General features: G+C 38.5%; 3 protein-coding genes, 2 long non-coding RNA genes and 1 other non-coding gene across 6 annotated transcripts in view; 4 read left to right on the forward strand and 2 right to left on the reverse strand.

Moving 5' to 3' along the window:
• The first annotated feature begins 23955 nt into the window (after window positions 1–23955).
• On the forward strand, window positions 23956–24841 carry LOC106417679 (VQ motif-containing protein 33-like). The gene has a single exon (XM_048768784.1). The coding sequence runs from the start codon at window positions 23956–23958 to the stop codon at window positions 24685–24687; it is 732 nt and encodes a 243-aa protein (XP_048624741.1). The 3' UTR covers window positions 24688–24841.
• A 32649-nt stretch (window positions 24842–57490) lies between these two features.
• LOC125593549 lies at window positions 57491–57597 on the forward strand. The gene has a single exon (XR_007329452.1). It is a non-coding gene; the product is annotated as a small nucleolar RNA R71 (small nucleolar RNA).
• Window positions 57598–59677: 2080 nt separating this feature from the next.
• On the forward strand, window positions 59678–64157 carry LOC106418416 (G-type lectin S-receptor-like serine/threonine-protein kinase At1g11330). The gene is made up of 7 exons (XM_013859119.3): window positions 59678–62217; window positions 62438–62545; window positions 62624–62805; window positions 62878–63088; window positions 63164–63401; window positions 63496–63640; window positions 63719–64157. Exons 1-7 carry the CDS (start codon window positions 60894–60896, stop codon window positions 64004–64006), a joined length of 2496 nt encoding a protein of 831 aa, XP_013714573.1. The 5' UTR covers window positions 59678–60893; the 3' UTR covers window positions 64007–64157.
• Window positions 62225–63821, reverse strand: LOC125592849. Its single transcript, XR_007328538.1, has 4 exons — window positions 63696–63821; window positions 62924–63258; window positions 62667–62794; window positions 62225–62511 (listed from the first exon to the last, which is right to left on the reverse strand). It is a non-coding gene; the product is annotated as an uncharacterized LOC125592849 (long non-coding RNA).
• A 62-nt stretch (window positions 64158–64219) lies between the features above and the next one.
• LOC106418418 (probable bifunctional methylthioribulose-1-phosphate dehydratase/enolase-phosphatase E1) lies at window positions 64220–68109 on the reverse strand. The gene is made up of 13 exons (XM_013859120.3): window positions 67877–68109; window positions 67383–67519; window positions 66954–67001; window positions 66268–66363; window positions 66068–66187; window positions 65879–65968; window positions 65626–65805; window positions 65394–65549; window positions 65153–65302; window positions 64970–65071; window positions 64778–64887; window positions 64571–64689; window positions 64220–64468 (listed from the first exon to the last, which is right to left on the reverse strand). The coding sequence occupies exons 1-13, from the start codon at window positions 68070–68072 to the stop codon at window positions 64377–64379; spliced, it is 1596 nt and encodes a 531-aa protein (XP_013714574.1). The 5' UTR covers window positions 68073–68109; the 3' UTR covers window positions 64220–64376.
• LOC111209962 overlaps window positions 67846–72089 on the forward strand; it is a 5214-nt gene continuing 970 nt past the window's right edge. Inside the window, exons 1-2 of the long non-coding RNA XR_002661340.2 lie at window positions 67846–68088; window positions 68358–72089. The exon at window positions 68358–72089 is cut by the window's right edge and continues 970 nt beyond it. This is a non-coding gene — a long non-coding RNA (uncharacterized LOC111209962). The remainder of the gene's footprint in view (window positions 68089–68357) is intronic.

The following is a 72089-nucleotide window of genomic DNA, read 5'->3' on the forward strand; positions in this document are numbered from 1 at the left end:
CTGTTCTTCAAGAGAGATGGGTCAAGGAGTGTCGTTGGTTATAGTGACAGCAGTCACAACATTGATCTCGATGACGGGAGGAGCACGTCAGGTCATGCATTCTACTACGGTTCATCACTGATCACTTGGACATCGCAGAAGCAGCAGACAGTTGCATTGTCATCATGCGAAGCAGAGTTCATGGCAGCAACAGAAGCAGCGAAGCAAGCTATATGGATCAAGGAATTGTTGAGTGAGATACTAAGCAAAGAAGGCGAGAAGGTCAAGCTTAGGATCGACAACAAATCAGCCATTGCTCTAACCAAGAATCCATTTTTCCATGGAAGGAGTAAGCATGTACTCAAGAAGTATCACTTCATTCGTGAGTGTGTGGAGAACAGGCAGATCGAAATGGAGCATGTGCCGGGTGTTGAGCAGAAGGCCGACATCCTTACCAAGCCATTAGCAAGGATTATGTTCAAGCAAATGAGGAGCTTAATCGGAGTTCAAGAAATTGATCTCCCTAATTCAAGTTGGAATCAAGGGGGTGAATGTTGGATAATTCCAAGCTTGTGGAAACTTAACATATTATTAGATGTTTAATATGTTAAGATAAACACAATAAGGAAACCTAGAAATAAGAAAAGAAAATTTCTATTTAGGTTAGGTTTGTGTTTTCCATATCACACATTTTAAAGAGAATTGTCTTTCATATAAATATAGGTCTAATGGAGAGGTGTTTCATATGATCTAAGAGAAACATATTGAGAGCTTTAGTTTTGAGTAGTTTCTAAAGCTAATAAGAAAAGTTGTTCTTATAACTCTTTGTGTTTCGAGAGATCATCATCTTGTCCAACTATGTTCTCTTTAGACCGGATGATTCCTATCAACTAAAAAGTCACATGCCCACAAGGCATCGTCACTAAAGCCATACGCCATAAGATGGATTTTGTAAATCATTGTAATGCGAATCCTGGACCACGATTCCATCCAAGATCACCTGATCATATATGACTCCGCGCCAGGCTACTTAAGAGATCCAATCTCCTCCCGCATTTCCATACGGTCTAGGCCAGGATAATCCAAAAAATCTCTAAGAAGCAATGTCATGTTCCTCGTATCACCCACAAAGAATACTTTTTTAATCTTTTAGTATCACGAAGAATCTTGTTTTAATTTTCCTTCACAATATATATGTCTAGATCCACTCGGGTTACTTGAACATGTCTCGTGGTTATGGCCCGTGGGCTATAATCCATTTTTGCATCTCTAATCTGTTTGAACGAGATTCAGTCGACTAGAGTGAAAGAAGTCAGAAATGGGATGACTAAAGACGTTTTATTAGATTCGAACTGAAGGGTTACAAGAGTGACAGGAAAATGAGAGAGCAACAAGATCAAAGAGATCGCTAAAACCCTAGATCTAGCCGCTTAGTGTTTAAAATCCAAAAGTCTCTTTTCTTGTTGCTTCCTCTCCCCTTTTTATAGGTCTCATGTCCTTGATGCCCTAATTTCGTACCTCTTTGGGCCTTGATGCGAGAGGCCGAGCATACGGGCCTGGGCAAAGTTCCCTCCAAGCCGGGTACTTCCACTACAAGAAAACAACAAGGATTCTGAGGGAAAAAATCGTCGGAATTTCGTCGGAATATCGTTATTCCGACGACATACCGACGAAACAAGTTGTCGGAAATAATTCCTCGGAATTTCTTCTTTCCTCGGAAATTCCTCGGAATTTTCCGACGGAATTCTGAGGAAATAAACTTCCGAGGAAATTCCGAGGATCACTAGTTTGTCGGAAAGGTCCTCGGAATATACCGAGGGAGAACTTCGTCGGGATACTTCCTCGGACGTTCATCGATCGATGCGTTTTTAGGCATATATACATCGATCGATAGGAATATACCGAGGGACATATTCCTCGGAATATTCCGAGGAATGTGTCCCTCGGTATATTCCGAGGGATCTGTCCCTCAGAATATTCCGAGGGAAATGTCCCTCGGTATATACCGAGGAACCATTCCCTCGGTATATTCCGAGGGAAATGTCCCTCGGTATATACCGAGGAACCGTTCCCTCGGTATATTCCGAGGAAAGGTTTCCCTCGGTATATTCCGAACGTTTTTTTATAAACAGATCGATCGATGGATTTATGTCCAAAAACGCATCGATCGATCGAGTAAAAAATATAATTAATTTCCTCGGAATGTAAAAAATATTAATTTTTTAAAAAAATAAAATTTCTGAAATTTAAATTCGAAAATATGTAATTAAAATTAAAATTGAAATCATATTAATTAATATTCAAAGTTTCACAAATAAAAATAAAACATTCCGAGTTTTTGGAAAAAAAAAAACTACGGGTCTGGCACGTCCGGGAAGACCTCGTTCGGGTACATCCTCTGCATCATCTCCATCATTTGCTGGTTCAGCCTCCTCTGTGCCTCATAGCCCGCCTGTTGAGCCGCCATCTGGGTCTCCAACAAAGATATACGATCATCTTTGTCCTTCAACTGAGCCGTAAGCACTTCTGGATCAACAAAGGGCGGTGGTGCAGAAGAAGGAGGAACCGACCGGGTGCGACGACCCAAACCGACCAAACGTCCCTTCTTCTTTGGAACCGACTGAATAGAAAATAGCCAAATTTACAAATTTAAACCAAGAAATAAATGAATTGAACTTTAAAAAAAAAAAACTTACGGATTCAACGATTTCGTTGATTCGAAACCGGGACAAGTTGGTCGAAGCCGTCGAAGCGTCATCCTCGGTTTGAAGCTGAGACACTTCGTCTACCACCTGAGTTTGGACCAGGTCGACCACGTCCCTCACAAGACCGTCATCAATCTGGCCGGTCTTCTTGTTGGTATACGCCCTCCTCATTAGGGCGAGATCATCAACCGGCTCGCCATCATTTTCTTCCGCCTTGAAAAAAAACATAAATTAAAGAAACATTAGAAATTAGAAGAAATGCACAATAAATTAAAATTCTGAAACTCAAATAATTGAAGAAAAAACGGTTGAACTTACCATGCGATCTCCCAGAGTGGCAATAGATTGAGCACCCAAGTTATGCTTGTAGATGCCCTTCCCTTTACGGTCGCTCCTGCGGTTGGTGGAGTTGGTGGAAGAAGTTTCTTTCGTCTCTTCTTTATCCCAATGCGCACACAACTCCTTCCAGACCGTGTCGTTCATCGACTTTGGGACCTTTTAATAAAAAAAAAGAAAATAGTTTAATAAATTAAAAAATAGTTTAATAAATTAAAAAATTGTTTAATAAATTAAATCGAACCTTATTGATTTCCCACTTCTTCTTCCACTCGTGGATCTGCTTCCCATAGTTGTCCATTACTTTATGGACGAAGTGGTGATAGATAAAGAGCGTCTCATCGGAATTCCAGTTGAACTCTTGCTGAAAAAAAACACAATTAGTAGAAAAATTATATTAAAGATTAAAAATATAAGTAAGAAATTAGAATACTTACCGCAAACTGACGAAACCACAGAACCTGCTTCTCGGTAGGGAAGTGAGTGAAAGTCGGATGTCCACTGTCGAGGGCCGAGTACATCATACGGTTGATCCATGCGCTGATCCCGTTCCCGGATCGGTTGAACCTAATAAAAAGAATAAACGGTTAATAATGAATCCAAATTTAAAGAAAAAAATGTTTAATTACCATGTTTGACCCCGTCCATGTGGATACGGAGTGAGATACGGAAGATGGTCACGACCGGGCTGTTGAACCAACTCCGCAACACGCATCACTCCCGGAGGACCCGGAGGAACAGGAGCGGATGCAGCAGCGGGAGCGAGAGGAGCAGGAGCGGGTGCAGCAGAGGGAGATGTATGGTTGGAGCTGTGGGGCGAAGGGGAATCCTGAAAATGGCTGGAATCCCGAGACTGGCTCCCCGTACCACCACGACCACGACGCTGTCGAGGCCGGGTCTGATCATCATGAGACCTGTAAATTAAAAAAATATATTTAATAAATAGAGAAATATATAAATTAATTTTTTTTTAAAAAAAATCCCAAATAATATAGTCACAAAAAAGATTTATATATATTAAAAATATTTAATAAATATATAAAAATATTTCTAATAAACAAAAAATAGTTTTAATAAATAAAAATAGTTTAATAATTAAAAAAAATAGTTTTAATAATATATATATATTAAAAATATTTTTAAATCCCAAATAATAGTTTTTAATCACAAAAAAAGTTTTATAGATATTTAAAATATTTTGTAAAATCCAAAAAAATCGAATTTGTATACCAAATGTTTTTTGTAAAATCCAAAAAATCGAATTTATATAGAAAAATCGATTTGTAAAATACAAAAATCGATTTTATATACAAAAATCGATTTTATAAATACAAAAAAAATAAAAAAATTATAAAAAAATTCTACATCAATTCAACAAAACAAATTATTCAACAAAATCATAATTCTAAACCTATTATACAACCAAATCACAATCCTAACCAATCACCCTAACAAAAATCTATCAAAATTAAACAAAAACCTAACAAATAGAACCTAAGAGAGTGGGATAGGGTCCTTACATGATTTGTGTAAGAGAAGGGGGAGATCGCCGGAGATATCGTCGGATTTCAGGGGGAAATCGCCGGAAAGAAGAGAGGAGTCGCGCAGAGGAAGAAGAGAGAAATGGGGAAGAAGAAGCGGCTCGTGGTTATAAAACCTAGGGTCCGACGGATAATATCCGTCGGAATTCCGTCGGAATTCTAATTTCAATTTTCGCGAAATATTTGCCCGGTAAAATGAAAATATTCCGAGGAAATACCGAGGAACTAGTGTTTGGGGTTTCAAAACATCAATTTTTTTTGCCGTATTTCATTTCTTATACAATTGTAATGCATACCATTGAGGATTCTTTGTATAGATGAGCATAAACCATGAAATAAAAATTTCAAAACTAATTGAAAGTATTCCCTTTACCGTTCATTAAAAGGTATAAGTGTTTCTCTTATGTTGTGGGATTTCGTTCATACAATCGGAAAAGTGTTAATTATACGGTAAGGAACAAATATTTGACTTCATAATGAACGTAAGACACTTAATAAGGGTTATATAGGTGTTATTCAAACCGCAAAACGTTGTTTTCGGTTTAAAAACCTATTTCCTCGGAATTTCCTCGGATTATTCCGAGGGAACTCCGAGGAAACCCTCTTCTTCCTCGGAATTTCCTCGGAATATTCCGAGGAAATTCCGAGGAACTAGTGTTTGGGGTTTCAATACGTCAATTTTTTTTATAAACGGATCGATCGATGTATATATATCCAAAAACGCATCGATCGATCACTAAGATGGACCGGACCGTAAGAATGTGATCGATCGATGAGATTATCCCATCGATCGATCGAGAATCTCAAGTGTTCCTCGGAATGTCCTCGGAAAATCTTGTAAGTTTTTTTATAAACGGATCGATCGATGGATATATGTCCAAAAACGCATCGATCGATCACTAAGATGCACCGGACCGTAAGAATGTGATCGATCGATGAGATTATCCCATCGATCGATCGAGAATCTCAAGTGTTCCTCGGAATGTCCTCGGAAAATCTTGTAAGTTTTTTTATAAACGGATCGATCGATGGATATATGTCCAAAAACGCATCGATCGATCACTAAGATGCACCGGACCGTAAGAATGTGATCGATCGATGAGATTATCCCATCGATCGATCGAGAATCTCAAATGTTCCTCGGAATGTCCTCGGAAAATCTTGTAAGTTTTTTTATAAACGGATCGATCGATGGATATATGTCCAAAAACGGATCGATCGATCACTAAGATGGACCAAAGCGTAAGAATGTGATCGATCGATCCGTATTTGTTCAAAAACGCATCGATCGATGCGTGTGCGGGAAACAGAATTATAAGGCAAAACCCGACCTTTTTTGGATCTAAACCTCAGAACTCTCATCCCCTCCGATTTCCCCTATAATTCGCCCCCCCTTTCTCTCTCTATAATCATCCGATTTGAACAATTTTGGGCTCTATTCCCCTTGATTTTTCGAGCTCTACCTGATTCCTACACTCGTTTTCACCCTAAGACAGGTATACTCCGCGAATCTCCACATTCTGAAATCGTGTTCTTGAGCAATATTTGGGTTTTGTGAATTTTTATTTCCTTGTTGATTCCTTGATCAAATATGCATGAAACAGATGTTTAAACATGAAATAGAACACAATTGTCTGTGATCAACGAGTTTGGAACACAATTGAGATGATTTAGGGATTGAGAATTTTTTTCAATTTCGTTTTTTTTTTATCACAACTCGATTTCGCCTTTCATTTTCATGTTGCTTTGAGTTCTTAATTGATTATAACCATGTTGAGAGCAATGATTCTATTTTGTAGAGAATGAAGCGCACGAAAACATCAGCAAAGAAGAACACACAAGAAGAGGGTTCGTCTCAGCGAGAGACGCAAAGGCCAAAGAAGTGGGATAAGTCTGATACCACCCACTACAACAACATGAAGAAGGTAGCCGTTCCGGCTACACAACTAGCATGTCCTGAGACGATGACAATATTGGGAATCAAAGCAGACATTGAAGGGCTGTTCCAGAACATGGGTCTAGGCCAACTATGCAACCTCAAGGAACCCACTTATCCGGAGTTGGTACGCCAGTTCATAGCATCCGCATACGTCAGCCGTCCCGATGATAGCCATCAGGAAGGTTTTCTGGCATTCGTAGTGCAGAAAGTATACTATGAGGTATCTTTCACAGACCTCTGCGGACTATTTGGATTGAGTGCGGGGGAGAGGACATCTGGTCTTTATTGGACTTCAGAGCTGTTGAACTTCTGGGAAACGATTGGCACAGGGGTTTATAGATCTTCTCAGGCAAAGGAGTCACTTATCCGGAGCCCAGTACTGAGATATGCCACACGCCTCATTGGCTCATTGCTATACGGGACAACCACAGCCGCATCAGTCACGCAATGGGAGTTGTGCCTCCTGTACCAAGGTGTGAGGCATTTGCTACCGGCATTTGGAAACTCTACATTCCCACCTGCTACTGCCTTCAACATGGGAGCGGTGCTGGCCGCAAACTTAGCAGGATACAAGGGGAAAGTAACCAAATCCAAGAGCAATGCATGTGGATTTGGTGCAGTGATTACTCGGATCCTTAGACATGTGGGTGTAGACTGCCAGAACCAGCAGGTAGCACTGGACAGATCGAACAACATTGCTTGGAACTACCTGGATGTCATTTCTCTAGTAAGTAAGGAGTTCATAGCTGGTCCCCACTCGAGGATCGATCGGGATGGTCCTTACGTCTACGTATTCCAGGACCGAGCGAAGAAAACACTCTACTGCCACCTGCCTCAGATCGGCCTGACTGCTCTACTTTCAGAGGCTGCAGTTGAGTTCCTACCCCCTGCTACCGCACTAGTAGACAAGCCATCCTTCTTCACGCCAAAATATCAGACCAAAGGCAAGGCCGTGGTTGATGAAGAAGGAGAAGATGAGGCTGCACAAGCCATTCCAGATGATTCACAACCCCATCAGCTACTCCCATCAGACTCCAGCCAGTACAAGCTGCAAGAGCTTCCACCGAACGCCACTTCGCGCCAGCAACAACATTGGAGAGATCAGAGCATAAAGACAAACAACGACATGCTACACAAGATCTGGGCTGCCATTTCACGTATCAGGCCGTGTCGTTGCCAAAAGGATGATGTAGTTCATCGGGACAACTCTCCATCCAGCTCTGGTTCGGGTTCGAGTGGTACACACAGGGTAAGAAAGAGGTCCAAGAGACCCAACGATGCAGGAACATCTGGAGCAGGAGACGAGGAGTAGGAGCTATCACCGGCCAGTATTGCCATTTGATTTCCGACCGCGCTATTTTATTTTCTTTTTTATTCTAACGTTTTATGGTCTTATTTTCTGTTAATTTTGAACTTAGTTTTTTTTTTCTTAATTATGAGTTTGTATTTCTTTTACATGGTTTCTTCGTTTTATTTGGTTGTGTTTTGAGTAGTTTTTAATTCGTATTCAGCTTTGCCTTGCTAGATAAACCAAATAACTAATATCCGAGGAAAGAGGTTATATCAAGTGTTCCTCGGAATTTCCTCGGTATTTCTTAAAAAAATTAATAAAAATCAATGGTAGTCTGTTTCCGAGTCATCATCACCAGATGAATCTGAATTTGGATCTTGGTGAAACTCTCCAATCACTGGTTCATCCTCTACGTGAACGACGGCTTCCTCTCCAAAGTCGGTTAAATCGACTACAAGGCCAACTCCAGCTAAATCTTCTGCTGCACTTAAGTTGCCGGATGTGCTTGGTTGTAGTGGGTCTTCCAGCTCAGAACTTCCCTGAACTCGGCCTCTCGGGTTGAGTCTTGTAACAGTAACCCATGGATCATCTCTGTTCCTTACCCGGGGGTACTTGATATAACAAACCTGTAACATTTAAAAAATTATAAATTAATACACATGATGATGAATCATTCTGAATAATTAACATTTAAATACCTGATCGGCCTGAGAAGCAAGAATGAAAGGATCATAATATTGCAGCTTTCGCCTCGAATTTACTGATGTAACACCAAATGCATCTGTTCTCACACCTCGATCTGGAGTGTTGTCGTGCCAATCACAATAGAAAACAGTACAGCGCAATCCAACCATGCCCAAATACTTGATTTCCAAAATCTCATGTATGTGTCCGTAGTATACATCATCTCCTGATGCAGAACAAACGCCAGCATCATAAGTCGTACTCGAACGTCTCCTCTTCTGAGTTGTGAATGCATATCCTCGAGTACAAAATCTCGGATATGACTTCACAACAAAGTTTGGTCCAACGACCATCTCACGTATCCAATCGTCAAATGTTTCACCTCTGGCCAAACCAGCAGACACCTATTAATAGCACATATATATATGTTATATCAATAAATGTGAATTAGTATAAATATGTGATAAAATATATTTTAATTTGTTTAAAGCACTCACATAAGTAAACATCCATCCAGTAAATTCTCTCTGCTTCATTTCTTCTAGTTCGTCCTCTGTGGCGTATCTATACTCGAACCGCTTTTCTGCCATGAAAATCCTGTATATGATGACAATAATGTAATTAATTAAGATTTAAATTTCAACTTGTTAAAATAAAAATTTGTAAGCTCATTTATTTACCTCTCATATTGAAGAACGTCTTCGCAGTTGGTGAGCAAATATGTTTGCAAATGACTGCGCTCCTGCTCAGTAAGTCGACGGTCCTTTGGTTTTCCGCTAAGTCGTCCAACGTCTGTGAAAATGTCTGGAACCGTAACATGATATGTTGCCCGTTCGCCTCTATCATCATGCCGAGCAGGTCTTCTGTTTTTGGTCTGAACTTCTGCTGGAAAGTAGTACTCGGCAAAGTTTGAAGTTTCTTCATTGATCATCTGTGCGACTATAGAACCTTCCACCCTACTTAAATTTTTCACCATCTTTTTCAAATGGAACATATACCGCTCATACAGATACATCCATCTATACTGCACAGGACCACCAAGTTCCAATTCTCTTGCCAGGTGAATAACAAGATGCTCCATAACATCAAAAAATGAGGGAGGAAATATCTTCTCAAGGTTGCACTGAATCACGGCTATGTTAGTCTTCAAATTTTCAATACCTTCAAGAGTCACTGATCTCGTGCATAAATCGCGGAAGAAACCACTTATCCCTGCAATTGCTTCATGAACATTTCGTGGTAATAGTTCCTTGAAGGCGAACGGAAGGAGGCGCTGCATCATTACATGGCAATCGTGGCTTTTCAAGCCAGTAAACTTTCCTTCCTTTCTGTCGATACAGTTACGCAAATTTGATGCGTAACCGTCTGGAAATTCCACATCGTTTGAAATCCAATCAAAGAACGCATCTTTTCCCTCTGCATCAAGTCGGTATATGGGAAAAGGAGCCCTACCATTCTCATCAACATGAAGTTCTGAACGAGCACATATATCGACTAAATCCAGTCTTGACTTCAAATTATCCTTTGTTTTACCTTGAACATTAAGGATCGTGTTCATGAGATTGTCAAAAAAGTTCTTCTCAATATGCATGACATCTAAATTATGCCTTAGCAGATGATCCTCCCAGTATGGCAGATCCCAGAAAATACTTTTTTTGTGCCAGTTATGTAGTTCTCCAACAGCATCTACCGGAAAACGCTCATGTCCACCGACGTCTGGCGTCCTTTCTGCACCAAAATCTCTTAGTTGTATCTTCAAATCTTTCCCACAAATTTCCGGAGGTGGACTGTCAAACACCCTCTTGTTCTTCGTAAACAAATTCCTACTCCTACGATATGGATGATCAGGTGGTAGGAATCTCCTGTGACAGTCAAACCAACACGTTTTCCTTCCGTGTTTTAGTTGGAAAGCATCAGTGTTATCTTGACAATATGGACATGATAGCCTTCCATGCGTTGTCCATCCAGACAACATACCATATGCTGGAAAATCACTTATTGTCCACATTAGTACTGCCCGCATTTGAAAGTTTTCTTTACACGAAACATCGTATGTTTCAGCACCTTGAGCCCATAGTTGTTGCAACTCATATATTAGTGGCTGAAGAAACACATCAAGTGATCTCTTAGGATGCTCTGGTCCGGGAACGAGAATCGAGAGAAACAAAAACTCTCGTCGCAAGCACAAGTTTGGGGGTAGGTTGTATGGTGTAAGAATGACGGGCCATAGAGAATACTGTCTTCCACTCTTGCCAAACGGACTGAAACCATCAGTACATAATCCAAGGTAGACATTTCTTCTCTCATACGCAAAGTCGGGATACTTTGATTGGAAATGCTTCCACGCTTTTGCATCTGAAGGATGTCTGATCTCACCATGAAGGATGTCTGATCTCACCATCTGTTGAGTGCTCCGCATGCCATCTCATTGGTTGCGCTGTGCGTTCAGACAGATACAACCTCTGCAACCTTTCCGTCAAAGGTAAATACCACATCCTTTTATATGGCACTGGAACTCTTCCACTCGTATCTTTATAACGAGGCTTTCCACAAAATTTGCATGTAACCCGCTGTTCATCCGCCCTCCAATAAATCATGCAGTTGTCGCTGCATACATCTATTACCTGATACGATAAACCAAGACCAGCTACGAGTTTCTGAACCTCGTAGTATGAACCAGGAGCTACATTATCCTCGGGTAGAATACCTTTTACAAAATCAGCAATCGCATCCACACAGTCTTCAGCCAAATTATAATCTGTTTTAATGCCCATCAATCTTGTAGCAGATGATAAAGCTGAATGACCATCTCTGCAACCTTCGTACAATGGTTGCTTTCCAGCATCCAACATATCATAAAATCTCCTAGCTTCTGCATTGGGTAAATCTTCCCCTCTAAAATGATCATTTACCATCTGCTCAGTACCTACACCATAATCTACATCCGTTCTAATTGGTTCTTCTAATCTAACCGCTGGCTGAGGTTCGCTAGTACTACCATGTTCATAATCAGTTTCCCCATGATGATACCAAATTTTGTAACTTCGTGTAAACCCACTCAAATATAGATGAGTCCAAACATCCCACTCTTTAATAACCTTTCTATTTTTACAATTAGAGCAAGGACATCTTAACATACCTGTTTTTTCTTCCGGTTGTCGGTGAACTAACCCCATGAATTCGGTTATACCTCGTTGGTATTCTTCCGTAAGCAATCTCGTGTTCGGATCCAAATGAGGTCGATCGATCCAAGAACGAAAATAATTTGAAGAAGACATATTTTTTATGAATCAAATTCGTGTGTAAATAGAGTAAGAGGGAGGATGAAGATATGGAGTGAATGAAGAGGAAGAGGAGTGCTTGTATTTATAGTTTAAATCATGCCGACAGACCGAGGAAATTCCGACGGAATTCCGACGGAAAAGGCTAGTTCGTCGGAATTTCCTCGGAATTTTGTAAAATCCCCCAACGGCTCTCCAACGGCTATAATATTTCCTCGGAATTCATCGGTTTTTTCCGAGGAACCCATTTTCCCTCGGAATTTCCTCGGAATATTCCGACGGATAGATATTTCCTCGGAATTCCGTCGGTATATTCCGAGGAAATTCCGAGGAAACCCAATTTTGTGCTTCCTCGGAATTTCCTCGGAAATTCCTCGGGATATTCCGAGGATTTCATTTTCCGTTGGAATGTCCGTCAGAATACCGCTGTTTTCTTGTAGTGTTCGGGGTGGCTTACTCGACTAGCTAAAAGTACTCTAAGGTCGAGCTGACGTCTTTAGCCATCGAGCCGATTAAACTAATTCAACTTGCTGGATTGGGGCCTGTTATTCGGTGGACCTTGTGGAGGGATGTAATCCATCTCCTACAATAAGTCCCCCCAGTTCACTTGTTAGCGACGTGGCGGTCTCAGTGAATTTGTGGGTCAGGTTTATTCGGATAGTAGGCTCTAATGCAAGGGATAATCCTTCCTGTTTAGTCGTCGGTGCGTGCTTTTAGTCGCATGATGTTCTGTAGGTGTCTCTAGTCGCTCCGAGTAGCGCTTGTCTTGACTCGCTTACTTGCCTCTCAGTCTTTATGATGAGATACAGTTTACTCGGGTGATAGATTATTTCGGATAAAACGATGGGGATCGGTTTTGCTGGTTAACCGGGGGCCGGTTTAAATCGAGACCAGGAATTGATCCCGGTCTGACAACCTGATTGAAAACTGGTTAAAGCGAGAAACCGAACCGTCGCGAGTAAGTTTCTGGGCATTTAGGCGGCAATTGAGGATCATTTAGGCCTTCGTAGACCTAATGATTGCGCTTGGAAAACGTGCCTTCGTTTTTGCTATAAATGGGTTTCTCTCCTTTGCTTTCGTCATTCTTTTCTGCAGATTCAGGTATTCCGTTTTCTCTCCCTTCTCTCTACTTTTACTTTCCCTCTCTAGATAAGTTTTTCTTCGTGTAGACTTTTTTGGTATCGTTCGGCGGTTTTAGTCGTCCCCTGAATTAAGGAACATGCCTCCGAGAAGTCGATTGTCGCGAGAGGAAAAAGGGAAGGACATCGCAGATTCTCTGAGTCCGACCAGAGATGCGTCAGCGACTGGCAGTGCACTGGATGATTTCGACTTGATTCATCGCGATTCTCTCCGGGACACAGAAAACATGACTCTATCTCAGCGCCTTTTGGTCGCTGATGCCCATAGGCTGATTCGTGGTGAAGGCGCGGATCGCGTCGAAGTCGGGAGCAGCGACGTGAGCGGTAATGGTTCTGAAGCGTCTAGCCAAGCCTCGAGACCTTTGAGACGGGTTCGTCGGGGGGTTCCTTTCAACCAGATAGACTGCCGTCCCACGATCTATCATCGTGGCGGGATCTTCGAGGAACTCTCTCCACTCCCTCCTGAATTACTTCGTGATCTGCGGGCTCAGTCGTGGGGGAATGTTTTCGATTCTTGCTCCTCTCACAAGACGGTGAAGGATTTGTTGAGGCGAAATGGAGGCGCCGGCATGACATACATCATTCCTTCTAATGGGCAACGTCCTTGGTCGTCTCCAATTGGCTACCAGTGTGTATACGAATCCTATTTTGGAGACCATACGAAACTCTGGTTTCTGATTCCCCGACTGATCACGTCTTACGCATTTCGTCGAGACATTGCAATCTATCAGTTGCTTAATGGGTCGCTGCGCATTGCGGTTATGATGATGGTGATGGCAGCGGAGATAGATGTTTCGATGAGTGTGAGACTGTTCGAAGAGTTAACTTTCACGAAGGCGGAGCCGCATGGAATATTCTCAGTGAAGATGCGTTCGAGCTACAACGTCTTGACTGGGCATCCGAACAAGACGAAAGACTGGCAGCGCTCATATTTTTATATCAAGTCCGATGAGCATGCCTTCTCGGAGCCTCCTGGGGACGACTATCACGTGCTGTGGAATAAAACGCTTGGTAGATACTGTTTGTTATCGTCATGTCCTATTCGGGGATTCTAATCACGTGTTTCTTATTGTTGCAGTTCGCCACCCGAATACAATCGCATACCCGGAGAAATTCTTCGAGAGTGCCCAGGCGATCGCGGCTCAAAGCCATCTGCTTTTGGCCTGATCTTAGTCGGGAGTGGATAAGGCGTCAAGAAGCTCGGATTGCTAGAGGTGAGTTCGTTGATCTTTCGCCGAGAAGTTTTACCAATAGCTTATCTGCGCCGGCTTTACGTTTTTTTTTTATTGCAGTTGATTGGGAGTCGAGGCTTCCTGTTGTACTCGGGCCCCGTAAGTCGCGCATGTCCCTTTTTACTCGGAAACAGTAAAAGCTTCTAGACGATGCTAGAAAGATGGACGGAGTTCCGGACCTGAGCGCGTTATTGAAGGGGAAGCTGAAATTGCTTTCGAAGAAGTCAACTCCCGCTAATGTGCAAGGATCGACTAGTTCTGACGGTGGCGGAGCTTCCAAAGAGAGAGCACCTGGTTTAGTCGACGAGGGCGTTGGGGCAGAGCCTTCGGCTTTGAGTCCCAAAAAGAAAAAGAAGAGCAGGAAAGCCAAGAGGAAAGCTACTGATGAGGTTCCTATTGAAGGGACCGCTTCTCTCGATGAAACTTCTGAGGAAGGAAGAGGCCTTAAGAAGGGGCTACTTCCTTTGTTGATCAAGAAGAGGCGCCGGCAGTAGGGCGAGAAGGCGCTACAGAGGATCCCGTCGAGACAGACCCGTCCGAGGCGGTGCCTGAGGATCGTCCCAGAAAGAAGAAGAAGAAGAAGAAGTATATCGAAGCGGAGCCGCGTCCTTCTGATGTTGAGGCGACCCTGGTCGATGTCGCCACGAGAGGTGGCATTTCTCCCGAAACTCCGCTGGAGAAGAAGAGAAAGGTCTCAACGCGAGAGAGTGGTTCTGGGAGTGATCCTGCTGCGAGCGAGAGGTCTGCTCCTGATCCGTCTACGAGAAAAGGCTCTCGTTCTGAAGGTTCTATTGTGAAGAGGGGGAGAATCGAGTTCCCCGACCGCGTCCAGTTTTCTTATGATGAGGCAACTCCCCTGATCCTGAATCCCCTAAGATGCGCGGAACTGACGCACCAAATTCGTGGTGGGACGAAAGAGATGCCGCAACTGGAGGATCTTTACTTCAAGAATGAATACATTGACGCTGCTTCTCCGAGAGCACGGGTATCTGCGATACCTTTCATCTTTTATTTCCTTTGATTTATTAGGTTCATCCATCTCACGTAGTCCATGTTTATCGTTCTACAGAGTGACGGGAGCATGAACTTCCTTGTTGAGAAGTACGACAGTGCTCTGAAGCAGACGATGATCCAGTTGGGATCTTCAGAGAAGCTTGCTCAGGCGAGGTTGAAGGCCATCGAGAGAGTAGCATAAGAAAGCTAACGAGAAGGCTGCGAAGGAGAAAGAAATTCTTCGAGTGAAGTTCGAAGAGCTGGAGGGTAAGCTCAAATCCGCCGGCGCAGCGAAGAAAGAGCTTGCCCGAGAAAACACTCGTTTGGAGCAAGCGGATGCGACCCTTGAGAAGGAGAAGACTGAGCTACTCGAAGAAAGGGATGCTGCAGTAGAGAAATTGATCGTAGAGAGGCAACGCTTGAGGGACTCCCGGGGGTTGGAGGTTATTCGTGAGAGGGAAAGGGTCGAAGCTGCTATGGTCGAGAAGGCAAATCGCTGCTTTGGTCGCGTGCGCGACCATTTTACTCGTTTGGACGCCTTTGGGAAAGAGAAGAACCTGTACGGTCAAGCTTCGGGGACGAAGAAGTGCCTCGAGATGATAAAGGCAAGTGGGACGGAGATCCCTCAAGAAATGATCGACGTCTTTGCTGAGCAGGAGAAATTCTATGAGGCAAAGGCTACGAAACTTTGTGTAGGTCCGCTATCTGATAGCGACCTCACTCTTTCTCCGCTGGTTCTTCCTTCTCGTTTCGTTGAGGACAGGTTTAGAGCGTCGTTTGATCCTTATGGATCGAACGTAAATTTGGTCAGACCGGAGACGGCTTCTCAGCTCATTACCTCGCTCGAGATTACCGAGGAGCCATCAGAGGAGCCATTGGTTGATGTCACGTCGGTCCCTGTTGAGCACGTCGAGGTCCCGGAGGGAGGTGGTCTTGATGAACGTCCAGAGAACGAGAACCTGGAGGAGGTCGCCGAAAAGGATAACCTTGAGACAGGCGATACTCCGGTTCGAGAGGAAGAGACCGAGAACGTGGGCATCGAGGATCCTGTCCTCGTCTCGGATTCTTCCTCTGAAGGACGAGAAGACGAAGAGGAGGAAGACGATAGAGTCGAGGAGGCATCGCTGTCGCAGCCTGTCGAGGAAGAGACGACCAACGAAGTCGGGGATAGAGATGTTCCTCCGCCTCCTGCTGTGGACTCTCTTGTCCCTGTTCCTACTCGGGTGGAAGACCCGACTGCTGCCGCTACTGAAGACTCAGTCGGTCCTCCTGCTCTTGGGACATCAGGGGAGGGCGGTCAAGATTATGTGCCTTGACGCTTTGCCTATGTTTTTTCTTTGTACTTTTTGTGTTTGTGGTCTTGATAGACCATGTTGTTGTTGTACGACTAGACATACTTTCATTTTGTCGGTAAGCCGTTGTTTTAAGCAGACTTTAAATTTGTGGGTTGTTGTGTTTCTTATCTGTACTTGCAACTTGTCTAAGTAAATTTCAGTTATCTTTAGAGTCTCGCGATATATTCGCTTAGAAATAATAGATTCCTGACCTTTGGCTTTTGCAAATAGATAACGAAACAACTCGCTAAGGGACTTTGTTCAGCTCTTGTCGTATTTCGATTGAGACAACGTCTAGGTGCGTCATTCTATTTCGAAAACAAGAAACTGAATCTAAGAGTGGAAGGTTCTTTCGTCCGTTTTCTCAATGACAATCGAGTAATTGGGTAGCTAATCCGTTACGCGCTAGTCGATAAAAAGGTTAAAGATTCACTCCGCTTGGTCGGTCAATGCTCTTTGGGCATAGGTGACTCGCGACCGTTGGGTCCTTAGGCTAAGTGTCTGATCAGGACATAGCTAGGAAATGGAACGTGAGTGTCCGCGTACCTCCTGCTGGAGATACGGGAGCCGTTGGGTTTGATAATCGGTATTTACTCGATTGAGGTCGAAACAAAGAACAAGATTTTGACTTTGGTTTTGTTACAGCTGGACCGGTTAAGGCTGCCTACGTACCTCGGTTGAGGATCAAGCCATTTGTAGTTCATTTTTTCCCGAGTGAAAGTGGCCGTTGGAAGCGCATTTACTAGGTCGAGTAGAAGTGACCGCGGAGGTGCATCTACTCGGGTTTTTTTTTTGTGTCCCTACGAGTAGAAACGTCGTAGATGCATTGAGTTCCATGCTCGAGGCACTTCTTCTCCGCGTGACGTTTGAAGTCGGTAGACGCCTGGTTTCACAACTTTGATGATTTTGTAAGGTCCTTCCCACCTAGCGCCGAGTTTACCGGCGTTCAGCTCCTTAGTGTTCTCGAACACTTTGTGCATGACAAGGTCACCGAGTTCAAGGGGTCGGGCTCGGACCTTTTTGTTGTAGTAACTCTCTATCTGATGTTGATAGTTTTGGATTTGTAGCAGAGCATGGTCCCGTCGTTCTTCAATTTCGTCGAGGGCATCGAGCAACATCTCCTTGTTGAATTCGACGTACTGGGGCATTTTTGAACGTCGGAGGCTTGAAACGTTACCTTCTGCGGGAGCCATAGCCTCGACACCGTATGCAAGAGAGATAGGTGTCGTGCGGTGGTTCCATAGATCTCCGTCGAGTTCATCGGCCCAATGACCCTTTTTCAGGTCTAAACGTTTCTTAATGCCGTCGATGATGAGCTTGTTGGAGGATTCCGCTTGGCCGTTTCCCTGCGGGTAACAAGGGGTGGAAGGGCTTAATCGAATGTTCCATTTTCTGCACAACTCTTTGAAGTTGCCTGACATGAACTGTGATCCATTATCAGTAACGATTTCATACGGTAGACCATGGTGGCAGATAATGTTTTTCCAGACGAAACCACAGACTTCTTTGTCTGTGACTTGAGCGTAGGCTTCAGCTTTGATCCATTTGGTGAAGTAATCAGTGAGGACGAGAATGAAACACCGCTGGCGGAAGCAGGGAAGAGGTCCTATGATATCCATTTCCCATCGCATAAACGGGTACGGCGCGATCGTCGTTCGTAACATTTCAGTTGGACAATGGATGCTTGGTGCATGCCGTTGGCATTTGTCGCAGCTTCTAGCGTAGGACTCGCAATCTGCATTCATCGTCGGCCACAAGAAGCCTAGGCTTCTCACTTTGATCGCTAACACTCGTCCGCCCGAATGGTTTCCTCCAGCGCCTTCGTGCGTTTCGGCCATAACCCTGACCCTTTCATCACCATAGATACATTTGAGGAGTACTTTACTCGCAGTCCATCGATGGAGTTCGTCGTCTAGGACGACATAATGGGCACTGCGTGTTTTTAGTCGGCGGGCTGCCCATTTATCGGTTGGAAGTTCCCCCTTTGAGAGATAGTCGATGAACTCAGTTCGCCAGTCAGGGCCGAATCCATCAGTATCGAGCGTGTCGGTTTCGGTGACTGGGGCAATGATGATGGTTTGGTCCGTCGAGATATCGATGCTCGACTTCTCAATGCGGTGTATTGGAATGGTTCGTTTAACTTGGTCCCGAAGCTTGCTTCCAAGGGCTGCGAGGGCGTCGGCACAGACGTTTTCTCCTCTTGGAACTTTGACGAGTTCAAAGAATTCGAACTCTGCGGCTAAGCCTTGTACTATCTTGAGGTAGGCGTCCATCCGGTCGTTGCGGGCGTCGTAATCGCCGCTAAACTGACTGGGAACTAACTGCGAGTCGCAGTAGGCGCTTAGGCATTTGGCCTTGACAGCTTTTGCTAAGCGGAGTCCAGCGATCAAAGATTCGTATTCTGCTTCGTTGTTCGAGGCTGGAAAGCCGAAGCTAAAAGACTGTCTGATCAGTTCGCCGGTCGGGGACTGTAGTTGAACTCTGGCACCTGCGCCCTTGTTAGTCAAAGATCCGTCGACATGCAGTGTCCAGTTTGGGTTTGGGAGTGTGAGATCTTGCTCCAACTCCGGGGCCAATTCGACTAAGAAGTCCGCAAGAACCTGAGATTTTGCCGCGGTTCTGTTCTTGTAAGTGATATCAAGCTCACCGAGTTCGATAGCTCACTTCATTAGTCTTCCGGACCTGTTTGTATTTTGGAGTATCGTTCGGAGGGGCTGGTTGGTTAATACTTCCACCAAATGTGACTGAAAGTATGGGCGAAGCTTTCTCGCCGCTTCGACGACCGCCAGCGCCATCTTCTCCAGAGTTGGGTATCGCGTTTCTGGTCCGGTCATGCGCCTGCTTGTATAGAAGATTGGCTTTTGCTCACCACGGTCCTCTTTTATCAGAACACTGCTGACTGCTGCTTGTGACACTGTGACGTAAAGAGATAGAACGTCGCCGACATCTGGCTTGGCGAGAACGGGTGGTGTTGTCAAATAATGCTTGAGTTAAATAAATGCCTCCTCACATTTCTCATCCCAGATAAACCTCTTGTTACCTCGTAGGAGATCAGAGAATGGCAAGCATTTGTCGGTGGATCTGGAGATGAACCGGTTGAGTGCAGCTATCCTACCCATAAGCCGTTGTAGTTCTCTATTGTTTTTTGGGCTTGGGAAGTTCAGGACCGCGGAGATCTTCTTCGGGTTGGCTTTGATCCCCCGCTGCGTGACTATGTACCCGAGGAACTCGCCTGAGGAGACCCCGAACTTGCACTTTGCTGGGTTCAGTTTCATGCCGTATTTGTTGAGAGTTTCAAAGCAATCTTGCAAATGACGGAGGTGATCAGCGGCGTGTAGCGACTTGACAAGCATATCATCGATGTATACTTCCATGGTGACGCCCAGCTTGTCTGCGAACATTTTGTTCACAAGCCGTTGGTAGGTTGCTCCTGCGTTCTTCATGCCGAATGGCATGACCTTATAGCAGTAGGTTCCTCTATCTATGATAAAGGCTGTCTTTTCGCGATCGTCGAGGTGCATCATGATTTGGTTGTACCTAGAGAAAGTGTCCATGAAGGTGAGCATCTCGTTTCCAGTCGTGGACTCGACTAAACGGTCGATGTTGGGAAGAGGATAGCTGTCCTTTGGGCAGGCTTTATTTAAGTCAGTGAAGTCGATGCAGATTTTCTAACCACTCGGGGTAGCGCACCTCAGCAATTGAGCCAGCGCCGAGTAACCGGTCGACCTCTTCGTTTACAGCCTTTGACCTGTCGGGACCGAGCTTGCGTCGCTTCTGCCGGATAGGCTTGAATGTTGGGTCGACGTTTAGTTCTTGAGTTGTTATAGCCGGATCAATTCCTTCCATGTCTGACATGGACCACGCGAATGTGGACACATTTGTCTTGAGAAAGTTGAGAACTGACTGCTGCATATCTTCAGACAGATACGCACCAATCCTTGCGGTCCGGCTTGGATTGGTATCGTCAATAGGTAACTCGAGAACTTCGCCTTCCTGGGAGCAGACTTTATAGGTTGGAGGAGAAACGGAGTTAACCGATAGAGACGATCGTTGGAGTTTGATTGTGGCGACTAGGAGTTCCCTAGCGGCTTTTTCATCCCCTCGCAATGTTTTGATTTTTCCGTCTGTACTGGGGAACTTGACACACTGGTGATAAGTAGATGAAAGAGCCTGCATTGAGTGTATCCAGGGGGTTCCAAGTATAGCGTGGTAAGGGGCCTTCGTGCTTACAACGGCAAACTTGACAGTTCGAGTGACTCCACATGCGCGTACCGGAAGGCGGAATGTTCCCAGTATTGTTTCGGAGGATCCGTTGAAGCCGGTTAATGTTCTGGAGGACGGTTTTATGTCGTCGAGATCGACTCCCATCTTCTGCAGAGTTCCTCGGAAGATGAGGTCGACGGAGCTTTTTGTATCAACGAGGACCTTGGTGATGTCGTACTCCCCAATTCCAAGGACGACAAGAAGAGGGTCGTTGTGGGGTACGTGAATCCCCTCAGCGTCATCCGGCAAAAAAGTTATCGGAGGGTGACTTGGCGGCCTAGTCGGCCACCTCTGCGAAATCGTGACCTGTCGACGGTAATCCTTGACGGAGCGAACAGAGTTGCCGCAAGGAGGAGAACCGCCCATGATGACATTTAGTTGCTGTCGCGTTTTTACTTGCTTGCAGTCTAAGAAGGCGCGTAAATCGGTTGGTACGCTGCTGACGTTTTTTGACGACGGATTGTCGTTGCTTAACGTCTTAGTTTGCTCCAAACGCCTTCGGAGGTCAGTGGATTTCGAACGATTGAGACGGATGCGAATATCGCATGCTCCTGCATTGAGTTTATCTCGAAGGTCACCGTTTGAGCGCTCTTTGGGATCGGGGTCACCTGTTGAGATACGCCGAGACTTCCGTGCATCCAACGTTGTTCGGAGATCATTGTGCGTGGAGCTGTTGCTATCTTCGGATTCGAACTTTCGTTTCAGAACATCTCTCAAATCTTCGAGTACAGGTGTGTCATCGTTCTCGTCGTCCGACGACAAGGTTTGCTGAGAGAGTATAACCTCAATGCGCCTGCGGTATGCTGGTTGCTCTTCGTCAGCTGAGGAGTCTCCCTCGCCGTTTCCCTTCGGAGCGTCCTCCTCGTCGTCTCGTTGTTGAGTTTCGCTATGTCGACCTTGGCATGTAGCTTTGCGCTGGGGTCTCCTTTCTTTATTCTTGCTCCAGCTCTTGCCGTTCTTCGGCTTTGCCTTTAGGGGTTCAAACTTGAAGTCGCCACTTGCTAGGATGAGAGGTAGTGCGCATAGAGTGACTTGCACTCTGTCGTATCGTGCCCTTTGACGTCGTGATATTTGCAGTGTTTGGTGAGATCGACGGTTCTGGAAGGTCCTGCCGCTGAACCTGCTGCTGTTGTAGTCTGGGTCGAGCAAACGGCGTCGACTGGTTTGTCGTACGAATCGAGCTCCCTTACCCACTTGTTCCAACCTTCTCCGCGGACTACGAGAGTTGAAACCGGCACGTTGTTCTCATTGACGACATACATGTATCCGTCTTTGCGGCCGTTTTTGTCGATTGGGGCATGCTGGCGCGGTTCTTGTCGCGTGTTGGCGTTTTTACCTGCTGGAGCTTTGGGTGCGTTCATCTTGCTGAGAATGGCATTAGTATCTTCTTCCATTCGGATGAAGTTATCAGAGCGCGCGATAGCATCCTGGAGTGACGTAGTTGGGTTTTGGTATAAATCCTCTCGGAATTTAGAACGAACCCACAATGTGTTCCGCAGGGCATCGATGGCAATACCGTCTGGGATTTCAATCCTCGAGACTACGGCTTTGAACTTCTCCATGTAGTCGCGGAGGCTCTGGTCTTTGGTTTGGTTAAGGTTCCACAAGCTAGAGGCGGTAGCGCTGCGCTTGGTGAACATAATGTAAGTCTTGAGGAAAGCTGCTGAAAAGTCACGAAAGCTTCCGATGGAGTTTTCCTCTAACTGGGAGAACCAGGTTAGGGCTTGCTCGTGGAGAGTTTCGACGAACAGTTGGCAGTAGCCTGCGTCCCTTTCTTCATCGGAGAGTCGAGCCCGCGCCATCGCGATGTTGAAAGCTGTCATGTGTTCCACCGGGTCTCCGCCGGGTTTGTACTCGGGTAGGCGCAGCTTCTCTATTTTTCCGAGTTGCACACTAGTCAACGCGCTAGTGAAAGGGGTGCGCGATGTTGCGGCGAGCATGCTCTCGATTTGCGGGGCCGCGCTGGTTACCTGATGGATCTTCTCGCTCATTTTTTGGAAGCTGAGTTTGCTCGGCGATCTCGCGTATGGTTGCTAGATCGGAGCCTACTGGGGGGTGTCGGCGAGAAGGGTTTCATTAGGCTCCGAGTCGTCTGAGACGTGGTCGCCTCCGGTCGCCGTTGGGTTGGTGTTAAAGAGGCGATGGCGTATCTGCTGGGGACGGCTCGTTTGGCCATCGGGAGCTGTGAGTGCTGCGACCAAAGCAGCTAATTGGTCGTTGGTCGTCTTTTGGACTTCGTCTTGATGAGCGAGTCGAGCCATGATAGAGCTCATGAAATATGCGGTGATGGGTGGCGCGGCTTCGGGCGTAGGGGTTGGTTCTCCGCCCGGAGCGCCGAAGGTGGCGTCGTATTGAACCATGTAGATCTAGAACGTTACTTTAGTCAGCCCCACGGTGGGCGCCAATTGTTTGAACGGGATTCAGTCGACTAGAGTGAAAGAAATCAGAAATGGGATGACTAAAGACGTTTTATTAGATTCGAACTGAAGGGTTACAAGAGTGACATGAAAGTGAGAGAGCAACAAGATCAAAGAGATCGCTAAAACCCTAGATCTAGCCGCTTAGTGTGTAAAATCCAAAAGTCTCTTTTCTTGTTGCTTCCTCTCTCCCTTCTATAGGTCTCCTGTCCTTGATGCCCTAATTTCGTACATCTTTGGGCCTTGATGCGAGAGGCCGAGTATACGGGCCTGGGCAAAGTTCCCTCCAAGCCGGGTACTTCGGGGCGGCTTACTCGACCGGTTAAAAGTACTCTAAGGTCGAACTGGCGTCTTTAGCCGCCGAACCGACTAAAATAATTCAACTTGCTGGATTAGAGCTTATTATTCGGTGGACCTCGTGGAGGGATGTAATCCATCTCCTACATAATCTATACTATATTGATTGATATTTTCAAACACTTGATGATTGGCGTAAGAGACATGATGATGATGCTAGATGTAGATGTATATGTACAGAGTCGTCGGAATACGAATCTAAAAAATTAGGTTTCTAAGAAAGATTTAAATTTCTCAAACAAAGAAAAAAAGTTTTAAAAAGGAGAGAGAATGAGATGGGTCCAGGACACCTCGCTTTTAAAGTCTTTTTATTTGTAGTCGCACGACAAAACTAAAACAGCATTACACATTGTTCACATCAGCAACTTCCAGTCTTCTTCTTATTCTCTTTCCATCATTCTCTCTCTCTCTCTCTCTCTCTCTCTTTCCCTCTTTCCCTCATACACATACAGAGGGTATCATTAATGGAGGTCTCATCAACATCATCCCCGTGCTCAAAACCAGAACAAATCATGCAAAACCCCCCTCCCATAATCTCATCTCCTAGGTTTCTGCAGCCTCAGACAAGATCTCTTCCTCATCATGAGCAGCATCAACATCTATCTAATCCTTACCCAACAACATTTGTTCAAGCAGACACTTCCACTTTCAAACAAGTTGTTCAGATGCTAACGGGCTCCTCTTCCACCGATACCAACACCGGAAAGCACCACGAAGCTCCTTCTCCGGTGAACAATAACAAAGGAGGTTTCTTAATACCACCCATCAAGAAAACCAACAGCTTCAAGCTCTACGAAAGAAGACAAAACAATAACAACAACATGTTTGCTAAGAATGATCTAATGATCAATACTTTAAGGCTTCAAAACTCTCAGAGGTTGATGTTCTCAAGCGGAAACAATGTTCATCAAAGCCCAAGATTCTCTCCAAGGAACAGTTCATCAGAGAATGTTCTTCTGTCTCCAAGCATGCTAGATTTCCCGAAGCTAGGGTTAAACAGTCCCGTTACGCCACTGAGAAGCAACAATGACCCCTTCAACAAGTCATCTCCTTTGTCTTTAGGCAGCTCATCTGAAGAAGACAAAGCCATCGCTGAAAAAGGATACTTTCTTCATCCTTCTCCAGTTTCAACTCCTAGAGACTCTCAGCCACTGCTTCTTCCTCTTTTTCCGGTTACTTCTCCGAGGAATCCATAAATCCTGACTAGTGTTCACATTCTGTATTTGATATTAAGTTAAAATATATTCTTGGACTTTGCTTTTAACTATGACTAAGATATATAAGTTCTTAGTAATGGAGTGTCACATAATGTTTATGCGGTTTATATATTCAATAATTCGTTGCAATTTAGCTAAGATATATAAGTTCTTAGTAATGGAATGACTATAATGTTTATGCGGTTTATATATTCATGAACCATGATACTGATTTAAGACCTATTATTCCTTTTTAATGAAAAGATCGTTTTTACTTGTGCTCATATGGATATATAATGGTGTAGTTCAACGTGTACCACTCAATATCGAGATCGAATATATATAGAGAATAGATCCATGTCTATGCTCGAATTTATAATATAGACTTAATATTCCTATTAACCTTTTATGTCAAATTTTTAATCCTTAACTTCAGAAAACAATATCAAAGTTTAGATATTTGCGATTGGAAAACATGAGTGGAGCATATGGTCTTTGTCAATAAGTTTTTATCGGAAGTTTGACTAGTAATATGAAATAATGATAGAAAGTTTCAAAGAGACGATATGAAATAGAGACTCTTGAGTCTTGAAAGAGATTTATGACCAGGTTCGACACGTAGTATATGGACTATTTCGTTGCGATGACTTTGAATTTGATGGACTAATCATGGAAGCACGTATGGGTCTTTTTACTACATTTCTTTGGACTTTCTCCTCTTCTATCTATACATTATCTTTGAACAAGAAAATAAATAGCTATACGTTAATACTGTTCTTAGGGCAACATTATTGGTAGAACATGATTTTGTGTCCTTAGATTGATTTATAATTAATTTGGAGTTAAGGACAAAGTTAAAAGACAAATCCAAAAAAATTAGATTATTGGTAGGATTTTTGTATGTTTCTTAGTAAATAAATTAATTGTTTTTATATTTAATGACATTAAAAAGAGAAGTGTAAAAAAAAACAAATGACATTAAAATTGAAAACATAAGGAAAATTACAAAGATTTGAAAAAAAAAATTACAATATCATAAATAAAATAAAACAAATTACAAATATCATAAATAAAATATCATAAATAAAACATATGACATTAAAATTGAAAACATAAGGAAACTTACAAAGATTTGAAAAAAAAAAATTACAAATATCAAAAATAAAATAAAACAAACAGTTTTATTTAATTCATAGAAACCAAATAACATTATATGTTATTTGGAAAATGTCCAAATTTATCCCATATATTTTCAATCAAATCTTCTTTTAACTGTTGATGGATATGTGGATCTCAAACTTCATTGCGACGCCCAATTCTTTTTCCGTGTTTTGTAGTCTTTTTAACGGTAAATGCAAGATCCTCATCTGCTGCGGGTTGAAATTCTAAAACGCTATACTGAGTGTGTGAATCTCGTTCGTCTTCGACAATCATATTATGTAGTATGAGACATGTTCTCATAATATTTCCTATTTTACTTTTATCCCATAAATTAGAAGGATTTCTAACAACGGCAAACCTCGCTTGCAGGACCCCAAAGGCACGTTCAACATCTTTTCTGACGGATTATTGGGTTTTAGCAAATAAAGAATTTTTCGCACATTGTGGGAGTCGGATAGATTGAATAAAAGTCGCCCATTTTGGATAAATACCATCCGTCAGATAGTACGCCAAATCGTACTCCCTCCCGTTGACATAGAAGTTTACTTGCGGAGCATTTCCGTTAATAATGTCATCAAAAACAGGTAATCGATCAAGAATATTAAGATCGTTCATAGTACCTGGAGCTCCAAAAAAAGCGTGCCATATCCAGAGTTCATATGAAGCGACCGCCTCCAACACAATTGTTGGTTTTCCGGTTCCTCGTGAATACATTCCTTTCCAAGCGGTGGGGCAATTCTTCTACTCCCAATGCATACAGTCGATGCTTCCAACCATCCCGGGAAATCCTCGTTGTTCACCAACATGGAGTAGTCTTTGAAGATCATCCGGTGTGGGACGTCTGAGTTATTCATCGCCAAACAAGTGGATTATTCCGGCGGCAAAATGGTGCAAACATTTTCGAGATGTTGTTTCACCAAGTCGTAGATATTCGTCTACGGTATCAGCTCCACCACCATACGCCAATTGACGAATTGCTGCGGTACATTTCTGGAGCGGAGATAGACCAGACCGTCCGGTTGCATCTTCTTTGGGTTGAAAATACTCTACTTCTGCAGAGAGGCGATGGACAATACGCAAGAACAATGGCTTGTTCATACGAAACCGTCGCTGGAACAAATTGTGCGGGTATGTTGGAGTGTCGCAAAAATAATCATTCCAAAGCTTATTGTGGCCTTCCTCTCGGTGTCTCTCGATAAAAATACGTTTTTTTCGCTCTTTTGGTTCTGGAATAAAATCAGCATCTTCAAATATATCATCAAATACGGTATCTAATTCTTCATCATCACCATTATGGTAATGATAATGGGAAGAAGAAGCCATTTTTCTTTTAGGGAAGATATATAAAGTTATCAAAGAGAGAAAAAGTTATGAACGTGAAGAGAAGTGCAAGTGTTTATGAGAGAAGAAGTGTCTTATTTATAGTTGGTCTTTAGTTCATCTTGTGACTCTTTACCTTGTGACTCATGACTCTCCCGTGATACAAACAAACAATGCATGTGAAGAAGTGTCTTATTACATCTTGTGACTCTTTACATCTTGTGACTCTTTAGTAAAAGCTTCCCACTCGTGACTCTTTAATAGCTTCTTTGGCTTGTAGCTTCTTTCGATTGTAGCTTCTTTGGCTTGTAGCTTCAATTTACAATATTTGAGTTGGATGAGAGATTATTATACTTCTGCATTTGCTCAGGTTGATGATTTGCAAAATACATAAATAATTTCACGAGCCATTACATCTAGTGAAGTGCATCACGAGCCAGTACATATAGTGCATCACGAGGCATTGAACTCAAACCGTGATGCATTAAAATGACCAAAAAAAATCCAACCAGTCCATTACATTAGATATAGTCTTCCATCAGTCCGATACATTAGATAAACTTCATAACATAAACTAGTTAAGTCAACTGAACTGAAATACCATCTTCGTTTACTTTAACATAACAACCATTCCTATCAAAACTATCACGACAACCATTACACCTACAAAGTACTCAAATCCATGCCTACACTTCGAATACTCCTTCCCTATATCAGACACATTCTTCTCTAGCCTAGCCAGTCTCTGGTCAGTCTCATAGTCACTGTAAAGTGTTAGATTTTCTACCTTTTCCTCAAGCTGAAGCACGTGTCTTTCTGTGGCTCTCATCTCTTCCATCACTGCGATATCCCACCATTTCCAAACATGGCACTCTCCATCATCCACGTTCTCACATGTGTAGTATCTTCTACCTGTCGTCACCACACACACAAGACTATATGAGTACATAGGCAAGACTATATGAGTACATAGGCAAGACTATATGAGCATTCACAGTAGCATTTTACTTTTACCTTGATCATTCACAGCAAGCAGAGGCTGAGCACCACAGTAGCAAGTCTGCGGGAAGCCAAACTCAACCTCTGGTTGCGGAGGGTACTGAACCTGTGAACGAGCAGCTAAGCTTATCTCAGCTTGGTCCCGTCGAATGAGATCTTCCGTCTCGCTTTACGCACTGTCAACTGAGTTTCCAAATAAATCGTCTGACTGCGAAGGCTGGCTGTAGCTGTAGTCAACTCCCATCTTTAAGTTCACCTGCGTAAAGACATAGTCATTATTAGATACACATAGACATATAAGCACGTGTGAAATATAGACGGTTCATATAGCAGGTAATATAAAGCAGTTAAGTACTTAAAACATAGATTTATTTGTGGTTCCATCAGTGTCACTCTCACCACTACTAATTTGTCTCTCTGCTGCTGAATAAGCCCCACGAACTTGTTAACCTGATCATTGATTTTGTGCCACCTCTGCTTACAATGAAGATGCTCTCTCTTTTCACCATCTTCTACTCCATGTGGACTTGCTGCATAATACTCTCCCACCCGTTTCCAGAAGGTCCCTGACTTCTGATCATTTCCAACAACAACGCCCTTCGAAGTGTTAAGCCAAGCACTGATTAAAACCTCGTCATCAGCTGGGCTCCATTTGCGTCTAACAAGATGGTCGACTGGTGTGTCTTCACATTGTTGTGAACTGAAAGGGGGGATCTCGGATTCTCCAAAATTAACACTTGATTGAAAACTTTCATAAGGAAAGTTTTCATGGAGAACACTTTCCTGTTGACTGTTAAGCAGTCCAACGTAATTAGGGGACTGACTGTGATAATATTTTGAATCCATACGAGTTAGAAAAGAGAAAGATTTGAGAGAGAGAGTTGTAGCTTATGAGATCATAGAAGAGAGATAGTAGCTGTGTATATTTAAGGGGAATGAGATGGAAGTTTAATAGGAGGAAGTGAAGAGTATTAAGTTTTCCACATAAAGACTAACCGTAACTAAGAAATGTCTAATCTGAAGTTTACACAAATTAAAACCTAACAACTATCGTACGAAGATCATAAAAATTTAAGGGGATAGAGTTTCAAACAAACTACACTTTACAGCCTAACCTATCTAACTAAGCAGCCAGGACAGTTTGAAACAAACTACACTTTAACCTATCTAACTAAGCAGTAACCACGACAGTGCCTCTAATATAAAGCTAACATTAACCACATATGTCCTTTCACTGCAAATGGTTGGTCTTGTTGATTAAAGAGTTAAAGAGGTATCACTAAATTCTCAATCAATAGAAGAAACATACCATAATTCTAATTTGTTCAAAATACTTCAATACGATCACTTCAATCTATACGATTTTGCAACCATCAAACAACCATAGAATCTATACGATTTTCTATCTCAAACAACCATAGAATCTATACGATTTTGCAAGCATCAAACAACCATACAATCTATACTATTTTTCTATTTCAAACCATAGAATCTATTGAAACAAAGAATCAATAAGACTTTTAAATATCAAAAACCACTTCAATCACAAGAGCCGACCATAGAATATATATCACAAGAGCGGAGAGAATCATATCAACCATAGAATCAAATAAAACAACCTTAGAATCTACACAGCCCTACTCGGATTTTCAATCTTAGAATGGAGGTTAAAGACATACCTTCAGATTGGGTCGATTCTCAAACGATTTGGGTATGATATGTGCTCCACGTAAAGGACCGGAAGCGAACCGAGGCAGGTGGAGTGAACTTTGACTTTCGATTTGCAGAGATCGATTTCGAGATCAGCTCTTCGCCTTCGGAGATTTCGTTTTCGATTTCGGAATTCGAAGTGGATTGAGCTTTGAAATTCGATCAGGGGATCAAACGCCAACACCAGGCCGCTGTGGAGTTCGCTGTGACTTCGCCTTCGGAGATATTGGACACGACCTTTGTTTTTTTTTGACTTCGCCTTCGGAGATCAGGGCGATGTGGAGTGAGCGGGTTGCAAACGATTTGAAGAGATCGATTATTCCTTTTGATTTAACTTCGCCTTCGGACATCACGGCGTCGCCATCGGAGATTTGAGATTTCGATTGAGTTTGGAGAAGAGAGAAGAACACACCGACAAACCCTTTCCTGGCTTCGAATACATCTCCCACTCTAATGCTGCCACGTTTCGTTAAGGACGACCCCAAAAAATCTCTTAGCTAAGGCCCGTCGCAAACCCGGGAATTTCTTTTTGATTTATTTTTAACCCAAACTTGATTAAGGACGGGCCTAAGGGGCGCCGATAATGTTGGCCTTATGTTGCTTTGTCTTTTGACTCGAAAGGACATGGAAAAAATACTTCGAATGAGAATTTAATTTAAAATAATGAAAGCTGGAAAGAAAGAGTAAAGAAAGTAAAAAACGAAATAAGTATTCCGTTATGATGAGGGTTGAAAACAAGGCAAAAGGCGAAATCACCTTTGCTTCGCATTACAATCAACGCATTATGATTTTGCCACCCTTTTTCTATTAATATCAAGTCGTGCACATAATTTTCTTACAAATACTAGGTTCTTTTTCCGTGCTACGCGCGGTTTTTGTATTTAGATGTTTTTTTCAGTTTATCATTTTCTGTGTTGTCAAAATTTTGAGTTTTATTTTATTTATTCTGAATATTGAAACTGTTTCTAGAATTATAATTTGGGCAATTCTCTCAGATATAAATTTTTAAGTTTTTGCCACAAAAATAGTATTCAAGAAAAAAAAGACTAAAATAGTCTCGTTTTATTTTGAAATTTTTAATATTTATTTTTAACTTTTAAAATTTAAAACTATATCCCCAAAACTCCACTCCTTAACTCTAAATCCTAAGTGTAGATTAGTTAATCCTAGGGTAAAAGTGTATTTTTACTTTTTATTAAAATTTATTTTGGTCATTTTCTTCATTGAAGACTATTTTTGTGAATATAAACTAAAAATGGCTATCGTAGAAAATTTTTCTTATAATTTTAAAAGAAATTTTTAACTATTTGTAATAATTTTTTTGTATTTTGTTATTGAAACTAAATATATGATAGTAGTAAGATAAATTGAAAATATTAAATATTAGTTTTGACCTAGATATTCTTTTATTTTGCTTGTTTAGTTTTTATGTAAAACAATAATTAAATTTATGATATATAAATTTTTTTGGTTTTACAATCATTAAGTTCCCATTTTTTTATTTCATCTTTAAAATAAAGTACCAACCAATGTATAAATCAGTTTTTCATTTGGTTATTTAAATTTATCGTTTTATAATCATTTTTGTTTTCTGTTTAATTTATGTTTCTTTTTAACCTTTGTTTCATTTTGTCTTGTGATGGAGAAACATTTTATTTCATGAAGTACTTTAGTTGTAGAGGTCTATTTTCTTACGGTTGATTTGATGTTAAATTCATTATTTTATTTATATTTTTATAATCTAAGTAATCAGATTTTACTTATAAAAAATAATGATAAATATTAATACATTTTTTCATAGTCTCTGTGGTTTCTTTTTTTTTTTTTGGATAGCTTATGTGCTCGGCCATCATTTCTGGAAATTCAAGTCTATTTACTCAAACATGGTACTAAATGACCTGAAGAAAAGCATAGAGAGGACTTCAAACCCGACTTAAAAAGTCCCTGAAAATTTCAAATGATAGAGATATAAGATAATCAACACCGTCGCCAAAATATAATCCACTTGAACTTTTATTACATCTACAAACTATTTTTAGAAAGGTGAAATCAAAATTACCTCGAGGGCTTGCCTGTCAGAGGTCTGAAGTTCCATGAATTTATTTAGCTTTTATTTTCTAACATAATTTTTTTGAAGAACATATAACTTTAATCTGATGAAACCCATTTCATAAATGTTTTGTATGATTTCGGGAATAATTCATGGAACAAAAATTGTTTACAAAATTTGAGAATTCCAACCGCAACGGTCTCTCCAACCTTACAAACTTAGTTGTAAAACCACAAACTTTATTATACCACACCTGTCTCAGCTCTTCTTTTTTTATTCCAAGAGCTTTGCCTATGATGCTTTCATAGAATTGTGTATACGGAGCAGTCTTGTTTCGCTGAAGAAACGTTTCTATCGACTGTTGATCGTTTTGGAAAGAAAAGCAGCTTCATCTCTATCTTCATTTGCATAAACTCAATATTCAACTCCACCTGCTCGATGAAGCGTTTCACCACACGCTTCAAGCTTTCCATAGTGCTTCTCTCTTTAAATTTCTTCAGCTTCACAATGGGAATAAGTGTAAGCTCCGGAAATGATATGTGGAAGCTCCATTGAGAAAAGTGTACAGCAAGGAGCTCAATCACAGATGAGATGCACTATTCTTGGAAATTCTGAGACTTCAACCAATTCTTGGGAAGGTTTACGGTTGAGAGAGCTTCAAGCTTCTTTCTTTACTTTTCACCAGCATTATGGTTTTATATTCCACCAGAGAAGTTATCCGAATGAATAGACTTGCACAAAAGAGATGATTGAGCCATTGAATACATTTAACCCTTAGGAGCAGGTACTGTGGTCCAATAAACAGTGTATCATCTCCATTTATAACCTGGATTATAGCATTAAACTTACCCAGATATCAAAACAATTTCTGTAGTGCCCACTATGTATCCTCTTAACAACTTCCATAGTGTTTCTCAACAGTGTCCTTATTCTCAGTAGACACGTTGGCGGCTATTGTTGCTTCAAGCTTTTAATTAACAGGTTTATCAAGCTGATTACATGCTTTGTCACCACCTCCACTCTATATAAAAGATAGAAAAAGCAGTTTAGTCAACAAAACAAGAGAAATCACATGTACCTTCGCTAAATTCAAACCTGGAAGGACACGGTGATTGCAGTAGACATGGTTTTTTCAATATCTGGGGTTACTGCACGTGCTATATTGCTGGAACAATTGCAGTAAATACTTTCTTTGTCGTTTTCTCTTCCACTGCATTCCCTTGCTCATGAAGTTCGTTGCTCTATTCACAATTTGATGTGAATGGTCACACATTGCCTTTTCATTCTCCTCTTAGAAGCTGGCCCATAGAGCATCAGCAATTTACTTGCTGGATCTCTCTATCATTCGACCAAAATCCAATTCAAGTCTTTTACCTTATTTAACGACATGACCATTGACAACATTTTACAGTTGTCTCTGCATCTTTATGCGAAACCAGCATCTGCAAAGGAAAAAAGTGCCAAGTCCGACAAATATTTTAACAAAACTACCTAAATATTATCTACAAAGGCCAGTTATATATATATATATATATATGTATATATATTAAGAGAAAGCGAGATAGGACATTTAATATGATAAATCAAGGTAACAACAAATCTAATAGTGCATCGGTGAAACAATTGCCAGGAGATAGGACAATTAAGAGTTTTAAGATATGTATGTCACCTGATTCATTGTTGAGGACATAGAAACTGAATCTGTCATGGGAATTATTAAGCTCCGACAATTTTCATTGTAGGAATCAGCTAGATTGTGAATATTTGAGGATGTAGCTGATAATCTGGGATCCTAGGAACTTTTGGCCTTCTGCTTCTTCCATTTTTTATCTGTAGATGCCAACCGTGGAAGCGGAAGGAAACTTCATAGACATACCTCTGGAGTCAATACTTTTTTCAATTCCAGCATGTAAAGACTGATCATAGCTCATAGACTCCGCTGGAATAAAAGTTCCCACTGTAACAGGATGAGAATCGAAGCCTGTGAGTAGAAGATTTTATCTCTACTTTGTAAAGTGTGATTCTCAGTTTCATAATGGTAGTTGATTTCACCATTCTGCATCACTTTGCCACACCAACTTCTTTCACCTCAATTTATGTGCCTATAGCATCTCTATCCTTGGAAAGTACAGTAATACGAAACATCAGAAGGAAAATCTGTATGGAAGGAAGTCTCATTAGATTCAAAACAAATAAAACCTATATAAATTTCAGTACTTGTAGAATGACAGAAGACTGAAACATATCCAGCATAAAGGCAAAGAAACTACCTAAGCGTGAGGTTTGATTTTCCAAATATGACCCATTTGATCAACAGAGCCAGAAGCAAGCTTTTCCCGTTAGAATTCCAGGCCACCGAATTGAAAGACCTACAAAAAGATGAAGATTAAAAGATGGAAGAAGTCCTAAACTTTAAAGAAAAAGAAGCTAAAGCTAACCAGCTCAAGGATGTTGAAAATTCAGAGATGAAAAAGTCCACAACTTAACTCAAGAACAGACAAAATAGATACCTCAACTAATTTAGAAACCACTTTCAAATCTCCATTTATGAACCACCAAAGCTAATAAACAAAAGGTATCTGTAAATCGGATGATGATGCAGTGGTTTATATAGAAAAAATAGTTGTTTCATGAGACTATTTAATAAAGAAAGGAATGTATAATGATTCTTACATTTGTTACACGGGCTTCGAAGAGAAGTACCAGGTCTTGTTTTTGTATTTGCATATAGCTCAACCTCAAGCTTCTTAATCTTTTCTTCCACCTCCTCTTTTATTTATCAGAGAAACATTTATAAAAGTATTGAGGTTTCGTTGAATTTCGTTTTGAATCATAATGGTTCAATCCAATAACTCTTAAACTTTCCTGAGAGTTTCTCTGTGAAAAAAACATCTATGATTCCAGTCAATGCATATTAAAATCTCATAATTCTACAATGATCGATGATTATTATCAAATAAATATCTCCATAAAACTGAAACCTAAAGACATAAAAGGATAGGACAAACCCGATCAGAGGGATCAATAGACGGAGGAGTAGTTTGGCCGCCCAAACGGAAAACTTTCCGAAGGATTTAACAGCTTTCATGGCCACAGCTTGATGTTCTTCTATGGAGGTTGTAGATTTTTGTTGGACGAAAGATTACCACTAAAGGATTTATATAGGAAGAGAAACATAGGGAGGTGGAAGGATAAGACAGGGAATTGAATGAGTGAGTCAGAACGGCGAAATTGTAGAGATTTGGAACGATAATGGAGAAGCGGGAAGTCGGAGAACGATTGCTTTCTTTTTTGGAGGAGAACTGTATCGGAAGATTATTATAAGCCCAAATAAATAGGACCGAGATGATTATGTTCGACTGAAGCAAGACGTGGCGGTATACTACTTCCTGATTGGATGATTTTATTAGATGACGTGGATAGCTTAGAATTTTAGCATTAAGCCCTTTTAGTATTTACTTGCTGGATCTCTCTATCATTCGACCAAAATCCAATTCAAGTCTTTTACCTTATTTAACGACATGACCATTGACAACATTTTACAGTTGTCTCTGCATCTTTATGTGAAACCAGCATCTGCAAAGGAAAAAAGTGTCAAGTCAGACAAATATTTTAACAAAACTACCTACATATTATCTACAAAGGCCAGTATTAAGAGAAAGCGAGATAGGACATTTAATATGATAAATCAAGGTAACAACAAATCTAATAGTGCATCGGTGAAACAATTGCCAGGAGATAGGACAATTAAGAGTTTTAAGATATGTATGTCACCTGATTCATCGCTCAGGACATAGAAACTGAATCTGTCATGAGAATTACTAAGCTCCGACATTTTTCATTGTAGGAATCAGCTAGATTGTGAACATTTGAGGATGTAGCTGATAATCTGGGATTCTAGGAACTTTTGGCCTTCTGCTTCTTCCATTTTTTATCTGTAGATGCCAACCGTGGAAGCGGAAGGAAACTTCATAGACATACCTCTGGAGTCAATATTTTTTTTCATTTCTAGCATGTAAAGACTGATCATAGCTCATAGACTCCACTGGAATAAAAGTTCCCACTGTAACAGGATGAGAATCGAAGCCTGTGAGTAGAATATTTTATCTCTACTTTGTAAAGTGTGATTCTCAGTTTCATAATGGTAGTTGATTTCACCATTCTGCATCACTTTGCCACACCAACTTCTTTCACCTCAATTTATGTGCCTATTGCATCTTTGTCCTTGGAAAGTACAGTAATACGAAACATCAGAAGGAAAATCTGTATGGAAGGAAGTCTCATTAGATTCAAAACAAATAAAACCTATATAAATTTCAGTACTTGTAGAATGACAGAAGACTGAAACATATCCAGCATAAAGGCAAAGAAACTACCTAAGCGTGAGGTTCGATTTTCCAAATATGACCCATTTGATCAACAGAGCCAGAAGCAAGCTTTTTCCGTTAGAATTCCAGGCCACCGAATTGAAAGACCTACAAAAAGATGAAGATTAAAAGATGGAAGAAGTCCTAAACTTTAAAGCAAAAGAAGCTAAAGCTAACCATCTCAAGGGTGTTGAAAATTCAGAGATGAAAAAGTCCACAACTTAACTCAAGAACAGACAAAATAAATAGCTCAACTAATTTAGAAACCACTTTCAAATCTCCATTTATGAACCACCAAAGCTAATAAACAAAAGGTATCTGTAAATCGGATGATGATGCAGTGGTTTATATAGAAAAATTAGTTGTTTCATGAGACTATTTAATAAAGAAAGGAATGTATAATGATTCTTACATTTGTTACACGGGCTTCGAAGAGAAGTACCAGGTCTTGTTTTTGTATTTGCATATAGCTCAACCTCAAGCTTCTTAATCTTGTCTTCCACCTCCTCTTTTATTTATCAGAGAAACATTTATAAAAGTATTGAGGTTTCGTTGAATTTCGTTTTGAATCATAATGGTTCAATCCAATAACTCTTAAACTTTCCTGAGAGTTTCTTTGTGAAAAAAACATCTATGATTCCGGTCAATGCATATTAAAATCTCATAATTCTACAATGATCGATGATTATTTTCAAATAAATATCTCCATAAAACTGAAACCTAAAGATATAAATGGATAGGACAAACCCGATCAGAGGGATCTATAGACGGAGGAGTAGTTTGGCCGCCCAAACAAAAACCTTTCCAAAGGATTTAACAGCTTTCGTGGCCACAGCTTGATGTTCTTCTATGGAGGTTGTAGATTTTTGTTGGACGAAAGATTACCACTAAAGGATTTATATAGGAAGAGAAACATAGGGAGGTGGAAGGATAAGACAAGGAATTGAATGAGTGAGTCAGAAACGGCGAAATTGTAGAGATTTGGAACGATAATGGAGAAGCGAGAAGTCGGAGAACGACTGCTTTCTTTTTTGGAAGAGAACTGTATCGGAAGATTATTATAAGCCCAAATAAATAGGACCGATATGATTATGTTAGACTGAAGCAAGACGTGGCGGTATACTACTTCCTGATTGGATGATTTTATTAGATTACGTGGATAGCTTAGAATTTTAGCATTAAGCCCTTTTAGTATTTACTTGCTGGATCTCTCTATCATTCGACCAAAATCCAATTCAAGTCTTTTACCTTCTTTAACGACATGACCATTGACAACATTTTACAGTTGTCTCTGCATCTTTATGCGAAACCAGCATCTGCAAAGGAAAAAAGTGCCAAGTCAGACAAATATTTTAACAAAACTACCTACATATTATCTACAAATGCCAGTTATATATATATGTATATATATTAAGAGAAAGCGAGATAAGACATTTAATATGATAAATCAAGGTAACAACAAATCTAATAGTGCATCGGTGAAACAATTTCCAGGAGATAGGACAATTAAGAGTTTTAAGATATGTATGTCACCTGATTCATCGCTCAGGACATAGAAACTGAATCTGTCATGGGAATTATTAAGCTCCGACATTTTTCATTGTAGGAATCAGCTAGATTGTGAACATTTGAGGATGTAGCTGATAATCTGGGATTCTAGGAACTTTTGGCCTTCTGCTTCTTCCATTTTTTATCTGTAGATGCCAACCGTGGAAGCGGAAGGAAACTTCATAGACATACCTCTCGAGTCAATACTTTTTTTCATTTCCAGCATGTAATGACTGATCATAGCTCATAGACTCCGTTGGAATAAAAGTTCCCACTGTAACAGGATGAGAATCGAAGCCTGTGAGTAGAAGATTTTATCTCTATCTTGTAAAGTGTGATTCTCAGTTTCATAATGGTAGTTGATTTCACCATTCTGCATCACTTTGCCACACCAACTTCTTTCACCTCAATTTATGTGCCTATTGCATCTCTGTCCTTGGAAAGTACAGTAATACGAAACATCAGAAGGAAAATCTGTATGGAAGGAAGTCTCATTAGATTCAAAACAAATAAAACCTATATAAATTTCAGTACTTGTAGAATGACAGAAGACTGAAACATATCCAGCATAAAGGCAAAGAAACTACCTAAGCGTGAGGTTTGATTTTCCAAATATGACCCATTTGATCAACAGAGCCAGAAGCAAGCTTTTCCCGTTAGAATTCCAGGCCACCGAATTGAAAGACCTATTAAAAGATGGAAGAAGTCCTAAACTTTAAAGAAAAAGAAGCTAAAGCTAACCAGCTCAAAGATGTTGAAAATTCAGAGATGAAAAAGTCCACAACTTAACTCAAGAACAGACAAAATAGATAGCTCAACTAATTTAGAAACCACTTTCAAATCTCCATTTATGAACCACCAAAGCTAATAAACAAAAGGTATCTGTAAATCGGATGATGATGCAGTGGTTTATATAGAAAAATTAGTTGTTTCATGAGAATATTTAATAAAGAAAGGAATGTTTAATGATTCTTACATTTGTTACACGGGCTTCGAAGAGAAGTACCAGGTCTTGTTTTTGTATTTGCATATAGCTCAACCTCAAGCTTCTTAATCTTGTCTTCCACCTCCTCTTTTATTTATCAGAGAAACATTTATAAAAGTATTGAGATTTCGTTGAATTTCGTTTTGAATCATAATGGTTCAATCCAATAACTCTTAAACTTTCCTGAGAGTTTCTCTGTGAAAAAAACTTCTATGATTCAAGTCAATGCATATTAAAATCTCATAATTCTACAATGATCGATGATTATTATCAAATAAATATCTCCATAAAACTGAAACCTAAAGATATAAAAGGATAGGACAAACCCGATCAGAGGGATCTATAGACGGAGGAGTAGTTTGGCCGCCCAAATGGAAACTTTCCGAAGGATTTAACAGCTTTCATGGCCACAGCTTGATGTTCTTCTATGGAGGTTGTAGATTTTTGTTGGACGAAAGATTACCACTAAAGGATTTATATAGGAAGAGAAACATAGGGAGGTGGAAGGATAAGACAGGGAATTGAATGAGTGAGTCAGAAACGGCGAAATTGTAGAGATTTGGAACGATAATGGAGAAGCGAGAAGTCGGAGAACGATTGCTTTCTTTTTTGGAGGAGAACTGTATCGAAAGATTATTATAAGCCCAAATAAATAAGACCGAGATGATTATGTTCGACTGAAGCAAGACGTGGCGGTATACTACTTCCTGATTGGATGATTTTATTAGATGACGTGGATAGCTTAGAATTTTAGCATTAAGCCCTTTTAGTATTTACTTGCTGGATCTCTCTATCATTCGACCAAAATCCAATTCAAGTCTTTTACCTTATTTAACAACATGACCATTGACAACATTTTACAGTTGTCTCTGCATCTTTATGCGAAACCAGCATCTGCAAAGGAAAAAAGTGTCAAGTCAGACAAATATTTTAACAAAACTACCTACATATTATCTACAAAGGCCAGTTATATATATATATATATAAAGAGAAAGCGAGATAGGACATTTAATATGATAAATCAAGGTAACAACAAATCTAATAGTGCATCGGTGAAACAATTGCCAGGAGATAGGACAATTAAGAGTTTTAAGATATGTATGTCACCTGATTCATCGCTCAGGACATAGAAACTGAATCTGTCATGGGAATTATTAAGCTCCGACATTTTTCATTGTAGGAATCAGCTAGATTGTGAACATTTGAGGATGTAGCTGATAATCTGGGATTCTAGGAACTTTTGGCCTTCTGCTTCTTCCATTTTTTATCTGTAGATGCCAACCGTGGAAGCGGAAGGAAACTTCATAGACATACCTCTGGAGTCAATACTTTTTTCATTTCCAGCATGTAAAGACTGATCATAGCTCATAGACTCCGCTGGAATAAAAGTTCCCACTGTAACAGGATGAGAATCGAAGCCTGTGAGTAGAAGATTTTATCTCTACTTTGTAAAGTGTGATTCTCAGTTTCATAATGGTAATTGATTTCACCATTCTGCATCACTTTGCCACACCAACTTCTTTCACCTCAATTTATGTGCCTATTGCATCTTTGTCCTTGGAAAGTACAGTAATACGAAACATCAGAAGGAAAATCTGTATGGAAGGAAGTCTCATTAGATTCAAAACAAATAAAACCTATATAAATTTCCGTACTTGTAGAATGACAGAAGACTGAAACATATCCAGCATAAAGGCAAAGAAACTACCTAAGCGTGAGGTTTGATTTTCCAAATATGACCCATTTGATCAACAGAGCCAGAAGCAAGCTTTTCCCGTTAGAATTCCAGGCCACCGAATTGAAAGACCTACAAAAAGATGAAGATTAAAAGATGGAAGAAGTCCTAAACTTTAAAGAAAAAGAAGCTAAAGCTAACCAGCTCAAGGGTGTTGAAAATTCAGAGATGAAAAAGTCCACAACTTAACTCAAGAACAGACAAAATAAATAGCTCAACTAATTTAGATACCACTTTCAAATCTCCATTTATGAACCACCAAAGCTAATAAACAAAAGGTATCTGTAAATCGGATGATGATGCAGTGGTTTATATAGAAAAATTAGTTGTTTCATGAGACTATTTAATAAAGAAAGGAATGTATAATGATTCTTACATTTGTTACACGGGCTTCGAAGAGAAGTACCAGGTCTTGTTTTTGTATTTGCATATAGCTCAACCTCAAGCTTCTTAATCTTGTCTTCCACCTCCTCTTTTATTTATCAGAGAAACATTTATAAAAGTATTGAGGTTTCGTTGAATTTCGTTTTGAATCATAATGGTTCAATCCAATAACTCTTAAACTTTCCTGAGAGTTTCTTTGTGAAAAAAACATCTATGATTCCAGTCAATGCATATTAAAATCTCATAATTCTACAATGATCGATGATTATTATCAAATAAATATCTTCATAAAACTGAAACCTAAAGATATAAATGGATAGGACAAACCCGATCAGAGGGATCTATAGACGGAGGAGTAGTTTGGCCGCCCAAACAAAAAACTTTCCAAAGGATTTAACAGCTTTCGTGGCCACAGCTTGATGTTCTTCTATGGAGGTTGTAGATTTTTGTTGGACGAAAGATTACCACTAAAGGATTTATATAGGAAGAGAAACATAGGGAGGTGGAAGGATAAGACAGGGAATTGAATGAGTGAGTCAGAAATGGCGAAATTGTAGAGATTTGGAACTATAATGGAGAAGCGAGAAGTCGGAGAACGATTGCTTTCTTTTTTGGAGGAGAACTGTATCGGAAGATTATTATAAGCCCAAATAAATAGGACCGATATGATTATGTTAGACTGAAGCAAGACGTGGCGGTATACTATTTCCTGATTGGATGATTTTATTAGATGACGTGGATAGCTTAGAATTTTAGCATTAAGCCCTTTTAGTATTTACTTGCTGGATCTCTCTATCATTCGACCAAAATCCAATTCAAGTCTTTTACCTTCTTTAACGACATGACCATTGACAACATTTTACAGTTGTCTCTGCATCTTTATGCGAAACCAGCATCTGCAAAGGAAAAAAGTGTCAAGTCAGACAAATATTTTAACAAAACTACCTACATATTATCTACAAATGCCAGTTATATATATATGTATATATATTAAGAGAAAGCGAGATAAGACATTTAATATGATAAATCAAGGTAACAACAAATCTAATAGTGCATCGGTGAAACAATTTCCAGGAGATAGGACAATTAAGAGTTTTAAGATATGTATGTCACCTGATTCATCGCTCAGGACATAGAAACTGAATCTGTCATGGGAATTATTAAGCTCCGACATTTTTCATTGTAGGAATCAGCTAGATTGTGAACATTTGAGGATGTAGCTGATAATCTGGGATTCTAGGAACTTTTGGCCTTCTGCTTCTTCCATTTTTTATCTGTAGATGCCAACCGTGGAAGCGGAAGGAAACTTCATAGACATACCTCTGGAGTCAATACTTTTTTTCATTTCCAGCATGTAATGACTGATCATAGCTCATAGACTCCGTTGGAATAAAAGTTCCCACTGTAACAGGATGAGAATCGAAGCCTGTGAGTAGAAGATTTTATCTCTATCTTGTAAAGTGTGATTCTCAGTTTCATAATCGTAGTTGATTTCACCATTCTGCATCACTTTGCCACACCAACTTCTTTCACCTCAATTTATGTGCCTATTGCATCTCTGTCCTTGGAAAGTACAGTAATACGAAACATCAGAAGGAAAATCTGTATGGAAGGAAGTCTCATTAGATTCAAAACAAATAAAACCTATATAAATTTCAGTACTTGTAGAATGACAGAAGACTGAAACATATCCAGCATAAAGGCAAAGAAACTACCTAAGCGTGAGGTTTGATTTTCCAAATATGACCCATTTGATCAACAGAGCCAGAAGCAAGCTTTTCATGTTAGAATTCCAGGCCACCGAATTGAAAGACCTATTAAAAGATGGAAGAAGTCCTAAACTTTAAAGAAAAAGAAGCTAAAGCTAACCAGCTCAAAGATGTTGAAAATTCAGAGATGAAAAAGTCCACAACTTAACTCAAGAACAGACAAAATAGATAGCTCAACTAATTTAGAAACCAGTTTCAAATCTCCATTTATGAACCACCAAAGCTAATAAACAAAAGGTATCTGTAAATCGGATGATGATGCAGTGGTTTATATAGAAAAATTAGTTGTTTCATGAGACTATTTAATAAAGAAAGGAATGTATAATGATTCTTACATTTGTTACACGGGCTTCGAAGTGAAGTATCAGGTCTTGTTTTTGTATTTGCATATAGCTCAACCTCAAGCTTCTTAATCTTGTCTTCCACCTCCTCTTTTATTTATCAGAGAAACATTTATAAAAGTATTGAGATTTCGTTGAATTTCGTCTTGAATCATAATGGTTCAATCCAATAACTCTTAAACTTCCCTGAGAGTTTCTCTGTGAAAAAAACTTTTATGATTCAAGTCAATGCATATTAAAATCTCATAATTCTACAATGATCGATGATTATTATCAAATAAATATCTCCATAAAACTGAAACCAAAAGATATAAAAGGATAGGACAAACCCGATCAGAGGGATCTATAGACGGAGGAGTAGTTTGGCCGCCCAAATGGAAAACTTTCCGAAGGATTTAACAGCTTTCATGGCCACAGCTTGATGTTCTTCTATGGAGGTTGTAGATTTTTGTTGGACGAAAGATTACCACTAAAGGATTTATATAGGAAGAGAAACATAGGGAGGTGGAAGGATAAGACAGGGAATTGAATGAGTGAGTCAGAAACGGCGAAATTGTAGAGATTTGGAACGATAATGGAGAAGCGAGAAGTCGGAGAATGATTGCTTTCTTTTTTGGAGGAGAACTGTATCGGAAGATTATTATAAGATCAAATAAATAGGACCGAGATGATTATGTTCGACTGAAGCAAGACTTGGCGGTATACTACTTCCTGATTGGATGATTTTATTAGATGACGTGGATAGCTTAGAATTTTAGCATTAAGCCCTTTTAGTATTTACTTGCTGGATCTCTCTATCATTCGACCAAAATCCAATTCAAGTCTTTTACCTTATTTAACAACATGACCATTGACAACATTTTACAGTTGTCTCTGCATCTTTATGCGAAACCAGCATCTGCAAAGGAAAAAAGTGTCAAGTCAGACAAATATTTTATTAAAACTACCTACATATAATATACAAAGGCCAGTTATATATATGTATATATATATAAAGAGAAAGCGAGATAGGACATTTAATATGATAAATCAAGGTAACAACAAATCTAATAGTGCATCGGTGAAACAATTGCCAGGAGATAGGACAATTAAGAGTTTTAAGATATGTATGTCACCTGATTCATCGCTCAGGACATAGAAACTGAATCTGTCATGGGAATTATTAAGCTCCGACATTTTTCATTGTAGGAATCAGCTAGATTGTGAACATTTGAGGATGTAGCTGATAATCTGGGATTCTAGGAACTTTTGGCCTTCTGCTTCTTCCATTTTTTATCTGTAGATGCCAACCGTGGAAGCGGAAGGAAACTTCATAGACATACCTCTGGAGTCAATACTTTTTTTCATTTCCAGCATGTAAAGACTGATCATAGCTCATAGACTCCGCTGGAATAAAAGTTCCCACTGTAACAGGATGAGAATCGAAGCCTGTGAGTAGAAGATTTTATCTCTACTTTGTAAAGTGTGATTCTCAGTTTCATAATGGTAGTTGATTTCACCATTCTGCATCACTTTGCCACACCAACTTCTTTCACCTCAATTTATGTGCCTATTGCATCTTTGTCCTTGGAAAGTACAGTAATACGAAACATCAGAAGGAAAATCTGTATGGAAGGAAGTCTCATTAGATTCAAAACAAATAAAACCTATATAAATTTCCGTACTTGTAGAATGACAGAAGACTGAAACATATCCAGCATAAAGGCAAAGAAACTACCTAAGCGTGAGGTTTGATTTTCCAAATATGACCCATTTGATCAACAGAACCAGAAGCAAGCTTTTCCCGTTGGAATTCCAGGCCACCGAATTGAAAGACCTACAAAAAGATGAAGATTAAAAGATGGAAGAAGTCCTAAACTTTAAAGAAAAAGAAGCTAAAGCTAACCAGCTCAAGGGTGTTGAAAATTCAGAGATGAAAAAGTCCACAACTTAACTCAAGAACAGACAAAATAGATAGCTCAACTAATTTAGAAACCACTTTCAAATCTCCATTTATGAACCACCAAAGCTAATAAACAAAAGGTATCTGTAAATCGGATGATGATGCAGTGGTTTATATAGAAAAATTAGTTGTTTCATGAGACTATTTAATAAAGAAAGGAATGTATAATGATTCTTACATTTGTTACACGGGCTTCGAAGAGAAGTATCAGGTCTTGTTTTTGTATTTGCATATAGCTCAACCTCAAGCTTCTTAATCTTGTCTTCCACCTCCTCTTTTATTTATCAGAGAAACATTTATAAAAGTATTGAGGTTTCGTTGAATTTCGTTTTGAATCATAATGGTTCAATCCAATAACTCTTAAACTTTCCTGAGAGTTTCTCTGTGAAAAAAACATCTATGATTCCAGTCAATGCATATTAAAATCTCATAATTCTACAATGATCGATGATTATTATCAAATAAATATCTCCATAAAACTGAAACCTAAAGATATAAAAGGATTGGACAAACCCGATCAGAGGGATCTATAGACGGAGGAGTAGTTTGGCCGCCCAAACGGAAAACTTTCCGAAGGATTTTACAGCTTTCATGGCCACAGCTTGATGTTCTTCTATGGAGGTTGTAGATTTTTGTTGGACGAAAGATTACCACTAAAGGATTTATATAGGAAGAGAAACATAGGGAGGTGGAAGGATAACACAGGGAATTGAATGAGTGAGTCAGAAACTGCGAAATTGTAGAGATTTGGAACGATAATGGAGAAGCGAGAAGTCGGAGAACGATTGCTTTCTTTTTTGGAGGAGAACTGTATCGGAAGATTATTATAAGCCCAAATAAATAGGACCGATATGATTATGTTCGACTGAAGCATGACGTGGCGGTATACTACTTCCTGATTGGATGATTTTATTAGATGACGTGGATAGCTTAGAATTTGAGCATTAAGACCTTTTAGTATTGTAAGATTTATTAGTTCAAATCAAATAAGCCCGATAAATTATTATTTATGTATTCAGAAAAATTAAATCAAATATCAAATTATTTATATTTGATAAAAAATTACATTTAAAACACTCAAAATATTAAAAATATTTTAGAAAATATCTTTATGCAAATATTTTTTACTTGATTAATATTTGATTATAAATTATTCTACATCTTAATTTAAAAGTTTATAATAAAAAAATATTATTTCAAGATAACAACACAATATATAAGAATTGTCTTACTTTTTAAGAGTATGATATTATTAATATAAAATTTGTTTTTAATTATATAATATATATATGTGTATAAATTCATTACAATGACAACACAATATAAAATTATCTTCATTTTAAAAAAAAAAATGATATTATTGATATAAATTCGTTTTTAATTATACAATAAAATATATATATATATATAAATTTATGGGGGTTTTTGCAAAATTGACTCAAAACATGAAGTCAACCACAAAACTAACCTATGTTTTTTTTTTTTTTTTTTTGCCCTATTTACCCCACAAGTTCACATTATTTACGAAAATGCCATTAGCTTTTATTTCCGAAATGACATTTTTACTCTCTCAACCTCATCATCTTCATGTATTTACAAGACTGTCATTACCATCAATACATCAACCACCATGAACAACCAATTTGAAGCTCTTAATGCACCTCAAATCGATTTACACTTCTTCTTTCTCAATTCTTATCAACTAAAAATAACATTTCTTTCACTTTCTCTCCATATTCATCCAAAAAAAATCCAAGATTTTGATTCTAAAATTTTTATGGTTCATGGAGCCATTGAAGCTTGTGATTCTTGGTGGGTTACTTTTGTTTGAGATTCTGGGTGCTTGGAAAAGACTTATGTGTGCTAAACAAGTTATCTCACTGGTTGAAACTATGAAATTGACATTTTTTCCAGATCTGTTCGTCCAGACGACTTACAGGTAAGTCTTCTGGCTGTAGACGACTTACCTGGAAGTCGTCTGGTCAATCCAGAGGTTAGTTTTGCAATTGACTTTTAATTTAATTTTTCTAGACGACTTATAGGTTAGTCGTCCACCTTTGTTTGATAAAAAAAATCGAGTAAACTTACATGTAAGTCATCTAAGGAAAACGGGTTAGTTTTGCATTTGACTGGAATGTGTCAGAAATTTGACTTTTCCTGGACGATTTACAAGTTAGTCGTCCAGCAGAAAATTAAAAAAATTAATATTTTTTTTTCTAGACGACTTACACGTTTTATTCCGGGATTCTGGTCAAACCTTGCTTATCTTGGACGACTTATATGTTAGTCGTCTAGGAAAAAAACTCGAGAAGACTAACGTGAAAGTTGTCTAGAAAGAAAAAAATTTTGTTTAATAATTCAATTGCAAAACTAATCTGAGACGACTTACAAGTTAGTCGTCTAGAAAAAAACAAAATATTAATTTTTTTAATTTTCTACTGGACGACTAACTTGTAAGTCGTCCAGGAAAAGTCAAATTTCTGACACATTCCGGTCAAATGCAAAACTAACTCATTTTCCCTAGACGACTTACATGTAAGTCTTCTCGTTTTTTTTATCAAACAAAGGTGGACGACTAACCTGTAAGTCGTCTAGGTTAAAAATCAATTGCAAAATTAACTTAAATGGACGACTTCCAGACGACCTCTGTGGAAGTCGTCTGCGTCATTGTTTAATAAACTTTCATTTTCTCTAAACCTATAAAGACTTTTTAATATTTTTTTGTTAATTCATGTATATTAGTCAATATTAGGGCTACTGAATGAAATTTATAACTTAATTGGTGATATTTATAAGGTTACCAACATTCACGTTAATTAAAGTTTCTAACTGATCCGAGAAGACTTCTATGCTAGTTTTTAAGTCTTCTACACTAGTTTTTGAATAACTTGTATATTTAAGAGTGATAAGTAACTTCAAGATATGTAAGACTCGTATTTTCAAAATATGTTTTCTCTATTAGTTTTACTAAATTTGACTAAGTTTTCAACACAAACTTGTAAAAAATGTGATATGCTTTGACTAGTTACTATTGTTTGTTTCCAGCTCTTAAGTATTATTGTTATACACACCAATGATGATTATTGTTATGAGTTGTAAGAAGGGTTAAAATGCTTCTTAAAATGTTGTATCAATATGAGGCCACCAACATTCTTGTTTATTAAGATGAGAAGAAGGCCATTGGAGTTTATTATTGCATATGGGAGATCCAAAGATAAAAAAAAAGACTATTGAAGTATATTATTTCATTGATTTGTAAATGTGTAAACACATTGTTAGCACATATATTATTATTACTGATTTTACAAAAAATTCACAACTAAGAGAGTAGACATGCAAATCAAAAAACAGACCACAAACAAAACTATTATAGATCATTCTTCTACAAAGACAAGCTTGGACTCCACTTGATATGGAAGAAGACTTTGTCAGAAGACTTCCTGGAAGTCGTCTAGCGCATTATATTTTAGACGACTAACAGGTAAGTCGTCCCAGAAGTCTTCCAGATCTGAAAAACATGCATATCAAATCCAGATCTGAAAAACCTGCATATCAAAAAGCGTTCAAATGGCTTAAAAACAGAGAAACTGAGTGGAAGATTAGATAAATCTACCTTTATAAAACACACAAAAATATATATCTAAAATTAATAGATCTACCTTTAAATGAGTGGAAGATGAGAACCATCTGATTAAAAACCTGAAAAAGATAGATTAATGAGAAATACATGAGACAAAACTGAAAAATTCATATAAAGTTTGGTGTTTTCAAGTCAAAGAGATTAGAGTGGGTTTGAAGTGTTTTAGTTTGGGAAAAAAGTAAGAACTTTATACAACATAAAGCTACCAAATAAAGAAAAATCAGACATAAAAACTTACCAAAATGCTCAGATCTGTTATGAAAGGGAGAGGCATGAGAGAAGACTCCGCCAGATGACTTCTAGGAAGTCCAGACGACTTCCATGAAGTCTTCCAGATCAAAAACATAGATTAGTGAGAAAGACATGAGACAAAAACAATAAATTGATATAAAGCTTAGTGTTTATAAGTTCAAAGAGATTACAGAGAGGTTGAAGAGTTTTAGAATGATGAACATTACATTTTTGTTGCAGCCATTTGAGAGAAGGTGTAAATTTTTCTTTATATAGGGAGACAAAACATCCAATTAGGTTAAATATTTTTGATTCAGACGACTTCCTAGACGACTTACTTGTAAGTCACCCAGAAGACTTTAATATTTTTAGCGGGAAACTAAAATAGAAGACTTCCTAGACGACTTACATGTAAGTCGTCTGGTTTAAATTATTTAAGCTGAAAAATAATTTTTTAAAAAATTTTAGGTGGGAATATTTGGACGACTTACATGTAAGTCGTCTGGTTTAAATTATTCACCAGACGACTTACAAATTAGTCGTCTAGACCCTAAACATAACCCCTAAACTTAATTAACTAACTAAACACTTCATAAAATCAAAGTAAGCTTCAAAAGTGTTTACTATACACAAAAATAAACACTTATAGGTAAAAATTTAATTTTTCAAAAAAACATTCAAGCTTTCCAAAATCTAAGCCTAAGAATACATACAATACTACAACATATGTTGTCAAACCATAAAACAAAAGAATATCATGATTAACTATTTTCACTCATCTATGCTGAAAACTATTCAATTTTATTATATCTTAATTTACATTACTTAAAACTGTTTATAATTACATGATTTAATTTTTCATTTGTCAAAATATTTCTTTAAAAATTTATAAATTATTTTTAAGATCAACTACACTAGATGACTTCCAGCATCTCAGACGACTCAGACGACTTACTGGGGATATATTCGTAAAAATGGCTTATGTTTTTTTGTTTGGTCAAAAGGGGCTGACTGTAATTTCACAAGGCTTTTACGTTAGTTTTGCATTTGATTCAAGTTTGAGTATACTTTTGCAATCAAAGTCAAGTTTTGAATCATATTTGGTAAATCCTCCTAAATTCATTAAAGGTAACTATGACACTGAGCAATCTAACTTTTAACGAGAAAGCTCTGTTGCGAAAAATCACTTCGCAAATAATAGTATAGAAAGTTATTATTTATATCTTCAGAAAGATTAAATCAAACATCAAATTGTTTATGTTTGATAAAGTTTTTCATTTAAAACACTCAAAATATTAAAAATATTTTAGAAAATATCTTTATGCAAATATTTTTTACTTGATTAATATTTGATTATAAATTGTTCTACATCTTAATTTAAAAGTTTATAATAGAAAAGATATTATTTCGAGATAACAACACAATATATAAGAATTGTCTTACTTTTTAAGAATATGATATTATTAATATATATTTTTTAATTATATATATGTATAAATTCATTAAAATAACAACGCAATATAAAATTATCTTCATTTTTAAAAAAAATGTGATATTATTAATATAAATTCATTTTTATTTATACAATAAAATATATATAGAAATTCATTAAGGGTAACTATGACATTGACCAGTCTAACTTTTAACGAGAAAGCTCCGTTGTGAAAAAGCACTTCGCAAATAATAGTATAGAAAGTTATTGTTTTTGTCTTCAGAAAAATTAAATCAAACTTCAAATTATTTATATTTGATAAATTTTTCATTTAAAACACTCAAAATATTAATAATATTGTAAAAAATATCTTTATGCAAATGTTTTTACTTGATTAATATTTGATTATAAATTGTTTGTACATCTTAATTTAAAAGTTTATAATAGAAAAAATATTATTTCATGATAACAACACAATATGTAAGAATTGTTTTACTTTTTAAGAATATGATATTATTAATATAAAATTTGTTTTTAATTATATAATATATATATATATATATATAAATAAATTCATTAGGATAACAACACAATATATAAGAATTATCTTCTTTTTATTTTAAAAATTATGATATTATTAATATAAATTCATTAAGGGTAATTATGATATTGACCATTCTAACTTTTAACGTGAGAGCTCCGTTGCAAAAAAATCACTTCGAAAATAATAATATAGATTTGGATATACAATTTTTAGATATGCGACCTGTTAACTTATATTTTTCTATATTACATTATATCATCTAAATTCAAGACGAGGTTGACATCAAATTTCTGCATAATTAGCCAGCTTAATGATACAGCCTAGCTTCTGGGTTATATACATATTATTGGATATAAAGTCTGCGACATTGGTAATTATAATGAATCTTAAGTAATATATAAGATAGTTTGATTAATTCATTCATCACAAATTGGTTTTATGATGGAATCTCAGCTAACTTAACATGGTATCAGAGCGGATCTATCCGATCCACATTGATCTAGTCCAAAGTTGGTCCATCGATCATTGCCCCAACATTTTAAGATGGACGCTCAAAGGGGTATGTTATAGACAAAGTTTCCCACATCGATAGTTAGAAATGATCCTAAGTACTATATAAAATCAATTGAACAATACATTTATTATAAAATTTTAGATTGGAAATTCATCTAACTTAATATATATAACCAGCATTATACTTATTTTTGGCTTATTGATTCTATTCGAATATTTTTTAGATGTCCATAAAATGTTAGTCAACTATTACTCGCATTTTACTTATTTTATCAACTATATTTCATTAACCTAAAAGAATGTTAGACAAAAGAAAAAGTAGCATATTAAACTGTTTCTAACTTATATATATGGCTCCGAATGGTAACAGAGGACTGAGCGGTACGGGACAAGCGGATTGGATACTGCGGTACGGTTTAACTACGGTTTGTATTAGAGAAACGCATACTGAAGGACAACTGAGATTCGTTTAAAATAAGCGGTTCAAAACAAAATATAAATGGTGACATATATATTGAATAGTGCAACTGCGAGAAATATATAATATATCTATATTTTACAAATTACAAATCAGTGATACTAATATAATTTTTTTAAAGACAAGACATCCATTATGGTTCGAAGATGCTGATGATGTCTGTGCAAGTATGTGTTTTCTCTTGCTAATTTTTTTTATGTTTATTTAATGAGTCACTTCTTTAATGGTGTTTTTATTGGAATTTCAGTGTGAAAGTTGTATATATCGATTTGCCAAAATCTGATAGCAGTATATACTATTCTGATACGGTATTTCCGTATATATCACCACCAAACAATAAACAAACAATGGATCTTAGAAGAAGAAACGGCTCTAGAACATGAATGAGTAAGATTTTCCTAGAAAGTTCACAGAAAAATCACAGTAACCACAGAGTAAAGAGAAAGAAGAGTTCTAACAAATTTTTACAATTTTCTTGATTGATCGAAAGTGAAACCATATGCCTTGTTTTTTTTTTGTAAGATGACCATATGCCTTGTTTTATACTCTGTTTTCCACTATATGTTGCAGTTAAGATTCCTTGCTAACCATTGTTTCTTCAGCAACAAGCAAATGTTGGTCTTTCTTTGTAGGTGGTAACACCTAGATAATTCGTCCACTTAAATTGCACCCTTGTAGCTCTGGAGATGTTGTCTTTAACCAAATGTACCAGAGCAGCGTACATCATAACTCGTTGATGTTAGGAGTTTTCAAGGCTCCTAAGACAAATGTTGTAGTATAGTGATTGTCGAACCAGTTCTGAGGGATATCAAAGCACTGAGAATGCAAGTACTCACTTAATCTAAGTGCAACCAATGATTTAGATGGGTTTTAAACTACTACTAATACTAGAAAGCAATAACAAAATGATACTTTCTTGACTAAGGGAAAAGAGAACTCATGGGCATAGGGATTAGACCTTGGGTGATCAAGTATCGAACTAAGGATGGCAAATGATCAATCAAACTATCAACCTTAAGCCTAGACACAATTCTAAGCAAGCTCTATGTCTAGATAAATGCTCATTTGCTAACATATCTCAAACATCAAATGTCTTTGGTTGAATAATATGAAAGCAATCATTACTAACAAGTCTATTAGCTATCTTAGCACCTTTAACAACAAATGTCTTTGGCAAAGTATACTAAAAGCCTAGGAGAGTTGTCTCAGGCATTTCATCAAACACCTTTCGGGTGGGAAATGCCTATTGATCAACTTTTGAGTGGCCAACTCAGAAGATGCATTAGGAATACTCTACTAGCAAGGAACAAGAATGATCTACACTAAAACATCCTAGAACTAACCTAATCACCCTTAATCTCCCTAACCCATGAATTCAAAAGGTGATTACTCACTAATCTCCATGATTCCTCTTAAACCCATATTGGATTTCAGATTAATCATTCAGAGAAAATACAGATAATAGAATAGAAATCAACAGTAGAACATGTGATCAATGAATCAAAGAGATCCCCTTTTTCAAGGTTTTTGGTGGTTTTCTTCAGAACAAAGATAGATCTGCCTCCTGGTGGCTTACAGAGTATTAAAACATAGGTTTAGAAAATAAAAACGTGCATCATGAAATGACCAAAAGGCCCTTGAGAAATCATAAGTTCGAGCAGAAATAAGACGCGGAGCGACCTCCGCTCGTCGCTCCGAGTAGTCGCTCCACACTTCGGGAGCGACCTCGCTGTGTCGCTGCGAGAGGTCGCTCCGGACTCGTTCTCGCGTTCCCGAGTGATGAAAATGCGAGCGACCTCCGCTCGTCGCTCCGAGTAGTCGCTCCATGCTTCGGGAGCGACCTCGCTGTGTCGCTGCGAGAGGTCGCTCTGGCTCCATTGTGTTGTCGTCATGCGATAGAAATGCGAGCGACCTCGGGGTGTCACTCTGGCCAAGTCGCTCTGGGCTTCGGGAGCGACCTGGAGTGGTCGCTCTGATAGGTCGCTCCGGGTCAGTTTTCGGCTTCCACCGGGATGAAATGGCGAGCGACTTCTCCGCATCGCTCTGGTAAGGTCGCTCTGAAAAGGCAGGTCAGAGCGACTTGCTGGTGTCGCTCCGGGAAGTCGCTCCCAACGCTCTGCTCGTCCAATGATCATCTTTACACCTCTTTCGAGCTCCAAACACACCCAAATGTCTCCGAGAACTCCATGTGGTACTCCAATACCTGATAAAGACTTATGTATGCAAAATGCAACCTAAACATGGCTAAATCCTAGTCTATATGATCAAAATGCACATGGATGAATGGATAAGATAATGGAAATATACAAGATATCAACTCCCCCAAACTTGTTCTTTTACTTGTCCACAAGTGAACTTTCTAGAACTCATAGGGAGAGAGGTTTGAAGGTGGGAGCTCATAGCCAAAAGAAACACAACTAGTACTCGATTCAACATCTAATCCAGCACGAGCACACTCTCTTATTACACTCTAGCTTCTCTAGGTCTATCTGAACTCTTTTCATCCCTACACTCATCATCATGCATCCACACATTCAAATCAACCAACTCTCACATTCATTAAGCACAAAACATCAGGTGAATTCTTGCAAATGGTAAGTTGGTCCAAGTCATTTGGTTGGGTGAGGGAAGACTTTTATTCAAGTGATTCAAGAGGTTCGAAACATAAAATCTTTAAGGTGGTTTACTCTCGAAACAAGTAGCCTTGACATTGCACATAATATATCTAAGAAAGGGATCAACTCATGCATACAATGCTCAATCTCCATTGTTCTACCCTTTTCCCAAACATACAATTACACAATCATTCTCAAATGCCAAACCCAACTCACATCTCTCACCAAAAGATCCTAAGAACATTAACTCCTTCTCTTTGAAATCTACAAGGGATTTTTCACAACCTCAAAACATTACTTAGCTCCTAACAACTTTGCTAGCCCCCTTTTTCTTTCTTTTTCGTTTCTTTTCATATTTTATTTCTCTTTTTTTTTTTTTTTTTTTTTTTTTTAGATGGGGGCCAAGACTTTTCATAACTTGAGCTAGAGGTTTTTCTACTTATCCCAATAAGACAATTCACTTAAACACAAAGAGTCATTTCTTTTCCTTTTTCATTGCTCCCAAATCATAATCACAACTCTCACCTCCCACCTATAGCTAGACAATAGAGTGCCCAATCTAGCAAGAATGAAGATCAAGCATTGTCGTTCCCGATACTCTCAACATTATGCACATGTAAGACTTTCCGAAGAAGGCCTCACTCATCAAACAATGAAAGCTTAAAAGGAGGGAAAGGTTTTGGGAGTGGTCTACCACTAGAGTTTGTCAGAATAAGATTGGCATAAAGGATGTGACAACTCAGGTGTGTATAGCCATGACTCAGTACACAAGGGACCATGAGCAAGAAACATTAAGTTCGTTTAGTTCAAATAAGGTTGTAGTTGACTTCAAAGACTGAGTTTCAGCAATCAACAAGTTTCAGGAAGAGTCTTCAAGGCTCGAAGCATACAAGTATTTTTGAGAGGTGCATAAGCTATTCAGGTGCAAAGTAATGTTCTTTACAAGGCATTTCAAATCATTGCTCCCAATGCAAGTAAATGCAACCTATATGCTCTAGACTCTCCTAGAAATGCCAATGATGCAAACTTAATGAATTTTTTTATGCAAATATATATGTATAATGCAATGCATGAGACTCAAAATCATCAAAGCAAACGTGATCAAATACTTGGTACCTCCCCCAAACTTAAATGACACAGTCTCTGTGTTGTCAAGGAGAGAGAGATACCCAAAAAGAGAAAACTAATATGCAAAAACGAAATGGTATATACAAGGGAAAGTAGTGGGTTACCTTCTATGGAGAATGAGTAGAGGGAGATGCTCCCTCCTCGTCGTCCTCAGGTGGTAACTCTTCAAGGTGCTCATCAGCAAGAGTGCCCATCTCTTCAATGTAGAAGGCTTGCCCGAACACAGTTGGTTTCTTCATTTTCTCCTTGATGTCAAAGTGGAGAACATGCCCTTTACCCAAATGGAGATCAATCGTGCCCGCTTTCACCTTAACAATTGCTCCTGCTGTAGCTAAGAATGGCCTTCCAAGAATCAATGGGTCTTGAGCCTCCTCACCCATCTCAAGCACCACAAAATCTGTAGGTATCTCATATTTTCCAATCTTCACAGGTAGGTCCTCTAAGATGCCCACAGGGTACTTCACTGAACGATCAGCTAACACCAGAGAGAGTTTACACTTCTTGTACTGAGTGAATCCAAGCTTCTTTGCAACAGACAAAGGCATCACGCTGACACTAGCTCCCAAATCGCAGAGACATTTCTCAAATACCATAGGTCCAAGAGCACAAGGTAGTGTGAAGCATCCTGGATCCTCTAACTTCTCTGGAACATCAAGCCTTTGGATGATGGCACTGCACTCATGGGTAAGAATCATCATGCTTTCCATTTCCTTCTTCTTTGCAGCTACAACATCTTTCAGGAACTTGTTGTATTGAGGAATCAACATGAAAGCATCGATGATGGGCATTGCAACCTGAGCTTCACTCATTTGCTTGTCAAACAAAGCCTTGTACTTCTCTAGCAGCTGCCTCTTGAATCTACCAGGGAATGGTAGTTTGGGTTCATAGGGAGGAGGAACAAAAGAATTCTCACTTGCTGGAGCAAGAACTTCACCATCTTTCACTGTTTTCTTCGCTTCCCCAACCTTTCCTTTACCCTTGGCTTCCACAATCTTCTCCAAGATTTCATCATTGATTTTCTCATCAACAATCACCACTTCATCATCTAAGTTGATGGCCACCTCTTCACCTAGTTTCTCAGCATCCCTGGTGAGGGTTGTAGGAGGTAACTGCTTACCACTCCTAAGGGTGATAGCTTTGGCCTCCTTGGGGTTTTGGTCAGATTTTCCAGGTAGAGATCCTTGCTGGCGAGTCTGGTGAGTGTTCATGGAAGCAAACTGATTCTCTAAATTCTTGACTGTAGAAGCAAGATGTGAGAACTTGTTGTTGAGCTCATTGTAGCTCCCATCAATCTTGGAATGAAGGTTCTTCAACTCATAACCAACATGCTTCTCACTTCTAGTCTGAGACTCCAAGATTTGTTTCAGCAGGGTGTCAGTGCTGCTCTCTTGAGGAGCAGAGGAACCAGATGAGGGGTTTTGATGAGGTTGATAGCTGCCTTGCTGGTTGTTTCGAGGCGGATAACCACTCTGTTGGTTGTTGGGGTAGGATTTCTGTTGGTAGTTGTTGTACTGAAAGTTGGGCTCTTTTTTGTACCAGCTACCATTGTTGTTGATGAAACACAGGTCTTCCTGACCTTCCAAACCCTCAACCTCATGGACAACAGGTGGTGTATCTTGGCTTGGGTTACCAACAAAGTGCAGCTGCTCTTGTGTGGCTTTATCAGCAAGGAGGATGTCTATCTTATCCTGTAGAGCTTTCAACTCCTTCCTCGTCTGCTTATCATCTGTTCGACTGCTTCTGTCGTGGTCTCCACTGTAGACTGCATCACTCTTTACCATGTTGTCAACCAGCTCCTCTGCATCTTCCTCAGTTCTCCCCAAGAAGAACCCATTGCTAGCTGTATCCAGTCTGGCCCTGTACTTAGGAAGAGCACCACGGTAGAATGTGCTCAGCAAGCTCTCCTTAGAGAAACCATGGTGTGGGCATTGAGCTTGGTAGCCCTTGAATCTCTCCCAGGCTTCACTGAATCCTTCCAAGTTCTTCTGTTGGAAACTGGAGATCTCATTTCTCAGCTTAGCAGTTCTTGAGGATGAGAAGAATTTCTCCAAGAATGCTCTCTTGCACTCATCCCAAGTGGTGATAGAGTGGCTGGGTAGAGACTTCTCCCACTGACGTGCCTTATCCCCCAAAGAGAAAGGGAATAGCTTGAGCTTTAAGGCATCTTCGGACACACCATTGGTTTTTGACAACCCACAGTAGCTGTCGAACCTATCCAAGTGATCAAATGGGTCCTCCAGAGCCAAGCCATGATACTTGTTGTTCTCGATCACGTTGAGGAGTCCTGACTTGACCTCAAAGTTGTTGGCTGCCACAGCTGGTGCTCGGATTCCGAATCTGTGACCATGAATGTTGGGCCGGTCATAAGTACCAATGGGTCGAGCTGCCCGCGGTTGGTGTTCTGCCCCTTGCGGTGGATCTGCCATATCAATATCCAATCTCTGCAAGTGGGCTTGTTGTTCTTCTTCTCTTCTAGCTCTAGTACACTCCCTCTCGAAAGCTCTGATGTCTGCTACTATTGGAGCTAGGTTTGATGGACCTTTGCTCCTCAAGTTCATACACCTGAAAGTGAAAGGTAGGTGAAGAAGAAGAATCAGTAACAAAACAAAATTAAAATGACTTAGTCTCAAGCAAGTGACTAAATCTCAATGTTTAAATCTACTCAGAATTTGGCAACGGCGCCAATTTGATGTTAGGAGTTTTCAAGGCTCCTAAGACAAATGTTGTAGTATAGTGATTGTCGAACCAGTTCTGAGGGATATCAAAGCACTGAGAATGCAAGTACTCACTTAATCTAAGTGCAACCAATGATTTAGATGGGTTTTAAACTACTACTAATACTAGAAAGCAATAACAAATGATACTTTCTTGACTAAGGGAAAAGAGAACTCATGGGCATAGGGATTAGACCTTGGGTGATCAAGTATCGAACTAAGGATGGCAAATGATCAATCAAACTATCAACCTTAAGCCTAGACACAATTCTAAGCAAGCTCTATGTCTAGATAAATGCTCATTTGCTAACATATCTCAAACATCAAATGTCTTTGGTTGAATAATATGAAAGCAATCATTACTAACAAGTCTATTAGCTATCTTAGCACCTTTAACAACAAATGTCTTTGGCAAAGTATACTAAAAGCCTAGGAGAGTTGTCTCAGGCATTTCATCAAACACCTTTCGGGTGGGAAATGCCTATTGATCAACTTTTGAGTGGCCAACTCAGAAGATGCATTAGGAATACTCTACTAGCAAGGAACAAGAATGATCTACACTAAAACATCCTAGAACTAACCTAATCACCCTTAATCTCCCTAACCCATGAATTCAAAAGGTGATTACTCACTAATCTCCATGATTCCTCTTAAACCCATATTGGATTTCAGATTAATCATTCAGAGAAAATACAGATAATAGAATAGAAATCAACAGTAGAACATGTGATCAATGAATCAAAGAGATCCCCTTTTTCAAGGTTTTTGGTGGTTTTCTTCAGAACAAAGATAGATCTGCCTCTTGGTGGCTTACAGAGTATTAAAACATAGGTTTAGAAAATAAAAACGTGCATCATGAAATGACCAAAAGGCCCTTGAGAAATCATAAGTTCGAGCAGAAATAAGACGCGGAGCGACCTCCGCTCGTCGCTCCGAGTAGTCGCTCCACACTTCGGGAGCGACCTCGCTGTGTCGCTGCGAGAGGTCGCTCCGGACTCGTTCTCGCGTTCCCGAGTGATGAAAATGCGAGCGACCTCCGCTCGTCGCTCCGAGTAGTCGCTCCATGCTTCGGGAGCGACCTCGCTGTGTCGCTGCGAGAGGTCGCTCTGGCTCCATTGTGTTGTCGTCATGCGATAGAAATGCGAGCGACCTCGGGGTGTCACTCTGGCCAAGTCGCTCTGGGCTTCGGGAGCGACCTGGAGTGGTCGCTCTGATAGGTCGCTCCGGGTCAGTTTTCGGCTTCCACCGGGATGAAATGGCGAGCGACTTCTCCGCATCGCTCTGGTAAGGTCGCTCTGAAAAGGCAGGTCAGAGCGACTTGCTGGTGTCGCTCCGGGAAGTCGCTCCCAACGCTCTGCTCGTCCAATGATCATCTTTACACCTCTTTCGAGCTCCAAACACACCCAAATGTCTCTGAGAACTCCATGTGGTACTCCAATACCTGATAAAGACTTATGTATGCAAAATGCAACCTAAACATGGCTAAATCCTAGTCTATATGATCAAAATGCACATGGATGAATGGATAAGATAATGAAAATATACAAGATATCACTCGTCTCTCGGGAAGTAGCTTCTTCTTCAACTTGTTTTTTTTTTTTAAATAAATCTTCTTCTTCTTCTTCTTCAACTTGAAACACCACAGTTTCAAATACTTTCGTTGCTTCTTCTTATATCTCCTATAATCTGTCTTTGAAGACAGCCTATAAATCCCACCAGCAACACCTCACTACCCATAACCTGCAAGCACTTCTTTCCCGTTTGATAAGCTTGTGTTGTTCTTTCTCCTTGACAGAAGACAAACCATCCTCCATTCTTCACCCGTGTGTAAAGTTGATAAACTCACTCGCATGGTGAGTTGTTTTAAACTTGATTTTCCCGCTCTTCACCATCAACTCCACAGGTCTCAAGAAGATGGAATCTGAATCTCTCGAATGCTACAAAATTTGAGTCAGTGCTTCGGATCGTTTGTAGGATCTTCCTTCCTCTAATTCAATTTTTCATAAACTGAGTGTATTTATGGAAGAGTGGAGCAACTGCTGTGTCACATATTTATCTTCCACATAGAGTTGTTCCGGAAAAAAAAAAAAAACAGAAGAATCATAAGGGTTTAAAATATTTTTAACATCTTTCACTCTTTTGAGGCTTTACAAATACAAGTTACCTTCGTCTTGTTGCAGGGAATGAATCTTACAAATACAAGTTACCACCTCTTTTGAACCAACGTAGTATGAACTCGCTTAATTTTCTTACAGTCACTCTTTCAGACGATAACTAAGACACCTGATTTGACCGTCCATGACTACTCCCTACTCCTTGTCTACGTTGAAATTTCACAATAAAGTGAACTCAAAATTTTAAAACAATGGTCCCAGTAAGATTGGCACTAACGCAAGTAGTCCTCTCTCTCACGCTTTCTTTCTCAGTCCCAGGCTGCCATCAGTAGAAAAGTCAGCAAACACAATACTACACCACAGAAAAACTCATATAAGTCTTCTTTATACAGACAATTAAGACTACGTTTATTATTTTTATACCTCTCTTTCCAAAGAGAGAACAAAGAGCAAAGCAAAACTGGAACTATTCTTTTTCAACCAGTTATGGTGCTTCTTCTATTCAACACACGTCGTCGTTTCGTTATTGTTCTTCTACTTGTAACACTCTCTTGCTTCTCCTTTAGGCTCTGTTTCGGCCAAGACAGAATCACCTCCTTTACTACTCCAATCAAGGACACAGATACCCTTCTCTGCAAAAGTGGTGTTTTCAGGTTTGGTTTCTTCACTCCTGTAAATTCCACTACTCGGTTGCGTTACGTCGGGATTTGGTACGACAAGATTCCAAAACAAACTGTGGTTTGGGTGGCTAACAAAGACACTCCCATCAACGACGCTTCCGGTGTTGTTTCCATCTCCGACGACGGAAACCTCGTGATTACAGATGGTCGAAACCGCCTTCTATGGTCGACCAACGTCACAGTACCACCCGTGGCTCCAAATGCTACTTGGGTTCAGCTGATGGATACTGGGAACCTTGCGTTACAAGATAACCGAAACAACGGAGAGATTCTCTGGGAGAGTTTCAAGCATCCTTATAACTCTTTCTTGCCAACAATGTCTCTTGGGACCAACAAGAGAACCGGAGAGAATCTGAAGCTTACTTCTTGGAGAAGCTATCAAGATCCTTCAACAGGGAACTATACAGCTGGTCTTGCTCCTTTAACGTTTCCCGAGCTCACGTTTCCTGAGCTTCTGATTTGGAAGAACAATGTTCCAATCTGGCGTAGTGGACCGTGGAACGGCCAGGTTTTCATCGGTTTACCGGACGTGGATTCTCTTTTGTTTCTTGATGGGTTTAATCTTATCAATGATAAGCAAGGAACATTTTCAATGTCATTTGCTAATGATTCTTTCATGTATCACTTTAACTTGGATCCTGATGGAGTTATATATCAGAGAGATTGGAGTACTTCTTTGAGAGATTGGAGGATCGGTGCAATGTTTCCATCTACATATTGTGATGCATACGGTATATGTGGTCCATACGGAAGCTGCAGTTCCCGGGAAGATCCGCCTTGTGAATGTGTTAAAGGGTTTGTGCCGAGGAACAGCACAGAGTGGAAAGCAAGGAATTGGAGTAATGGATGTGTGAGAAAAGGTCAATTGCGGTGCGAGAGGCAGAGCAATGGAGGAGGAAAAGGAGATGTGTTTGTGAGACTTCAGAAGATGAAAGTACCAGTCAATGCGGTACAATCTGATGCTAATGAGCAAGATTGTCCTAAACAGTGTAAGGATAACTGTTCTTGCATTGCTTATGCTTTTGATCGGGGAATCGGATGCATGCTTTGGAGTGGTAACTTAGTTGATATGCAATCATCATTGAGAACTGGCATTGATCTTTATATTCGACTTCCGCATTCTGAACTCAGTGAGTGAAAACCCCTCTCGTATTCTCACTTGTTTCCTTCTTAGCTAGCCTTCAAATGTTTACAAACCGCACTGCACCACATTTAATAGTAACAAAAATCTCTACATATACATATGTGTATGTGTATGTGTTTTTGTTACCACTAAGACTAAACCGCAGTTGTTCTTCATATTTCCATTCGGACCCTTAATTGACTTATGTTTTCTCGTCAAACATGTAGAAACATATAGCAATCGAGCAGTTATCATCATTGCACCCGTGCTAGGCGTTGCGTTCCTTGCTGCTGTCTGCGTTCTTTTAGCATGCAGGAAATTCAAAAAACGTCCAGGTTAGAGTTCATTGATGATTTTAAAATCTCACACTGTTCCTTTTTACTATGATTTTGTTTGCTTTATTGCCTTACCAGATACAAGTGCAGAATTAATGTTTAAGAGAATGGAAGCACTCACAAGTGGTAATGAGACTGCTTCTAACCAAGTGAAGCTCAAGGAGCTTCCACTCTTTGAGTTTCAAGTGTTAGCCACAGCAACTGGTAGCTTCTCTCTAAGAAACAAGCTCGGACAAGGTGGATTTGGTCCTGTTTACAAGGTGAAAAACGGCATCAAACAAGAATCCGTTTTTGAAAAAAGTCTCAGACTAACTGATTGGTTTCTAAAACAGGGAAAATTGTCAGAAGGGCAAGAAATTGCAGTGAAGAGGCTCTCACAGGCATCAGGACAAGGACTTGAGGAGCTTATGAACGAAGTGGTTGTGATTTCCAAGTTGCAACATCGGAATCTAGTGAAGTTACTTGGCTGTTGCATTGAAGGTGTAGAAAGACTGTTAGTCTACGAATATATGCCTAATAAAAGCTTGGATGCCTATCTATTTGGTAAAACTTATCTCCTGTGTTTTACTTGGGTGACAGAAGAGAAAGGTAATGATTTTTGTTAGCTTTTTTCTTCAGACCCATTGAAGCAAAAGATTCTTGACTGGAAGACACGGTTCAACATAATGGAAGGGATTTGCAGAGGTCTCTTGTATCTTCACAGAGATTCAAGACTAAAGATCATACACAGAGATCTAAAAGTCAGCAACATTTTGTTAGATGACAACCTGAATCCCAAAATATCTGATTTCGGGCTTGCAAGAGTTTTTCGAGCAAATGAAGATGAAGCTAACACAAGAAGGGTTGTTGGAACATAGTAAGTATCCATTCCCATTATTACAAAAACACATATATTTTGAAAATCGGCTTTTATCATAACCAATATGAATGAAAAAAATTTGTTATTGCAGCGGCTATATGTCACCTGAATATGCAATGGAAGGTTTAATTTCAGAAAAATCAGACGTTTTTAGTTTGGGGGTTATATTTTTAGAGATCCTAAGTGGCAGAAAAAACTCTCACAAGGAAGAGACTAATCTAAACCTTTTAGCTTATGTAAGTGTGTATTAATAATACAGTGTTTAGTAGCTTTACTAGCTTTGAAACTTACATGTAGTTTGGTCCTTTTAACAGGCGTGGAAGCTGTGGAACGAAGGTGAGGCTGCTTCTCTAGCTGATCCAACCATCTTTGATAAGTCTTTCGAGAAAGAGATAACGAGATGTGTTCAGATTGGTTTGTTGTGTGCGCAAGAAACTGCAAACGATAGACCAAATGTTTCAACCGTGATATGGATGCTAACTACCGAAAACACGAACCTCCAAGAGCCGAAGCAGCGTGCGTTAATAGCAAGAAGAGGATCTTGTGACCAGGGTAGTCTCTCTATCAATGATTTGAGCCTCACAGCTGTAACAGGGCGTTAGCCTCACAAAGCCAACCTTGCATAATATGTAAGGTTTGGGAATCTGCTATGTTTGCAAATTTGTTATTCTGCGCATATTTAACACTAAAGATTAAATAAGAGATGTATTTCAGAACTTATGTTCATATTCACTGTTTAAAGATTTTGTACTATAATTACCTAGCATACTGGTTCCACAATTGTCACTCAAATCATTCCTGTCAAGCATTGCCACTTGCATAAACCAAAGTTTATTCATTTCGCTAGTAAATCGGATTAGAGCTTTGTCAAGCTGAGCTCTACATTTAGATTTATTACCAAGTCTATTTATTTGTTAACTGTGCTCATATCAAGTACAACACCATAGGTAGGAAACACACATAGAGGAATGTCTAGATTTGGGAAAACGATGTGACAGTCTTGAACCCGTGATTCTCCGGAAGGGAAGCGTTACCAGGTCGAATCGATATAATCGCCTCCAGACCTTTCACAGGAATTGATAAAACCGGTCAGTTTCTTTAAACAGAATCTCAAACCGGTTTTGAAGTAAAATAGGATTCATAGAGTTTTGTTTGTGTTTTTTTACCTGCAGCTTTTGCAGCTGTAGCTTCTTGATAAACATCTGTCACAAAAAGAATCTCTGAAGGATCTTCCACTCCCAATGTCTCTGTAATCTCCTTGTAACTCTTGTTTTCTTTCTTGTTTCTGCATCCAAGAAGCGTATGAGATGTCATGTGCAAGCGGCTGGATCATATACCCTAGTGAAATAAAAGTGCCACATCTTTTGTTATACCCGATTGTGGTGTCGAAAAAGCCAGATAAATACTTCCTCAAATCTCCATAGTTTGTGTTCCCAAAGAGAAGCCTTTGCGCTAATCGACTACCACTTGAATATATGTAAACCTATTCACAATCAAAACATTAGACCTGCAACAACAAAAAAAAAAAACGACATTTCTCTAAGAACTTAACTACATGAACAGACCTTAATTCCAGAAGAATGCCATTTCTCTAAAGCCTCTGCTACATCCTCGAACACAACAGACTTCAGTTCATTACATTCAAAACCCGTTCTCCATATGTGACCCTACATTACAAAGATTCATGTACTCATATCACATACATTATCAAAATCAACAAAAGGCGGAAACTTATTTTGTTCTCTCACTTGCAATTCCTTTAAAGCAGTGATCTTTCTATCTGCTTTGATCATTGCCTCTACATTAGAGACCACAGCAGCAATGACCTTGTCTTTTCCTTCATCAGCATGTGGTATAGGAACAGCACCGGCTAAACCCTGTCTTAAGTCATCTTCAACCTGCAACAAAATACCAGAGATGATGAGCCTTAGTCACTTGGAAACAATAAAGAAAAGTTTGTAGAGGATAATAATTCGTTTTTTTTTTTACCTGAGACCGCAGCAACTTGATATCCTCTTGTGTTTCTGCTGTGTCGTACGTCAGATTCAAATGCTTTCCAACGTTTTCACGAGCATAGGGAAAGAGAACGTCTGTGACGAATGTTATGGGAGTAGTTGTTCCTTCAATGTCGAGAACAATGCATCGTTGTTGCAACCAAATACAGTATAACTAAAATCAACACTTCTACAAGATGACAAGAGAGAGATCATTGAGTTTATACCCGAGGCGGTTCTGTTTGGTTTTGTGAATCCTTGACTCCGGATTTTACAGATAGTTTTGTGGAAATGTGGTTCTGTGAGTGTACATGTCTTTGAATAGGCCCGTGGTCTGGTGTAGCAGCATCCAGACCCAGTTGATGAAGCTTAATGGCAGCATCGAACAGATAATGGTAACATTCAGCCTGGAAGCGAGAATCGAAAGTTTATATGAACAAAACGATATAGAACTTAGTGTGTGAAGCGATCTGCACACACCTGTGTCTTAGCATGGATCCAAGAATCACCCCAAATGTAAATTCCGTGATTGCGTACCAACACTGCGGTTGCTTTTGGATAGGCTTCTATCTGAAAATGGGAGCCATATTTGTCAAAAGACTAACGAAAACCATTCTTTGATTGCATATGATCAATTCAAGTTTCCTTGGGTATTATATATACACATACAGCTTTGGTGAGTGAATCTGTGAGTTCGTTCTCATAAGCTGTGTTCTCTATGATTGGGACAACAAGTTCGTCATAGTATCCGTGACCTTGAATCCCTTTTATCATCTCCATGTGAGTAATCTGCAGTATGTCAAATATGAAGAAACATTAAGTACTAAAGTTTACACTGGTATTTATGGGCTTTTGACATTCAGGCTTACACGAAATTCTTTGGCTTGTGGATTAAGCATTGTCACAAGACAAGATTCCATGCCATGGCTATGAATAACAGCTCCAGCATTTCGCATCTCATATGCCTGCACCACAACGTTAAATAGTACCTCATAAGAGTTCATCACCATTCACCAGGCGTTAGAAACTATAACAAAGTCAGTGCTATGCATCTTAGTATCAGTCATCTACTGTTACTACTAGAGATTAGAGATAAAATGAAATGTAATATCTTACAAACAGAGCAAGACAATTTGGTAGGGAAAAAAATTGAGATACTAAACTATGCAAGTCTGGTTAAAAATTGAACTTTACTTGCTTGAAAACTGCAAAAAGCACTAATGCAGACCACGTATAGCTTGTTGAAACATAAATGCAAATCAAATGTAAGTTTACATATTACAAGTAATGATCCCTCAATCGCACTGTTCAACTGAACGCAAGAAAACAATGTTTAGATTTGGTTTTTTAATAAGGAGAAAAAAATTACAACAAAACATCCCTTTTTCAAGATTGTCAACAATACAACTCTACACTTGACTGAGCCCATTGTTCTTATTCTAACACTTGAATGAATCTATTTCTACCAAGGCAACGGAGTGAAGGTTCTATGGGTCGAAGAAACCCACTGAGACATCCAACGAGTGGACTATTACTCAGATTGAACAAGTGTTACCTTGTAACCGAGTTTTCGCAAGCGTTTCCCCAAAGAAAGCCGCCTGTTCTGCACTTAGTTTTTTTGGATTGCAATCCAACAGTCGTTAGCAATCAACGTATTTTCCATTCTAAATGAGAGGAAGGGCATTAGATCTTAAACTATTTGGGTCCATGATGAACCATGTGCTCTAGAAACAGTTTAACTTGAAAAATGTAAATGCTGCGAAAAACTTCAAAGAGAATCTCTAAGTATTGCTAAAGAAAATCGAGAAAGAAAACACACAAAAAAAAAAAAAAAAGCAAATTCAGCAAAGAAACTACCATACAACTAAGTAGAAGTACCCATTACAATTTGGCAATATCAAAATAGACCACAGGTAGTTTCAGAGAAAAACACAAACAGAAAATCAGTTTCACTATCTTGTAAGGTGAGACAAAACCAGAATACCTTCATGAAAAGAGGAGCACAATCAGTACACTTGGGAGGCTTGTTAGGGTAAGGCTTTGGAGAAGGTGCAGATATGATGGATCCATTAGGAGATAAGATATACATATCCTCAGGTTGCATCCTCTCCTTTTGAACACCTTCAACACACAGCCACAAAGCCGTGAAACCAAATAAAACTCAATAAACACATTGGCAAAAGTTTGCATTTTTTTAAGTTGCTAATGCTTCTAAACATTAAAAGACAAAACAATAGTGCACAGAAAGTGATTGTACGAGCATAGATACACAAGATGATGTCTAGAAACCACATGTCTAGGAACTACAAACCTCACTTGAAGACAAGGAAGTCCGACAAGCATTATTCAGACAGCAAAGCACACTAGAGGAAAGACACATACATACAATACAAGTACTTACAAGAAACCCATCATTAGTTCAAACAGCGAAGAACTTTCCAATCAAAATCGAAATCAGGGAGAAAGAAAGAGAGAAACCTGAAGGAGACATGATGATGAGTTGGTCGGGTTTAGGGATAGAAGCATCGTGAACCTTCATGGTGATGCTACCGCCTGTTCCAGATACCCAACCTTGAGTGTAGAAATGACGGCAGAGCTCAGTCACCAGCGAGCTCGTCTCCTTCACCTCTTTACCCTCCAGATACGCCTGCGGAAAACCGATCGTCGCCGCCATTGATTGCCGGAGCGAGGTACAGTGAATGATTAGCAAGAGAGAGAGAGAGAGAGAGAGAAATTGAAAGGTTGGAGCTTTTGAGGGGAGGCTGGTTTTACTTATCTCGCGACCATTCTCCTTGGGCTGCTTTTCACAGAATATGATTCCTTTTTTAATATTTTCTTTAGAAAAAAAGACCCAAACTTACGTCAAGTTTGCATTTTTAAGCACATCATTTTTCTTAGCATTTTTCACGCTCTCAGATTCAATAGTTTGCTAATCCAAAATTTTACTGCGGGTGCACAGGTGTCAGTGAAAATTCTGTATTGTCAAAGGGTATGTTGAGAAAAGTAACTGCAAGAAGACCCGAGAATGTATCAAAAAGGTAGTATTTGGTAAAACCGAAAATATTCTCGCTAAGCTTTTGTGGATTATGAAAGCTTTTTACAAAATCAGGAAAACTCAACAAACACGTTCTAGTGTTGGAATTGTATGGTGGGAGAAGTGCAGATCATCGGCACAAATAGTTTTCCTACGATGCATTCACCATTCTAACAATTTATGGTTTTACATTGCAAATAACAGGATATCTCCACGCAATTCAATTTTTTTGTTTTTTTCTAGAAAAAGTAGAAGATATGCATGCAGATTTCAGCCGCTATATATTGGACGTTGTTTACGAGAAATCTGCAAATATTTAATTTTCAATATATTTACTAGATTTGGACCCGCACAACCATGCGGGTATTAATTTTCATGTTTATATATATATTTTACATAATTAGAATATATTTTTTAAGTTACTTATATATCTAAATGTTTATATATAATTATTTTAAATATAACAATTTGATAGTTTTGATGTTGTAAGTTAATTTATTATTTCAAATCATCACATATATTTGGTACTTTTTATTATATATATTTTAAAATTATTTTTTATTCAATTATTATGATGCTGATCCGTAATTCAAAGCGCTAGATTTCTTTTATCAATATTTTTTATGTTTATTCATTTAAGATAATAACTATATATATATATATATATATAAGTTTAAGATAAGTTAATTTTATACATGAATTATCTAATTTACTAATGTTAACCCGTTCTATCAACATATTATATTTCTAGCATAAATTTTTAATGTTTGTGAAAATAAAATATATTAATTTATCAGTTTAAAATAATTTTATCATATTTAGTTAAATACAATATTTTATTTTAAAATGATAGATATAACTATAAAATAGTAAAATTTGATATATTTTTTTTCATTTTATAAAAGATAACTATATATATATATAATGTATAATAACATTAATTTCATTACTAATTACAAAATTAGTGAAAATATTTATATACAATTTTTGATAATTAAGATATTGTTATAATGTTTTTCAACACATTTGTTAAAAAATTAAATATATATATTTATATTTTAAATTAAAAGATATCAAATTATATTATGATTTAAGTAGTTAAAAGATTATATATTAGCATTAAGGAAATACATTTAATACAAATTTTAAATGATGATCCAAATAAAAATATCACACATGAGTCAAGGTGAGTTTGTTAATCAATTCGGGGTTTTAGGAGTCGATATTATATTAGGAATGATATATTATTAATCCATATTATTAGTAATAAATGAATGATAACTGATTTCTTGTGAGGGTCCATTTTTTTAAAAAAAAATCACACATGAATCAAAGTTGTGACTTCTGTTTTAATATATACTAGGTGATCATCCGCGCCCTGCGCGGAGTGAATTTATTTAATAGAATTTATAACTTTCAATCTTATATATTTGAAATGTAAAAGTCATTATAACAAATATATACATGTTATATAATTATAGATGTAACGTTTGATATAGATATCAATATATAAATTATGTTTGGGCTTTTCCATTTGATGAGGTGTTGGAATTGAAAGAAATGAGTTTGTTTACTAATACTTTAAGACTTATTCTTGGGTTCACCCCTATGGTGAACATCTAGGTTCACCAACCAATAAGATTTCATTATTTCAAATTCGATATTTTTTATAAAAGGAAACAAAATATTGTCAAGTTATATTATGTTTTTAAAATAAAAAAATAAAAATAAAAAAATAAATAAAAATAATAATTAAAAAAAAAATTAACATCGTCAGGAAAAAAACTAAACTCTAAATCCTAATCCCTAAACCCTAAATCCTAAAACCTAAACCCTTGGGTAAATTCTAAACCCTTAGATAAATAATAAACTCTAAACCGAAAACACTAAACAGTAATACACTCAAGAGTTTAGGGTTTAGGATTTAGGATTTAGGATTTAGGATTTTAGTGTTTAGTATTTTTGATTTAGAGTTTATTAGTTATCCAAGAGTTTAGGGTTTACCCAAGGGTTTAGGGTTTCGTATTTAAGGTTTAGAGATTACGATTTAGGGTTTAGTATTTTGCTAACGACGTAAAAAATATAATATAACTTGACAATATTTTGTTTCTTTTTTTAAAAGATATCAAATTTGAAATAATGAAATTCTATTAGTTGTTGAACTTATAGGTTCATCCTAGGAGGTGAATCCAAGAATAACTCATACTTTTATACCTAATAGTTTTACTAAAAAAATTCTGACTCTTTCAAAAAAAACCATAATTGTCTACGGATAAAAGTAATCTGATAATCATCCTTTGCTTGCAGATCTTCTATATATTGAATATCATTTACAGCAACCAAATCTCCAGAAAGGTCCTGTAGAAACATGGAACAGTGGTTTATCATGATTAGTTCGACTATAGATGATAATATGACAACTAAAGCATAAAAACGATTGCATCAGAAAATTTTAAATAAATCGCTAAATTAGTGGTACATATCACATTAATATTTTCCTTAACATACATTATAATCAATGGTCATATATGTATATATCATAATATCGCTATATTGAGTCAAAGATACACAAATTATTTTCGCTAAATTAGTGATACATATTACATAAATACTTTCCTTAACACACACTATAATCACTACACGAGTCACATATATGTATATAGAATAATGTCGCTATAATAAATATATGGCTATAAGTAAGAACATTGCATATATAGTTACCTTTTACACACCTGTGGATGCAACATATAAATAGATGGCAATGGTTGTTCAAAAAAACAAAAAAATAGATGGCAATAAAAATTTATAAGATTACAATTTTTTTTTGAATTTAACTTCGACACTACTCCAAGTTGGTACATACTAATGAGACCCAAATAATATTTCAGGTTTTTAAGATTATTAAAAATTGTCTAAATTGCGTTAATTAGACTAAATGTCTATCTGGTCTCTTTTAACTACATTAAGCATATTAATCAAAGACAACAACAGTTTTGATATAGTAAGCGTATTGGTTCATATTTGATAACATAACTGTTGAGTATATAGTAAACCTTATTCTTATTTTTTTAGTAACAGATAATTTTTTTTGTATTTGGTTCCTTTGTCTTTCACGTAACTTTAGAGTATATGCTAATGTTATATATTATTAATAACAGTGATTGTTAACAAGATAATTTTTTCACGATATTACCAAAACTGTTGTATATATTATTTTACACGTTTTTTGTAGTTGTCATCCTCATATGGATTTTTTATTGTGTTAGTGAATGAGTAAGTTTTGGTCATTGAAATTGAAATGTCGAGTTTTTAACATAGTGTAATTTACATTATATAATATAAATTTGTTTATTTCAATGTACATGATGAATACGTTTTCAAAATTTAATATATGGCTCAACGACTATTTTAGAACACAGTTGTTATACCATAGATGAATCTACATAAAATTCTAGATTTGGTTAAGACAAATAAATTAGTTATTTCAGGTTTAGCTAATGGATGTCAGATAGAATAATTTCGGTTCTATACGAAACATATAGTATAATTTTGCCTATTTATAATGAGTAACTAGGTAGTAACCCGCGCTTTGCGCGGGATTAGATATCTAAAAATATGTTGATTGTATATATTATGATTATGTATATATAAGGTGTA

Source organism: Brassica napus, chromosome C9 (genome assembly GCF_020379485.1).
Source record: "Brassica napus cultivar Da-Ae chromosome C9, Da-Ae, whole genome shotgun sequence".
In the NCBI taxonomy this organism is placed as follows: Eukaryota; Viridiplantae; Streptophyta; class Magnoliopsida; order Brassicales; family Brassicaceae; genus Brassica; species Brassica napus.

Excerpts from the sequence above, each read along its gene's own strand:
- LOC106417679 (XM_048768784.1), top strand. The coding sequence starts at position 23,956 with ATGGAGGTCTCATCAACATCATCCCCGTGCTCAAAACCAGAACAAATC.
- LOC106418416 (XM_013859119.3), top strand. The coding sequence starts at position 60,894 with ATGGTGCTTCTTCTATTCAACACACGTCGTCGTTTCGTTATTGTTCTT. Across the intron at positions 62,218-62,437 it reads ACTTCCGCATTCTGAACTCA|AAACATATAGCAATCGAGCA; the intron begins GTGAGTGAAAAC and ends TCAAACATGTAG. Across the intron at positions 63,089-63,163 it reads CTTGGATGCCTATCTATTTG|ACCCATTGAAGCAAAAGATT; the intron begins GTAAAACTTATC and ends TTTTTTCTTCAG.
- LOC106418418 (XM_013859120.3), bottom strand. The coding sequence starts at position 68,072 with ATGGCGGCGACGATCGGTTTTCCGCAGGCGTATCTGGAGGGTAAAGAG. Across the intron at positions 66,364-66,953 it reads TGCGAAAACTCGGTTACAAG|GCATATGAGATGCGAAATGC; the intron begins GTAACACTTGTT and ends GTTGTGGTGCAG. Across the intron at positions 65,072-65,152 it reads CTGCTTTAAAGGAATTGCAA|GGTCACATATGGAGAACGGG; the intron begins GTGAGAGAACAA and ends TTTGTAATGTAG.